The sequence below is a fragment of the Lepisma saccharinum genome, chromosome 2 (genome assembly GCF_977018435.1).
Source record: "Lepisma saccharinum chromosome 2, izLepSacc3.1, whole genome shotgun sequence".
Lineage (NCBI taxonomy): Eukaryota > Metazoa > Arthropoda > Insecta > Zygentoma > Lepismatidae > Lepisma > Lepisma saccharinum.
In genome coordinates, this window is record NC_139230.1 from 19,269,786 (window position 1) to 19,341,874 (window position 72,089).

Consider the following 72,089-nt stretch of genomic DNA (forward strand, 5'->3'; position numbering starts at 1 on the left):
TAACACTTCCGTCTTGTTCTCTCAAGACGGTCGACAATTACCGTAGACTCAGCATGGTGTGACAGAGCAGATCCGTCCCAAGCCCCCTCCTCCTGTCTGCCCACGTGCGTCAGGTACACCTGCTGGTTTACCAGTGTTTTGCATGGTGGATTTCCAAGAGGTCAAATGCCCGGAACAGCATAGTCGTTACGTCACACGGCAAGGTCGAAGGTCACGGGAAATCCTTAATCCGCCAGGCGAAACTGAAAATTTGACCGTCTGGTGGTAAAAGGATAATGGCGCTACTGGTTGGACTGAGGCATCTCCACAAACATGCACCTGTTGAGGCGTGTTCCTTTGTTTTACCTGGGGAAGGCCAATTCGTAGGCAGTTCTGCAAAACTTCAGATGACAAACATTGTGTTGCTGATTTCAGGATTAGACTGTTAATTCCACATAGGTTGTTTGGGACAAGGCACATAAGTCACAAACTGCGATTTTCCGTTGCTTTCACCTAAGTCACACTGAATCAATTAAAGAAAATATTACAAGTATAATTTTATAATTAATTCAGGCAATGCGTGTTACTTTTATCTTCATAAACTTTTATCTTCTCGTAAAATATCTAAGAAACTAAAAGTTAAAATATTCCTCTTCTTCTTCTATGGCGCTCCGGTCCGTATTCGGTCCATGGCCTCCTCAATCTTCCTCTTTCACCCTGTCCTATCCAAGGCAGCTCTCTTCCAGTTCCTAGTTCACAGCAGTTGTACTGCATCTGCTCCAACAGCTTTCTGATGTTCCGTCTACCCTCCTCAATGTCCATATCCTTTCGCCTTGGTCGTCTTCATTTATGTCCATCCTTCCGAGGCTGTGATTGAGATTTCGTAACTTCGATTTTTCCAGGGCTGAGATGTCGGCACAGCGCCAATCCCCAACCTGGGGGACCAAAAGTTAAAATATACAAAACAGTAATTTTGTCTGTAGTATTATATGGATGTGGAACTTGGTCCCTTACATTAAAAGAGGAACATAAATTAAGAATATTTGAAAATTAAATCCTTACAAAAATTTTAGAACTTCAAAATTTGTATTCATGTCCTGATATTATTAGAATAATTAAATCAGTAATACTTAGGTGGGTAGGCCATATGGCACGAATAGGAGAGGAGAGAAGAGTTTACAGGATTCTTATTGGGAAACCTGATGGTAAGAGACCTGCAGGAAGGCCAAGACGAAGATGGAGGATAACGTTGAGATGGACATAAAGGAAATCGGTAAGGCTTGATTCACACCTACGCTTAAGCAACACTCAGGTCACTGCTCCCTAGCGCTCCGCTCACGGTCAGGGGATATCCACACTAGCGGTCAAGCTTCGCTCCGGTCAAGGTACGATCAAAGTGAGTCTGGTGTTGGTTTCTTCACAGAGTAAATCGATTTTTTTGTATAAAAAGCCTGCCGAATTGCGAAAACGGGGATTGATTGATGTGGTTGATTTACTTCGCTTTTCTGCCAGTTTTGACTAATTGCGAGGATGAGGATGCGTTGTGATATGACGAAATAGATGAAGGGACATCACAAAGAACATCCATGCCCAGGCCGGGATTCGAATTCGGAGCACCTGGCGTCGTAGTGCGTTGTGCTAACCACTCGGCCACGGATTGATTGATTTAGTTTATTTTACTTTGCTTCTTGTTGCACTTTTAGTTAAATTGCGAAGATGAGGATGAGTGATGATATCATGAAATTGATGAATGGACACTCACAAACACCATTTCTTTTATCAGAAAGTTTCCGACACAACACATGACAAATAAACATCAGGTTCTAAGGACGCGATTGTTACGCACATCGTGTGAAAAGTCGTCTTCCTCGACTAAAAAAGAAAAGAATAATTTTGTTTAGTATTCCGTAAACGAAGAACAAGTTCATTGTTAATCTTGATTCGGAGCTAGATATCAAGAATGATTTTCCCTTGGCAGAGAATTGACCAGCACCTCCTTTCCCTTTGCACACACAGGCACACACAAATGACAATTTTGTTGTCCGGGAAAATATGACCGTCAACAGGTTAGCTTTTTGATTTAAGGATTTTAATTCATGCAATAAAGGTCATTACAACTAGTGCTCATGGATCATATTTGTGGTTAGTCCGCTATTGAACTTTTTGCATTGGCTATAATTGTAATTTGGTTGTTTCGGTCAGTTTTTTTCTGAAATGTCTTTTACTCGGGTTCATGAAATCGCACATTTTAAGATGTTTTACAAACAGAATTGAGAGGAAAATATTTTGGGATTTTCTTCTGCAATGTTCCCATCAATCAATTTTATCGATACTCGTCTTTCTCTGTGTTCCAATAGGTCTTTGACTTCAGTCCGCTCTTCTTCTGCGCACAAAACTGGGTTACGTATCCTCTGTAACGGGGCTGAAGACTTCTACTGAACCGTCGGTTGAGCGTTGCACACGCTCACATCAAAGACCAAGTTTCGGCAAAGTCAAGCTCCGCCCCCTCACGCTCCAGTCAAATATTCTTTCCACCTGATCGTGACCGAAGTGCGAGCTGAGCGTGATGGAAGCGAACCTTTACCGGACCGCTAGGTGTGAATGCTTCTATTTAAAAATCATTCAACAATATTTGACCGCACCGTGAGCGGAGAGTGATCTGAGCGTTACTTGAGCGTAGATGTGAATCAAGCTTAAGGATGGAAAAGATTAGATTGATCTTGCCTAGGATAGGGACAGATGGAAGGCTTGGACTAATTTTATATTGGGCATGTGTGAAGATTCTAAACAGTAATATTCCAACACCTATGATGTTTGCTATTAAAATAATAAACGTAAGAAACTGTATACTCTAAAATTGCATTTTGGACTTCAGCGCTTTTTCCCGAAAAGTCTGGAATTTACCACGGCAGACACCGTGGCCTCATGGGTACCTTGGGGTGTAAGGGGTGACCTTCGAATCCTACATGCCTCCCCGATGGCGCAGTGGTAGCGCCGTCGCCTTGTAATCAAGGGGTCACGGGTTCGATACCCGGTGGAGGCACATAGTGGTTCGGATCCCACTTTAAACTTTAGGTTAAGTCCCGATTAGCCTTACTGTGCATAAAGTGGACTTAAAACACCAACTGAATCAATCGAATGCCACAGACACCCCGATAACTGCAATGTTGCAGCCCAACGAGTCTCTTGCATCTGGACCAGTATAATCTTCTGTAGGGCTTGCTTTGTCCTTATATGTGCTGGTGCCCGTTTACAGCCTCAGTTTTTAACTGGAGATTTTAGTTCTCCGAGACACGTGTCGATTTTAGCTTTCGTAAGGGTTTGGCCCCGTGTAATGTGACGGTGCAAATAGCCCAAAGGCTGACGCGCTCAAAAGTTATTTTCATTCATTCTTGGGTACCTTATCGGTTCAAATAATGTAAACGATCATCGAGAAATTAAATGCATTTATATCACTTTAAATTTTTCTTCTGTTTGGTTAGTTGCTACGATGATGATAACTGTCGATTTCCGTATTGACTTACTCCGCTACGGAGCTATAGATCATAGGTTCGAATCCTGGGCAAGCTATTGACGTTTCATTGTGTTTGTTTCTCCACCTGACATCAATTCACCAATCACCCTCATCGTTGCGATTAACCTAGAAAGGTAAAGCAACAAAAATACAATACCATAATGAATAACAATCAATTTCTTACCCGATATTAGATCCCATTGATCATCCTGAAGGTTGTCTAAACCATAGGTATATAACAAAACAAGCTACTGCAAAATAAAATACTCCCAAATCGTCTTATCGTCTTGTGGTTCCGGGTATGCATTTAACCAGTGTTGGAAAAGGACATTGATTTTATATATGTAACGTTAAATAAATTACTTTTGATGGAACTATATTTATTTATTCAAAACTGATTAATATATTAGTTTTATTAGTCCAGTAGTGTGGCAAGAAAATGTTTTCATGAAGTTTATGAATTATTCGCAACAAATTTGTGACAGTCGAAAGACGCTTAGGGCGGTAACCAATATTTATCCATATAATGTGTATTTTATCGTTATATGCCCTTTTGTAGTATTTTTTGTGTTCACAAATTGTTCTTAATTATCCGGTCTATAAGTGGAACCACAGGCAAAATAGGCTGCGTAGACCCGTGACTCCTGTGCATCGTACTCCCGCGTGGAGGGGAGGGGGAGAGTGGAGAATGCTTCCTTATGGCCCGAGTTTAACCGATGGAGGGAGGGGAAGGTGCGCGAAGGATTTTGGCAAAAGGTTCTTTTGTTTATGGTTGTTTCCACCTAGGTATAGTTCTCTGCATCTTTTGACTCTCTTTACATTCACGTGTTTAGTTGGTTACAAAATACACTGAGGCGTCTAATTCGTTGATTTGGTGTTACGTAGTGAATTTGGTGTCTGCATCGTTTGCTCTATGTTCTGGAGTGGTGCCAGTTTGCGAAATCCTGGGGGGACAGGGGGATTTCCCCCTCCAACAATCTTGGCCTTAAAATCCCCCCTACCAAAAAAATCAGGGGGCAGAGTTTTTGGTTATAGCAACCAAAGATGAGCAATTAGGTTTGACTTCAAATATACTTTACAAAGAGTAATATTGAAAATACACACATTATATTTCAATAGATCATTAACAGACCTACAGCAATAGCTATATATGCACAATAGAAGTAAAACAAGAATGGAAGACAAATATAAGTATGAAATCTAAAATTGATTTATATTAATCGAAAGCAAAAAACTGAACAAATTCATTTCATTTCAACTTTTACATAATAAAACTACTTCAACTATTTTTGAAATTTATTTCCATCTTTAACCAGTTAGTAAAGGAATTAGTTTGTTATGCCACAAATATCTGATAAATGTAAAAGTAACAAATTAATTCCTTTATATGTATTTAATAATGATGTATTTTTAAATATTTAGTCATTTATTCTAAGTTTAATACCATTATAAGTATGTATATCATAATTACATAGACACATATATAATCGTGCGCATGTGCATAAAGCAAGATTTTTCTCCCCCCACCAGTCTTCAATGATTTCGCACCCTGAGTGGTGCACAGTGTGGCGTATTGTCACGTGGTGCGTACTAACCAATCAAATGAACGTTCAAAGCAGCAGACTGGCATCTGTTGAATCTTCTGAACTTGAACACCAGTATTCTTTGGGGCAGCATCTACTTGGTTGAACGCAATTTCCTTTCACCAGTCTGACACTCAGTAGCCCCGTCTAGTTGGCTGCACTTTTTAACACTCGGTGCAGTGCAGGTGTTGTATCCAGTGTCAGAGTGGTCCAAGGAAATTACGTTCAACGAACTAGACGGAAAGCGGTGTTCGAGTTCAGAAGATTCAACAAATGCCTGTCTGCTGCTTTAAACGGTCATTTGATTAGTTAGCACGCATCACGTGACCATACACCAAACGTGAGAGTCAAAGCGAGTCAAAAAGTGCAGCCAACTAGACGGGGCTAGTTAGGGGAAGCGTTCCCTCCACTTTTTTGCACTTTTGTCCCTGCACTGTGGACTCTTAATGATAAGCATTGTCTGCCAAGAGAAAGTAAACTGTTCTTGCTCCACCGCCCCTCCACTTTTGGCACACAATCGCCGCTACTGCCTACACTACACCGAGTGTTAAAAAGTTCGGCAAACTAGACGGGGCCAATGTATAATAAAAGACTTTTCACAGAAGAGTGATTCAATGAAATAATTCGCAGCTGCTACATAGAAAACTAATTATGAGGGAAATTCAATCGATACAAGCTGGGATGATACATTTAACGTAGGCCACTGGCGTCTTCTTTGACCTCTCTTTTATATATATTGATGGCCCACTTTACTGACGCGGTTAATTATGTAGTAAGATTGATTGATTTGTTTTATTTTACTTAGTTTTCTGCCACTTTTGGCTAATCGCGAAGATGAGGATGAGTGATGATGTTGATGAAAAGACACTCACAAAGAACACCCATGCCCAAGCCGGGATTCGAGTCCGTGACCCTTGGCGTCGTCGTAGCGCGCTGTGATAACCACTCCGCCATGGAGGCCGGCTCATGTATCAAGTAAGCGACGTTAATTTAATCAACCAAAAAAGCAAAGCGTTCTTTGCCAAAGAGCCCGATCATACATTCAGCTCTTTTGCAACATCCTATAGGCCTAATGGATATGTTTTGAAAATCTATCAAAATGCGTACCACATAGATTTTAGCTTCAGCTGTACACTGGGATATGAGAAGGAAACTACACTGAGCCAACAGAAGGCTGAACGTACATCAATCTTCTTAAATAACCAATCATCTGACATTTTAATGTTCATTCCAAAAGGTTACCATGCTGTCGGTAGGCCTTTGTGTTGGTTGCTATTGTTCATCTCCTTTTCGCGACATCCTACCCCATCTGAGTAAACAAAACGTCTCCTACTCTTCTCTGTGCCGGAATATGTGAAAATTATTCATGCTGTCGGAATCTTGTCAACCGAAGCAAACGAGCTATATTTGTCTAACTCCCCCACAACCCAACCATTGGCTAGATCTTCATTCAACGCCCTCACGTTATTTACGTCACTGTTCCAAAAGTATGCGTAAGCAGCTAACCTACACGCGAGTAACACAAGACTTCTTTATGAAGAAAAAGCAGTAAAAATTGATTAAATATATTCATTACATCAGCGATAGACCCGAAAGTTAATTTGGTTCTTTGTGTGTTTGAGTTTGTTTCTAAGTCTACTTTATGCACAGAAAGGCTAATCGGGACTGTACCTACAGTTTGAAGTGGGATTCGGATCACTATGTGCCTCTACTTGGTATGGAACCCGAGACCCCTTGATTACAAGCCGACGACGTTACCAATACGCAATCGGGAAGGCCTTTGGTTCTTTGCTCGAACGCCAGCAAATAAAGTCCTACAGATAGGTGTAAAATGTCTTATGAATAAAGACAAATCGAATGTAAGCTCGTCCTCCTCAGCACCCAGGAAGTTGTAGTGTTACACTATTTTCCCCACTCTTAAACTCACCTATGCTGCTGTTGCTTTGTTTTTACTTGTATTATAGGCGTTGATACTTTACAATGTATTTTTTTTTGTAGGTATGGTGACTGTTTTTAGAACTTTAGAATTTGGATATTGTTCCCCTAGTAATTGTAACCTCATAGCAATCTCCTTACCATTGACATTATGAACAGATATAATGTTTATTCATCTTTATTTTGTAATTTTACGTCGCGGGGTGTAATGGGTGACCTTTGCTTAAGGTACTCAGTTGTCAAACTCTCTTTTACGTAGTACACTGTTGGATAAACAGGCTAACAAGGCTCTGGCGTCTGGACTCACAACCAGTATAAACTTGTGTGAGGCTTGTGCTGTGTCGTCCACATATATGTTTTTGATTGTCCTTTCATCCTTCCACCTTGTCACCATATCCCCTTCGTTGCGATTGACCAAAAGTGGCAGAAATGCGACGATAAATAAACTAAATCAATCAATTGTACGTCACTTTTCTTCCATTGAGGATGACTAATGATTACGATTATACTGATGCAGGAACACTCACAAAGAACAACCATGTGTTCGCCCGAACTCAAACCCGGAAACTTCCGTGACGAGATCGAAAGTGGACCATTGAGCCGTGTGACTCACCAATGGGAATCCAAAGCGCATGGTTATAAGATCTTAATTATAATGCTCATTGAGAGGGTAAATAAATGTATGTATGCCCATGTATGATTACACATAAATAATCAGTATTAAACCATAACATACTGCGTGATTTGTAAGAGAAAAAAAAACTCCAAGATTATTTGTGATGAAAAGTCAAGCTTCTAATACAAACTCTCAAAGAAACTAAGTATAATTCAGAATACAGTAAACTCCACGCTGTACTGTTCCTACACACAGTTTTTACAATATACCACCATTCAACATGTTGAAATATTTTCTGAGTGTCTTCACAATTTTAGATCAAATGACATGATCTGTTTCTTTCTTTGATTCGCTGCCTGGTAGCTTGGAAAAAAATAATCTCACAAGAGCAAATGTGTGCGTGTGTCACTAAAGTTTACAAGAAGCAAAAAACATCTCTCATATGATTAGTCAATGTCACGCTAAGGAAATATCTGGGTAGAGGTCAATGTCGAAAGACCATTAAAAACGTTTTAGGGGAAGTCAAGCAACAAGTAGTTGAAATTTTGAGTGGAACAGAAATTCGTATGTTATTTTTTAATTATTTCTAAGACGTGTATCATCTTTTTTATCCAGTCAGGTTCAAAGGCCAACGAGTCAGGACTGTTCTTAATTTAAAAGCTTTTCTTGATTGTTTAATCAAGAATGACGTAACATTATTGATACGTAACTCTGGTTGATGTATTGGTGGAAGCCGAGTAGTAGTCAGTACATTTCCACACAATCAAAGAACGAACGATCAGTTTATCGCAGAGTACAGAACTGTGGATCGGCTATCACACACAAATTCATTCCAATGAATATATTATTTTTTATATTACAAGACTATGGTGACTTTCTAGATTTGTCATGGATTTATATGCACATGCATAGCCCATGGTTTCAAATCTATGCAATTGATCCATATTTAGCAAGTCATTGGTAGTTGTAGTGAACCAAACCCAGAATATATTAAACGGTTCAACGAAAGTCCATAGAAAATGTAAGCTATATTTTAAGTTTCATGTTTAGAGTCATAATTCTGTAATGTAATATTTTCGTTGTCTTACTTTGTTTACTCCCTATCATTCCATCACTAAATATTTTCTTTACATTATAACATTACATTATAGCTGCATTTCCAACTTATCTAATCTTTTGTTTTTGACGAATTTGTTTTATACTGGTAGATACTTAACAAATAACTATAATATGACGGTTTCAGGAAAGGAATTATTAACTTTAAAGCTTATCCAGAATTAAATAAATCTGTGTTATAAATAAAAACAACAGTTTAATTCTCATAAACATCTTCTTCGCTCAATAATTTATTAAAATAAATATAACGTCAATGTACATCTCTCATATTCAACATTTGTACAAAACAAAGGAAAAGAAAACAGGGGAAGAGTCTTCGACACAGAATGCATTTACCGCGTTTTCAATAATTACATACAGATCTGAACATTTTGTGCAAAATATTCTTAAACACTTAACAATAACACTTTTCAACATATTCTTTTATAATTGTGTAGATGACTACAATCCCCCATCAATTAAATACTGAAATATATGCATTTATTATACACATAGAATAGATTCATGATTCTGTACATACATTATCTGACCTAGAATGCAGTTAATTATGGTAGCACCGAATAATAGCTGTTGATATTGATCATAAATTACTTCACCTCAAGTATGATAGTATATATGCCTGGTACAACTGGACAAAGCTGTGGTGTTGGGAAAAGTACACAGTTTCCAAAGGACTGACATTGAAAATATTTTTATATGTTCTACGGTCAACATACATATAACATGTCTTGGGTTATATTACCTATTTATCAACTTCTACTTGTACTACAACGTTATTATTTCAGTTTTACATTTAAAGAAATGCTTTCTTCCAAGACTATGAGATTTCATAACAGAGCTAGGGACAAAAATGAAGATTGTCCACATCAATGTAGCACAGATATGTTGATATGTTCAGCGAAATAACAATGCACATTTAACTATACAGTTAACACACGTATAACAGTAAACAATAAGTTCCAGTGATCCTGTACAGGGAATGTAGAAATTATGAACATACCTGTCACAAATTTGTTACTTCTATTTAAGAGAGAGAATTTATGGTGAAACCGAAGGGAGATTCAAAGAAACAAAATTTTGAAATAGGAGAAAAAACCTGCAATTAATTGTAGTGGTGTTGATTAAAGTTTTAGTTCTACATTCCCTGCAGGATTTCTTTAAAATTACAAGTAGTGAATCTGGGTCATCGGCAATGTGAATACACTTGTGTTAGATGTACTGACAACATATGTCAATAAATGTGTTTCGCCTTACAACGTAGAGGTTTCAGTTGATTCATTTCACTCATTTTTTTATGAATGCGTTCAAATTTAAATCTAGAAGAAGGTACACCTACTCTAGAAATGTAACAGAACAACCACCAATATTATACAATATATCTAAATATGTTATAAAATGAACATATACACACATATCTACGATATATTGTTTCCGAAATATCATTTTTATACTATTGATATGATTTCAACAATAATAATGTAGGTTTCTGGAAATTAAATCTTAAAGCAATATTAATCAATGTATGTGTTTAGTTTCCCCAAAAGGAATCTGTAAAAACAATCATTCCTGAGAGATACTTTTCAAATCGAATATCTCGTTACAAAAAAGGATATAATATTCATACCACGATAGAAAAGATGATGTGCTAAGACTGACACTAATTTTTAATAACAAAATGAGTTTCTATGTTTAAGTTCTGAAAATAATAACGTACCAAAAATGCTTTCACTTGAAGCAGATGTGAACATCTTTTTCTTTCATTCGCGAATGTTTAAAATGTTATATGTGGTAAAATATACAGATTATTACGCACAATCTTTTAAAGTTAGGTATAAAAATTTTCAGTATTACTATAGAGTTGTATCACAACACGAAATTCTATTAATGTACATCACATAACAGAAAGTTCGTTAATATTATTGCCACTAAGCTTCGATTATGTAATAAATACTGCTTTCACAAATAGTGGTGCACCACTAGACCACTGGCCTAGAAGATATTATTTATATGAAGCTCTTTTTATTGAGTATAAAAACGAACAGTTTCAAGATCTTACTTTATGCTTGTTTTCGATATCAAACTTGAATATTTATCGTAATGCAGTACACATTGTTACCTCATAAATATACCAACACATTTACATATTTGCTTCTTGGTAAATATACATATCCAATTCTGTGCAAAAAGTCCTTTTAAGAAACACTTTATAAAGTGCTCTTTCTAGGTAATATGCATCATCACAAACGAGAATAATATACAAGAGAAAGATAGTTACATCTGAAAATTTTCGAACTATAATTTTATAAAAGTTAATACCTGTGGTACTGTTAATTATTCGTGTTTGGAAATTATGAATGTAACAGAACAAATTTTCACAAAAGAATACAAGGGAAACACTTGTCCCATTGCTTCATATTCTTCCATTTAAAAATATTGTACAAAATTTCAAGAAATATGAATATAAAACCAACAAGACAGAGAGCCAATAAGACATACGAGTATATACTACATGACATACGATCTAATTAAAATGCCTTGATTTGCACTACAAAATGTATTCAGCCTCACCTGTGTTTCAAATATTTTTTAACTTAAATTACCAAAATGTTCCAATGTTATAAGCAGTCTGCAACGAAAGAAAAATACCCAGTTTTCTCGTCTTGAAATCGAAACTATTCATTTATCTTGGAAAGAAAGCTCAAATTAGATAAATATTGTCCTACCCTTTTCCCAATAAATATAAGTGCAAACATATTGTCACCGACTATCTTCATGCACTTAATATTGGAATTAAATATGTAATTTTTTATAGTTTGGTAATGCATATCCAGCCTACGGTATCTTACTATAAGTGGATATATAAGTGGGAAAACAAAACTACAAAATGTGTATTTTTGCCTGAAAACTATAAATAAATAAACAGGATAATAAGCAGAAGTACACACAGTGTCTGAGCTTATTGAAATATGGAATTATTTGCACACTGTATAGTAAGTAATTACTGTCGTAACTTTTCCATGCTTGTATCACCAGTTGTTCCGAGTATTAATAGAAAATGCTTCAGTTGAACTATAAGTCATGGTAGGCTCTGCGTCCTGTGCTACTAAAGCTTTACAACATATCACAGTTACGAACAAAATAAGGGTATTGAGCATTTTGTGGCAAAAAATAATAATAATAATAATAATAAAATGTTACTGGGTAACAGGTACCTACTTAGAGATAGCCTGGACCCGTCTACTCTCGGAACTATGACTTGCTGAAGGGACAAAATAATTATAAAAAAAAACAAGTGTTTATACACGTATTGTACCTGGTGGTTTCTCAAATGCGACTTACTGAGCAGCACAACAGCCGCCGAAACCCGTAATATGAGTGAGTGGTTCTTATCCCAATCGGTGAGCTGTGAAAACGGCTTTATCAGATTCTTTGGTAGAGATCTATAATTGCACCCTGTATAGATATACATAATCACATTGTGATGGAGTGTTTGCCTTTTTATCTCAAGTCGCACGGACTTGGTTGCTGCTTACAAACTTGAATACACATGCAGCAGCATACAGCAACGCGCTGCAACGGCTTGTAAACCAGGGCCGCTTTAGAAACAATGACAGATAGACAGTCAGACGACCACATCTGGTGTGAGCTGAGGCCTCAGTGGTCAGTTGATTGTCGGACAACTCATGATCCACACCAGTGGAGCAGCACAAAAATCGATGGTCAAACCATGAACACATCGATGTTACATCAAAATCCACCTATTCAAGGTGGTTTGTCTAGGAACAAGCACAGGACTCTACCTGAACATCTGCCCAGTTGCTAACTTTCAATTTTTCTTGAGAATTTTCATCATAATGAAGAATCTCTATACTTCTTAATTTACTAGGTGCACAACAAGGTTTAGGAGCAACCTTTTTGTTCTGTCTGGAAACATACCCTTGAAGGAGTGCATGAGAAGAAGCTACCTTGTAAGTTGGTGGACACCTGCCTTTACAATAACCCACATCTATCTCTTTAGGTTGTAAAATGAAACCAAAACCTGTGAGTTGCTTAAATACTACTTTCAGAGGATGCCTACCACAGCAACGCTGTTCGTTATTTCTGCAATCAAATCTTCTTCCCAGAGCTCCTAAAGTATCGTCCACTGAGAATGTTGAACGTTTTGATCTGGATGGAGAATGCACACTAGTCAAAATATTCAACACCGGGCACAAAGTGTTGTTCAAATATTCACTGTTACCAGTTACCAGCTGGAAATTATACGACGCACACTCATCACACTCAATTTCGAGACCCAAGTTCGATTCGGGACGACGTATCCACGACTCCAATGCTCTTGTCACATCGAATTCAGTCCATCTTGACGAATCTAGTTCGATTTCTCTGTGATCAATAAGCAAACGTTCAACAGTTGAGTTTTTGGAGGTGGGGTTCATTAACTGATACACTTTCACAAACACACTCCGCACACCGTGCACTAAAGAACTGTGTGAATTCTTCTTTGGCGAATGGTAAAGAAACAGTCTCAGAGTAGCATAATTTACATCAGCTTTGAGGTTCTGCGTCGCTTCTGGTATTTCGACGGGAAAGTACACCCACGATGCATCGTCGGATGAGATACTCCTGCGTACCCTATGTTTCTTGTCATCTAAAAGAGAAAAGGAAACACGCATTTGTTAATTTGATATTTCAATGAATAGCATGGTTACTGAAAAATCGCATTAAGCAGTTAGAAATGAATTAATATTACACTAAGATAGTCGGCAAGTTGAATACACTATTAGAGGCACTGGATTTGTAATAGATGTAAGAATTCATTTACTATTAGAGACTTACCTCCATGGTGTCAATTATGTAAAGGTATCAATTTAATATTGATATCCATGTACTTGAATTTCAAAATAAACCTTTATTAGTTCCTAGCTACATTTTTTAGATGTACTCTTTCATGCAGCTATAAGGCTGCTAACAATATTAGAGAGTGATAACGCAAACAATGCATAATAGACCGATGTCTAATCATCATAATGGTAACTAATTTCTAGCTTATAATTAAGCTCGGTGAATAATTCATCGCGATATCAAGTCTGCAGTCAAAGATCAAACTGAAAATATTCGTTATAAAGTTGCTCAATTCATGTGACACTTTTAATGACTCCATCGTCCAGCACACTGAAAGCAAGAAAATGCTCTTTGAAGGTCGTCGTGTTCCGAAGAAATTGTACGTAGTCTTAAGATTCCTAGCTGACCCGAACCAGAACACTGGACTTTCAATCGGGGACATCTGACGTAAACGTAAGGGCAATGTTATCATCCTAGTGTCATTACAGGTCACTCATATCTTGCTAACTTTTCTTGTCTTGGCTCATTTCAAACGTAAAACTTCACTCTATATAATCTTACGTGTTTCCTCAAGGATGATGCGAGAATGTTGGGTTGAGCAATACATTGTTCCTCGTTTCTTTCTTCAAAGATATAGTGCTACAGTAATCAGTAGTCTTGCCTTTGATGAAATTGAAGGATATATCTATTAAATTTCATATGAGGTTAAATATCAACCACTAGCTAACCCTTTACTATCGTAAAATGTTATACTGCTTTTGACTGGATGATGATGTCTTCATGCACATTATAACAAGAGGTTAAATCTAAAAAAAAGTTTTCTGTAACATATTTTAAGTTCCTCGAGTGGAATTTAATTTTTATACATTGCATTTGGCTTTGAGAACGTTCGCAGGTTCTTAGTCACCAAGCCAATTCTTCATAACATTGCTAGACACCTAGATAGCTTTTTGTATTTTCCTATTTTACCTCGGTTTTCAATTAATTTCAGATCATCGCTGTGAGGATGAATGATGATTAGATTTAATTGATGAAGGTACACTAGCAAGGAAATATCATGCCCAGGTCAGAGCTCGAACCCAGAACCTTTGGTAGCGACACACTAAGTGGACCATTTAACGTGATATAGATTCTAATTTTTTCTATATACTGGTCTCGTATTCGTTTTTATTGTAGTAACTTCCTAGTTGTCCTTAGAAATGCTCAACAACATTGAAAATCTTGGGATTCTTCAGGGATTCAAAACGTAACTGGTGTTGAAAAAAAGATGATCAATATGATTTCCGGGTGAAAGGAGTGGCTTTTTCGGAAGGCACTCAAATGTAAACCTCGCTTCCACGCAGCACACTATGGGCTGCATTTTAGATAGTAACGAAACTATGGCATCTGGACCCAAAGCCAACATTATCCTCTGTGGGACTCGTGTCCATTTCATGTTTGTTTGTGATTGTCCTTTCATCAATTTTATTTTATCATCATTCATTCTCATCTTTGCAATTATCCAGAAGTGGCAAAAAAGCGAAGTAAAATAAAATAAAATAAATATGAATACATCATAGGTTTTGAAATTTAACGCGAGCAATTCAGCAAATTTTGTTTGAAATAATAAACATATTAACATATTATGAATTCCGAATTCCTAATACCGAAACCGCAAACGATACACAGAATGTCACCCATTTCGCACTCTAGTTTTCCATTCTTAAACAATACCAAGTTATTTTAACACAAATAAAATATCACAACAGATGCATATAATTGCAAGATGATTGGTAGCGATTACGAGAACTGGTTATAATTATTTTTAAAAAAGAAACAGGAAGCATTCCAAGACACCCACGTTCTCGATCTTTAACTGGCACAAGCAACTAAATAAATTTGTCCGAACTGAACCTGGATTCTAGATTCGTGGGATTATTTCGAACATTCCTGAACTTTCAGAAATGAAAATGAAGTAAGTGCCATTATGAAGCAGCCTCGGTTAATATAAATGCCTCGAGAGCCTTGATGTTCCAGCCAACGTAATTACACAATTTTGTAGGCAAATTTAAGCCGACCTACACAATGTCGCGTTATCTTCGTAAAATCTCCCACTCTTGTTTTTCCTTTCAGCAGTCTCCGGGATTAATTTTAGACCGGGGTCAGGAATGCCCTCAAGAATGCACACATGTTTGCCGTTGATCACTATTCCATACATCAATCTTCCTACGAGTAGGAGCCACTAAACTGGATGTAACTGTGCAAATAGTTCAGACTCGAGAGAGGACTAATTTGTTTTGAAATGCTTGTGCCTTGTACAAATTTAAGATACTTCTGCGATGTAGATTAGGATAATTCATCAATAAAATTATACTTCTTTATTCTCTGCTAACTATATGTCATTTCTTTTAAGACTTGAAAGAACATTTTCATTTGTTTCACCCTGCGGCGTCGTCGTAACTGTCGTCTTACATTGGAATGTATTTAAAAATCTGTATGTATGTATGTATGTATGGGTGTACATATATACATATATGCGTTTGTGTTTTCCAAGTTTTCATTATCTACAAATTATGAACTAGATAATTCGTATATAGGTTTAAAGAATTATGATAGTAAGATAATCAAGAATAACATATCATATCAAGAATAACAGTCTCTACAAATGTAGACAAAAAAAATATCCACTTTCTATGCAGGATTCCCTTGCAGTAGATGAAAATTTAACGGATTTGCATTACTTCCAGGTGATATTAAGTCTCAACGTAAGTTTTGATTTTTCTACAGTAATCTAATCACATTTTATCTCCAAGAGCAGTTAGGCCAAGGGACTGGCATTCTGTACGTCGCAGGATTGAAGTCCGATGATTGATCATCCTGACTAGGCCATATAGCGTATCACCAATCTCATTTGTGTTCTTCATTCTTCTTATTTTACGTTTTCTTTCTATTTTCTTAGCTTAGATGTGACAGCGATAATCTGGGAATAATTGATGGACTCGAACGAAGAAGAAATAAAAAAGTGCCGAAATGCATTAGTCGGGATTCAAACCCGGTAGTCCTGGCTTTGGAGTACTTTTAGCAGTACCATCACGGAAGTCCCTTTCCACTTTCTTGCCCTTAACATCGAGTTTCCAGAAGTATGTGATTCAGGAAGCGTTTGCGAACACATCTGCGACTTTTGTATTCCAACGAGTCTTAGACTTGTTGATAACATCAATGGTCTCACCATAAAATCAGCCAAATAGGAATTTTCCAAGTTTCTTCAGAATAATGACTGTGCTCTCACAGGCAAAGCTTGTTTCACAACACACATGTTTTTACATTCGACGAAAGTATCTGGTACAGAAATATCAAATTTAATAACCGTTAACACCAGCCTCATGGCCAACCTTGAGAATATATATACACGAGACAACGAGCTCTACTCGCAGTTCCTCGCATAATATGAACGAAGTCACGAAGCTGCACGCACTAATGCACACCATCCGGATCTAGAAAACCACAGATCAAGCTTAAATTGCACCTGAAACAAAAGCGCGAGGGTTTCAAAGTTTGGAAAACCCATTGATTAAGCGCGTTCCGTGGAGAGGTGAAAACAGTCGGAGTCAGGCAACTGAGAAACTGCCAACATTCCTTCTCATACTTCCTTCTCTTCAACGAGCAGACAACGACCAACCGTGTCTTTACTGCTTTGCTTAATAAACAATTAAAATTTTACAGCGCGTAATTTCCAGTTACTCCTCTCTACAATTAATAAATTAATTGGAAACTAAATATAGAGCTGTGCACCGGGTTAAGCCCCCCGTTGTCTCTTTTCCCGGTTTTATTGCATTATGTTTTGGTTTGTGCTATAGTGTTGGTGATAATACGATGATCCTGTTTATACACAACTCTTGCCTTGAACAAATAATGACCTTAAGGTGAGAAAAAAGTCAATTACATCATCATTGACAGTTCAACACTTGCCCCCTTACACACATAAACAAACCAACAAAAATAATGATATAAATAAAAGCTTGATTCCTCATGTTATGATCATGTTATTAAAGAACTCTGCAGTACTAGGTCTTGTTGCTAAGAAATGTACGAACTATACCGATTCGCAGGTAATCTTTCTGCGAAATTATTTACTATGCTGTAGGTATCTATAATTTGTCAGTGTGTTTCTAACTTATATGTAAGTGCCAAAGTTCTTGAATTAGTGGGAAGTGTTATTGATTGTTTTTATTATCCGAAAATTTGATAATTACTACATTGTCGTGAAAGTAACGCATATACAGGCCTTACCCTTTGAAGGGAATATAAACTGAGAATGTCTGTGTTAACAACCTGACATTCAAATTTCAACTAAACCAGTGAATTCCTATCAGGCCACCTAAGTGCAAGGAACATGAGTTCGAATCTCGGCAAGATAGGGTCGTTTCTTTTTCTGGTTGTTCACACATTCATTTTAATTAATTTATTTATCTTTTTTATCGTTAAGATAAAGAAAGTTCCGTAATAAATAACGTAGAAAGGTGACTGAAACGTATTGAATTAAAATGGAATATACAGTGTTCTTCTCAAAAGTATAATTTAACATTCAAGAATTTGCAAGGGTTAATGAAAACAATACGTTACAAGAAACATGGAAATAACTCAGAACGAGGCTGTAAAGGGGGTAGATGCATGGTAATAACTATGCATGATAATGACCATGCATACATATAAGTCATTGTTATGGGGGACTTTGTGAGGAATGAACGTAACTCTCACCATTAAAAGTGTTGGAGTGAATCCAAGATTTCTTTTCAATTTACGAAAATTTCCAGTTGTAACAAACGGGAGAAGTATAATTCAAATACATAGAACATCGATGACAAAATCCATGTCATCGTGACATTAAGTCGCATATTAGCCTTTCTTTATCTTCTATTATTTAGTTATTTATTATATCCGTGATGTCAGAGCCCCAATCGTTTAGCGAACTTTTCACCTGTCAGTTTCTTCTGTGAAGTTACTGCCAGAGCCCACGCACGGTAGAACAATGTCTCTTAATGATGCTACCGACCGATAGAATTGAAGAGAAACCCAAGCTCTCACAAGCTGGAGAACGAAGTGTAGGTGGTTCGCAAAGCTAAGTTTAAATGGGAAGGGGAATATATCCTTTTCAAATATGTGATCATCACCAGAAACAGCTGAATATTCGACACAACGTACGAGATAAATTACCTAACTCAAGGTAAACTATATCCCCACGCGACATCGACATGACATTGCTCAAGTTGATTGATTATTTTCATTTTGTTTATTATTTAGAATCTTTCACATCCTGAAGATTGGCCGCTGATTCTATAACTGACTCTCTTATGCAAAACACACCTCAGAAAAAAATATTGTTTACTGGTTTTCATTACTCAAAACAAGAGGTAATGTTCAGAGTTGCACGAACTCTGGCAGAATTATAATGATTCGTCATTTATACAATCACTGAAACTATATGGAAGGTAGAAATTTATGAAGTTCTATAACTAGAGTGATGCGGTAAACGCAATTTCCTACATAGGAATATTTATGCAAAGCATTCCTACCCGTTTCATTGTTACTATGTTGAACCATACAAGCATCTATCCCTCCATCAATCCCCACGGACAAGCACACAGATCTATTGATTTCCACTTGAAATGCTGGATTTTTCCACGCACGTTACCAACACCTCCGTCAAAAATATCCATCTAATTAATAAATATTTTGGGCGACAATGTATTCTTAGATCTCCCTAAGTAAATTTTTACTTTCTAGGGGAGGAAAACTGCAGTCTTGGTGAGAAATCCCAGATAAGATGCTGATTTGAAACCCATGATTTATGAAAAGAATAACCACGAATTTAGACATTTTGTCGTATCATATACAACAATAGCTGCACTTTCTACCATTTTATTGTTTTCCCCTGCTTCAATTAATGTATATTATTACTACTATTAATACAACAATTAAATATATAATTCATTTAGGAAGCGCAGGAAAAGCATCAAATAAAAAGTTACATATTTCAGATTGCCCTCACGAAAAGCAAATTAAAACAATTTAACTGATATAACTACAAAGTCTAAAACAATTTTATTTTATTTTTAAAGATAAGACACTGAAGCAAATGAAAATTTATAGTGTCTTACACATCACATTAAATCTTGCACAATATATGAGTGGAATGAAAGTGCCGAAAATAAAAGAAAGGAAATATCGTGAAATTAAATATGAAGAAAATAAATCGGTATCCCCTATGATTTTACAATAAAAGCTTAAAACAATTCTGGATACTGAAAGCCAGAAAAAAAACATTTGAAAGAAATGGTGGAGATAATGTGTTCACTTTTGGCTGAGGACCAAGTCAACTAGATATAAGAAAAGAACGAGATTCCTTTATCATCGCTTTTTTCTTTCCTAATTTATCTTTGTATATAGACACTATGAATAGAAACAGATGCACGGTGAGCTAGTTATAGAATAACGATATGTTGCATCTTTCTTTATATGTTCTTGATTATTGCTGGTGCCGCGGGTTGGAGATTCTTCGATGTTTCTATTACATCTTTGAGCAGGTCACCGACTACGCAGCAGAACACCAGCTACCAAACTTTTCACATGAGTCAGAGCCTATTTTGGATCGCCCTGAAACCTCAATGAGCTAATCACTCGTAAATTTTCAACTTTTATCTCTTGCTGAATTTATATGTTAGGTACAAAATACTCATCATGCCCACTTCAGTAGATCTGCACAAAAAACGATTGTCATTCAAGTATCAATTACTCCTCATGTGTATTCCTCACTAAAGCACTTGAAGCCAAATCGTGACTCCATCGGGTTTCCTCTTTTCTAATGTTCCAGAAAACAAAGAACTTGCACATTATCAATGAAGGCTTCACTCCCTTAAATAGGAATATGTTTTGGCCATTATTATGTAAGTATTGGGAACATGCTGAGTATTGTTTGTAAGTAAAAGTAATCTGACCTTACGGAGGAATGATACTTGACTGTTAGCTTAAGGGACAAATAAACAGCACTGGAGCAGAAACTGGTGGTTTCATGTAAAGATTTTGTGAACTCGTAATTTTGTAATTGACGTAAATTCATGTGAGTGAAAATTGCTCCAGCACAATTAGGTCATTGATTCATTTTGAAGAGGAACGACACTATTATAAACGTGCACCCATTCCTCATCCAACCACAAATCATTTCCTTCTGTTAATGAAATCACGTCTTATTTTCATGTTAACAGTGACCAAACAACAAATCGCCATGGAAAAAACAAAAATGTAGATACTAACATTTGAAACCCAGAATACAATGAATTTTAATTTAATTGCTGCACATTTCAAAATAAATACGTACACATTCAATAAATATTCACAAAATTCTCCGCGCTAGATTCGAGTAGTGTCAGTAAGTGCCGAAAGCCTTTGTTCTGCTGAAGGTGCCGTTGCTTTCGTGAAGGAGCCCAACAAGAAGCAACTTTAGGTTAACGTTAATTGAATGAAACCATTGTATATGGAAGTCACGTAGCTCCATGACTCGGTCACACTCCAAAGCACAATCACCTAGTGCATGCTTACGTCTTCGCCCACTTATTAACCAAGAGAAATCTACAGGAGTTAGTAGCTACGTCAAACTTCACGAGAAATTTCCACGATTTCTCCAGAAAGTCCTGAGATGGTAGTGAGTCAACGACATTTTCACTTACCTTGCATCATCTCTTAATGTAAAGTTATAAATTAGCGACGAAAAATTTTAAGTTAGGCGTGCTAGTGTCTCAAGACATTGGGATAGGCGTTTCCAAGAATACTATTAGAATACAGATTATAGGAAACATGTTGAGCACGTGCAGTGTCCCTAAAACATATTTATAAAATAGGACAAGTATGTATTTATCCTTGTTCAGATATATATTACACATCTTTATACAGAGATTAATGAAGATTAATGTGAGGTATATTAATAATATACGAGAGGAACTGCGTATTTATTGACTTGAAATTAGGGTCACTTCACGGAGTTGGCTCATTTACAAGAAAAATCAGTTTCAAACACTAGGGTATGTATTCAGTACTATTCCAGATGAATGAAATGTTATTGCTGTAAGTCGGCGTTTTATTGTAAAACTTATAAATGTTGAAAGTTATTTTCTGTTTAAGTTCTTTGAAAACCGCTTACTGGTTTCCAGTTGGAGGTTAAAGGGGATGTCTTATATTCTGAACTTAACTCCGTGTCTTCTATTCCTTTATAGTGTGTCAGTGAATCTAAAAATTCTCCATCTAACTTGTGATTGTTTTCTCACGTGGCGAGTGTATTTCTTAAGCCTCTATGCATCGGTGAAGCGTCGAACTATATATAGATTTCGTAGCATAACTTCCTACTGCTATTTTTACCTTCTTTGCAGGAATTTCTCCGTGATGTATCAGCAAAATGTAAACTTTGATGTTCATTTCGTCCAGCATAGGTTAAGTTTAAAACATATAGAATTTTGCTTATGTGTAGCAGTAGTACTAATACGATACGAGCGAAGGAGCTTCTAAAAACTGTTGTTCCCTAAAGGTTACTTTACGAACAGTGTTCGAACTGAAGGGAGAAGTGAGGGAATCCAATCTCTCTTTTGGTTTTCTTTCAAAGATTTTACATTTCTAACTTCGTTTCCAACCGAGGAAATAAAAAAAAATCCTCGCGTGTGAGAAGGTATGTACTATCGTGTTTATTTTTTATTACTCATCAATACTCTTTCAGCCTTAGAACTTAATTTTAGAATGAGAAAATAGTAACTGACGTATCTAACATTTGTGAAAAGGATAAAAATCTTGAAACTGTAAGCTATACAAACGGCATTTGTTTACTAAAAATAGTCTATGGCTTATAATATATCTTTCGACCTTAAAATATCTGAATATGAAAAAAAAAACATATCTCAAGCTTCCCCCCCCCCCCCTACCCTCGCCGTTGTACATTTTGTTCAATTCGAATACTGTGAAGGAATATACTGTTAGTATTCTGCTACTTTCATATAAGCTGTGGTTAGTTCTTAATTCAAAATTTTGTCCAACCACTCAGCTCTGGTAATTACTGGCATTCTTTCAACTAGTCAGCTGAGCGGATCTATGACGCCTCCCATGCACTGCTATAAATAAGGAAGATTAAGAAGCATTTCGTTCCACTCTAATTGAAAACAGTCTTGAGAAACAGATATGTGATTTAGTATAGAAAAGTGCGCTGTTTTGAAAGCATACCGAATAGATTTTCAAATATCTACCGTTTCTCTGTTTGCAGTAGATTTTCACTAATATGAATGTGTGTGTACAAACTAGATATTTCGTAGAATATATGGTAAATTCTCAGTTGTGCCTAATATTTATAAAGAAAATCGTAAATTTTGGTTAAACTGGATTCATTCCCACAAACAGCTGCACAGCAGTTATATGTGCATTCCACAGACGACCGTTTCGCTTTGTAATCTGAATGTTGGTTCCAGTTGGAACAGTTTAGTTCCTGTTACAATTAACCTCAGTTAATAAAGAAATTCATGCTTGTCCATTGCAACTGTGCATTTTTCTTTCTAATTTTATTTAATATTTATCTAATGTTGACAGAACACACATATATATAGGCAATATTTCGTAATTTGGGACTATTAATTTAATCAAAAACTGATAACTTGTGGACCGGCACAACCTTTTGGACCTGCATAGTATGGAACTAACACTGAAATAAAAGTCAGAATGGTCTACGAAAAACTATCTTTAAAGAGGGATGTTTGGATTTAGTACCCTTTGGGTAAGGAATTTTGAAACTCCCACCCAGTACAGCGAAGCATGTGGATACATAGAAAGTACGACACTTAACTGTTGCATGCGAATCAATAAGACGTGGATTTGCCTTCAGGAGGTAAATCTGTATCCGGGAATATCGGAATGTTAACACCTGGCATATTGAAAAACATGCTCGAGCAAGCTAATATATTCAAGGTCGTATCACCTCTGCCGCCCTCGGCTTGGAGGTCATATCACGCGAGTCAAATTCTAATGAGGAAGATATCTATATATTTGTCACCAATATATTGTTGTCGACAGATTCATATGAAGAAGTTTTTTCTCTTCTTTTTAAACGCGGAGTAAGATCGTGCTATACCCGTAGCAGGTATCTTGACAACTTTTCTCTTGGTCAAAGTTGATGTTCTGGTAGTTCGGAGAAATTCCTGTAGCCTTCAAGAACTTGAAAGTTCTATCTCAATTTTTGTTTGACCTTCAAGAACTTGAAAGTTCTATCTCAATTTTTGTTTGACCGAGACAGCTTTACTGCTGTCTAGCTGTGATCATTTGAATTTATCATGTGAATTAATGCTTGTCTTTCAGAACGTGGGATGAGCTCAAAGTTACCATCTAGAAAACCTGAATATTTATAGAGTATGACGATATTAAGCTGTTACTTTAGCTGTAGAACTAAAAAAAATCCACATTCAGCCTCGTGTGTATTTATCAACGAGCTAGGCGTTGGAAGACAATTTGGCATTCCAACACTGACCGTGTAGTCTTTTAATACATTTTCCGTTAATTATGGACTGAATGTGGAAATTTTTTACATTTATGAAATAAAATATTTAAATCAAGGGTGACTAACGAATTGCTGCAGAACATGCAACGGGAATAAATAGAAATGGGTTTATCGTGACAAATCGATGAAGTCTTGATCACTTCGCGTATGATTATATTCATTGTAATCTACAAAGTAGCCTTCACGCAAACAAGTTTTCGCCGCGTCTCGGTATCGCAGATTGAATTCTTGGTCTCATCATGAAAATGTTTTTTGATATGTTCAGTCCCGTTCTCGGCAAATTAATTGGATTTATCCTCTTATATGCCTATATCTCATATACCTACTTCCCGTAGGTAACAGTGGCAGGATTCAAGATATTACCTCGAAACGTCAGCATTGTCCTTGAAAAGTACAAATAACTGCTGCCTCCAAGAAAAAATTATAAAAAATGATGCAATAGAGGCGACACACACGCGCCAGTTTCCAATGGTTGACTTGGTAGCATAGAGTCCAATGTTCCGCCATGTAATGGCATAAGGTTTACACTTCTATGTCAAAGATCAAGTTTTCTTTCTCTAGTGTTCGCACCTGTGGAAGACGACCCTGGGAGGTAAAGGCATGGTGCTGATCACATCACATCCACTATCTTTGAGATCAAGAACGTGTGGAGCCTTAGCCCCCACGCACAATGCAATGCTCAGTGACAACCCCACTTAGATCTATTCAAGCATTTTTAAGAGGGTATATTTTAAAACACATCGTACTAGTTTAATTTTGAATTTGTAGCATATTAAAAACCTCAGCTTTATTAATATAATAATGAGTGTTCATTTATGTATCCAGTGCAAATGTAATTTGCTATTGTATTGAGTATAACAATTAGATTGAGAAATAGGTTTCGATTTCGAATTGTGACTTTGCTATCAAGTGATTTGTCCTATATTTTAAAGTACATACAAAGATTGCATCTACTGCTATCCTACTGTATAACTTCCTATTGAGTAACTGCAGTAATGCTTTGTCATGTGATCGGGAATCGAGGTCGGAGTCCCTTGCACAAGAAAACAGATTACTTATCTCAACCTTCTAAAACCATAACAATAGTTGGAAGATCAATGACCAAAAAGAATGTTGTGATAAAGCATATCAATTAAACATTTTCCATGTATGTCTCGCATACATACAATAATTAGTTAATTGCTGAACTCCTACTTTTTAGGTGATTTTGTAAGTATTGTGGAATGTGGATTTATAACTACTATATTATTGAAACCTAGGTTTGAAAGCTAGGCCACCGTTGCATACATTTATTGGCATCTTGTCGCTTTTCTACATCTTTGTGTTACTTCAGATGAATGATTAATTAAAAAAAAAACAGATGAGGAAACAAGAAGTAAGATACTGCTATTCGAACCTACGGCTTTGTAATGGTTTACAGTGACCACTCCATCAATGAGGGCTTAGCTAGTTCATCAAAAGTATTCTGCGTTACGAATAGAAATGGTATGCTGTATCATATTAAAAGCTTTACAATTCTGATGCACAAAATCTCTTTAGTACAATCTTCAATTTCTGTTATTTATATATATATATTTTGTCATTCACTCGTAAATTACTAATGGACCATATATAGAATTACTGTTTTTTCTTTCTTTTATTAAGTGGCGTTTCTGCATTTCAGTTGTTTTGCCACCTCCTCCCAAAGAAAAGACAAGAAAATATTTATCTGCAATATATTTTTTGATACACTGAAATTTGCTACCTTTTTGTTCAATATACGTATATATCATCTGTCAATCTTCAGAATGACACGGCATTCTCTGAGCTGTTGTTGCTTCGTCCAATTAGTGCGGCAGATCCGGTTCAAAAAAGAAAGGAGAACACAAACGAAGAAAAATTTCTGCGCTTCCCGTGAGGTTTTTATTTAGGTAGGGAGAAGGTCGCGCGTCCTGACCCTCTGGAATTTCTGAGGCTTGCATCAACGAGGAAATACAACCAGCCTTCACGGCCTGAGCCACGAACCTCTTGCCTACAGTGGTAGGAGTAAATTGCAGTGCAGACTTCGTGCTCGTGGGGAAAATAATCTTTTTGTATCTCGACCTCCCCCCGTCCCAATCATCCCACAAGAGAACATGGCTTATTTCAGTCTGTCGTGACCTAACTTGATCATTAATATTGTTCCTTCGGGCAGATAGTAAACTCTTGATTACACCATATTCCCCATCTATTCAGGAATCGAGTTGTCTAACTTTGGGTATTCATCAGATAGCTTAATTCGTATTATCAAGAAAATATTCAATTATAGCATTAGACACACCGAGAGAGCGGGGGGTGGGGAAGGAGAGGGAAGTGTAGTTTGTATGTTAAGCATCTGTTCTGTGTATATAATTTCTTTCTCGACAATACTTTTTATAAATGAAAAGCATATAGACATGCGATTTGTCCCAGAATTCTCATAAAGGGATGGTAAAAGTTTCCTTGGATAATTTTATCCAGAGAGGAATGGTCAACTGTATTCCTAATGCTAAAGTAATCATTGGAAGCTAGGTGCTTTAATCACATAGTACTCGTACTGTAGATAGGCAATCTTTTAAGTTTTGAACAACGTTTACTTACAAAGAACATACATTCCAAACGAGAATTAAGGAAATCCTCAACCATAAAACGAAAACTGTAAAATTAATATAAAAACATGCGAAGGGTGCAGTATTAGACTGTATTAGAAATTAATTAAAAAGTATTGTGGTGCTAATATAATGGTACTATTAATCTCTACACTTTTGTTCTTATACTTATTTGTTGAACTGGTTCACATATAGAATTTTTCTAATGTAGATAGCTTTTGAGCTCGCATATGTATTGGAACTGTCACTGTAGTATCACGTTGACGACTAACAAGAGACATATGCTTAGCTTCAGCAGATTGCTCGATAACTGTTCATTTAAAGGTCATATGCCAATGAACTGACATATAGTGAACGTTCTCTTCATAAATTAGATATGAATGATACAAAATGCCTCACTTCCTGTGCAACAAAACATGATAAGACGAAACACCCTGATCAGTAGTTACGAATCATTTCCTTTCATGCACTTTTAAAATTCCAATCTTGTTATACTTTAAATTACTTGCTTCAAAAAAAACCAAAAAAAAAAAACCGCGTGTTTGGTAATTGTAAAAAGAGTCCACTGAAATTTTAGTTGCTCGTTTTAACAGTGATCGATTACAATTTTTGTTACCAAATTTCGTTTTCTAATTTGTTTCGTTATGTGGTTGTCTATACTGTGACGCAGGTTCGGAGGGTCCGTGGAGGAAGGCTTCACATATTCTAAACTTCAACACGGGCAGAGAGGAGTCGTTCAATGTATACCACTTCCTGGTCATTTTTTTTTAATAATTAAAACTGGCATCATCACGACAGAACTTAATTATTGCAGCAACACAATGTCCATATGTCTAGCAGAAAAACGAACTTTAGGCAATAATTGTATCTTACCCTGCTCCTTCGTATTTTAATTTAATTTATGAAGTAATGTTAAAGTAGAACATTGGTTAGCAAAAGCGAAGGTAAGTATATGAGAATTAAAACTATTTCTATGAAGCCTATATATTTTGATAGATCATTTCTTACTAAGTTACTGTTCAGATTTCTTCGTGTTTTCTTTTCTCATAGAGTCAAACGGTGGAGACATAGTGGTTTGGATACCACTTTTAACTGTAGGTTCATTCCTAGTTATGCTATCTGTGCATAAAGTGGACTTAAAAACTCAAACTCACAATAAATACTAACAAGGATAGCAAATAATTTGATGACAGTGTACAGCAGTTTTTTTTGTTTTTTTCCAGTAACAGATACAAGCCGTACATGTTTAGCGACAGTATAGTGACACCTAAGATGTACACAATAGTTTAGCTCTTGCATGCACAGGATAATTATTTAGACGGATATTAGTTGTAGTGCACATATGATTTTCTCGCCTGTCATATTTTCCGTGTCAGAAACTGTCTTCAGCCTTTAATGCTGTGTGCAATGTTTATCTCTGTAACGTCTTGTGGGGCAGGCCCACAGTTAACTGAGCGTAGTGTTAGACAGTGATTCCTTGCCATGCGATTTTACGGTACGGTGGCCGCTTCTCTTATAAAAACTCGGGAAAACCCGTCTCCGCTCCAGGACTGAGGTAAGACACAAGGAAGCTACAGGCGGAGAGAAGCGAGAAGAATAGAAAGAAAGAATTGGAGGGAATAAAAAACGTTTCAGGAACGACACTAGCATCCGGCAGCGAATGATTCTCCAAAGGTCGGTCATATGACGTCATGCTATGGTCCATCATCCCCGCAATAAGAAACTGTGGCACCATATTTTCATCCATGCGTAATATGACGTATCATGTTTTCCCGCTGAACAATGGGATGGAACTTTATATCTAAACGAATGTTACACAAGAATGTGAAAAAAAATAAAAGGATAGATAATTTAAATCACGTAGTAAACGAATGAAAGGAAAATAATCTTTGCAATTTTTTGATTTTTTTTCCTGTCAGAATTATCTAAAATAATTTTGTATCCTAAATTTATCATTAGCTAATGTAAATTTACAACTTGCAGATGACATAATATAAAAGAACACATGAAGGGTATCATCTTGGGAGAGCAGAGGTTGATATTGAAACACAGAGCGAGAGAGAAAGTGTAACAACAAAGAAAAACAACAAATCTCAGGAACTAGACACCGTTAAATTAAATTAATTAAAATTATGAATTCCTTGGATGTCATTTATGAGTTTCAAGATTTAGAGCCTGAGATAAACAAGCTGTGATCAAATTCGCATCGGCATTTCCAAATGAAATCTGTACCAATCAGAAAGTTGCACATGAACAGTCACGGCACTTATTTTCTCTGCAAACATCATCATTGACTTTCAATAATGTCGTTACAATCCAGAAGCATCCGTGACTATACCTCTAAGTCATTTTTATTATTATGAATTTAAAAAATAGTAATCACATATTATGACAAAATTAGTTGATCCCTTAGGTCAATTTAGTAAATGTGTTACCTACATGTATTCCAGAATAAAAAAAGTCAATTTGTATTATCAAGTTTGTATAAACTTTACGTTTGACGTAGTGGCACTTTAACACTGCAACTACTGAACTTTTAAGGTAATAATATCATATTTACCACACAAACGCATTAAGCTAACTAAATTCAGAGCTGTGTGCGCACATTGTATGCGTAATGAGGCCACATTCTAACAGGGAAGCTCAAGGTATTATAAAAAATATATCTACTCTGTTCTTTGCATACTCTTCTTCAGCAACTGATTGCTCATAAAATGGGTAAAGTTGTTTATATAGAAATTAGGATGCTTTAGAATGATACAAGCCATGTGCCTTTTTCAGCATTAACACTTCACGAAAACAGTCGAGAGTTGTCTTTAAGTTTTCATCTTAAGGTTGAATCGTGACTTTCAATTTTGGTTTCTACATTTCCACTGCTGTCTACTCAACCATCTCCTTTAAGAGGTGAAGTTCCGCTTTCTTAAACAAGAAAATATTTCTGAATGATTGTACTGATGCCTAGTTTTGTTATAACGCAAGATCATAGGTTGGTTAGCATGTCTGGATGAATCTACTACCACAGACCGTGAAGAAAAGGAGAAATATCTAAATGAAACATAAATGTAGTTGACTCACCTGTATGAGTGAAGCTGTAGAAGCGCTGAGCTACAATTTGGGACACTCGCTCCTCTTCCAAAAGAGCCTTCCTCTGGTTCTGTTCTACACTCCGAAGATAAACCTGGTACATTCTGTTGTATTCTTCCTCGCTGACGTTCATCTGCGAAGCAAGGAAACTCATGTTAAGTTAAATTAAATATAAGCCTCAGATTGTTTGACTCTTGTTGTCCTACCTGAACAAGAACTATCCAAGCAGAGCAACCAGGAACCAAATGATCTCCTCATGTTTCTTGGGTAATGTGTAATCTTCATGTTCCTTTGAATATCATTTTTTTTTTCATAAATGAATCCTGTAATCCAGGCAATGCCAATAACACTTGTTATGTTGTTACTGAGCAGAAGCTATGTTCATCATCGTCAATAGCTCAAGATATACACTTGCGTCGTTGCTGACTGATCGTTGTAATTGATCGTTGATATGAGTGAAACGAGTCACCTACTTCTATGTAAGCTCACTCAAGTACTTGATGCATTAAGATGTGACATTCTGCCTGCTAATCATTTCTAACTAAAATAATGGAAACTCGCATGTGCTGTGTTGATTTGCAAAATTCACCTTTATTTCACAAGATGTCTATGAGCGATCAAGAGAAGTTTTGGTACACTATCCTTCTTTATTCTCGCTAGCAAATGAACTCTAGCATGCTGCACCATAGCAAACATTGTCCTACAAATTATTTTATATTAGTCATGTATTTACTCACAGTGCTCTAATTGGTTACTCACAGTATAATTGGAAGCCTAAGGTACCGGGTTCGAATGCCGGCCTGGGCATGGATGTTCTTTGCGGGTGTCACTTGAGCAATTTCATCATATCATTACTCATCATTGTCTTCGCTACCCAAAAGTGGCAGAAAGCGAAGCAAAATAAACCAAATCAATCAATCAATCAGTTGAAAGCCTGACATATTAGACGTACATACCTGAGAATATTGAAAAGCTCGTAAACTAAAAATTCAACTAAAAGAATCGAGTACTTTACTTCGAGTATGAGTAATTCGTTCACCATGTATAAAGCTAACAGAGATTAATTAAAACAGAATTCAGATTACCATGATAGGATGGTAAAAATGGTAAGATAGAATAAAAGTAATAGTAGTAATGAAAATAATCATAATCGCACAAAATCAAATATACAACAGAAGTTACTAGCATTTTCAAGAGCATAAATAAAATTAAAGCATTTCAGAATAACAATTATATTATTCTTTTGATACTACATTCTATACATAGTGAGCAATATGTTTATATTTAAATCCACTTGTGTACAAAGTGCAGTTTCTCGTGTAATAGTAATCGCATAGTCTTGTGATCATTTATTATTTGAAGTCTTCAATATTTTCAGAAATACCTCATCAGTTACTCAGGAAAAACCACCCGACAAGAAATAATGTTGAAACTACTTTTGAAGAGTATTATGTGGATCATTCCGAAAGGAGGATGACCACAGAACTTTGACTCAAAGCCGAAGAAACACTGACCCTGTCGGAAAAAACGCTGACAAAAATTGCACTTTATAACAGAGAATTAATAACTATGAGCAGAAAAGTAAAAAAGGCAGAAACACATTAAGTATCATTTTGCGAGGAGTAAAAAGGAAAAGAAAGCAGTAAATTGTGATTCGCAGCAAAATATAACTGAAGAGCAAACCGACAGGGAGAGACTTCCTATAATTATATTTGACACTGAAAGTCCACCGACGCCACAAAAGAAAGAGAAACGTCCTACCAACCAGTCAGTTGCGTTATAAAAGATGTGTAAAGTTGATATAAAATGCGTTGCAATGTGGTAAAAACAAATGTATCGTGACTTTTAAAAACATAATTTGGGGATAGAAAACTGAATTTATGTAAGGCAAAGAATCGACTAACTTTTAATGCCATCTAAACAAACAATTTGATCATTATAGCAGGTATAATCTTACATTTCTTTTTTCCACAATAATTATCATACAACTTATAATTTAAACCATCGAAAACCTTACTTTCTAATGTTTACTTTCTCTCTGTTTCATTCCCATTTCAGTGATTCGGATTCCGCTTTAAACTGTGGACCTGGCTCAAATTAGCCTACTTGTGCATACAGTGGAAAGGATCCCGGGTTCGATACCCGGTGGAGGCACATAGGGGTTCGGATCCCACTTTAAGCTGTAGGTCCAGTCCTGATTAGCCTTACTGTGCATATAGTGGACTTAAAACACACTCAGTCAATCAATCTAGCATACAGTGGGCTTAAGATACAAACTACTGTAGTCCATAACTTCGAAAAAAGGAGAAATCTAACATAAATTTGGGACACCAAATATTTAAAATTAGGAAAAAATTGAAATATGTGTTAAAATGTACATTACTTGAACCTATAGGTACTATGGATACATAACAACGTCAAAGACTAGCATATTGATCATAGTAATAATCGAAGCCAGTTAAAACCGTGAACATTAAGGAATATTAGTCAAAAGAATGTATCGGTTTTAGAGGTTAGTTTGTTATATTCATGCAATAATAAATAAAAGCCACAGCCTAAACCAAACACATAAACCAAAATTTAGCTTAAGATGAAATATTCAAATTACCAATTAACAGTCGTTACTACAGTTTACAAAAATTGCGGCATTTTGGACAATTTTAAATTATGGATTTAACCAGTCGTAAACATGAAATTATACATCCTGAGTTCGACTCTCGGCCTGGGCAAGGGTGTTCTTGTGAGTGTCCTTTCACCAGTTTCATCGTATCATCACTCATATTCGCGATTATCCAAGAGTGGCAGAAAAGCGAAGTAAAAGAAACCAAATCATCAAGAACAATGAAATTATAAGCATGAAATCATGCAACAAGCTATCCACAGGCTATATATATGTTAAATAATTTATTTCATAATGTGTTAAAGGGTTGCTTGAGCATAGATACGAAACAAGACAGTAGAAATGAAAAGAAAATCAAAGGAGACGTCCAAAGTGAAAAACAAATATATTACTTATGTAAAAAAAAAACACTATTTACACGTCCTTAGACTTTTGAATTCGAGGCAAATTGATCCAAATTTCGTGATGGAACATCTCAACGGTGAAAGTGCTTGTATTGACTAGCATTTCAACCCATAGTGCCAATGATCCACACTAGTAATTGTGGAATTTTCGTACATGTGTCTTCGAGGCCAAAGTTGCGAAACAAGAATGAATTTGGGTGAATGGAAAAGCATGCAAGAACAAGGACACAACAGGTTTCTGGGAAACTTACCAACTGTGTTTTTGTCTTCTTTTTTTTACTTGGTACAAATCTATATGATACATAAATCAAGGCAAGGCACTGGGAGAGAGGAGAGCATGCCTACCTGCGTATATATTATTATATTGCGATTAAAAAAAGATCCTCCGTTTTTTCCCCACATATTCGCAGTTGTTAACTTTTCTGTTGTTCCCTTGGGTCTACAATTCATTCTATACTTTGATGAGAAAAAGAGGGATTTATAATGACAGAACACATCTTGCTGTGAGGTTAATTCTTAGGCTCATTTTAGAAACACCTAGGAAGTCGGTACACACATTCATGCAGTTAGAAAAGTCCACATCTGTTCTCTGCGATCAATAAATAATTCTATGCAAAGAAATAAAGATATATCAAAATCACCCAACAACCTAATTTAAAAACAGTATTCTTTTCTGGTTACCTTATATGTACAGATCAACATTTATAGTTTCTTGACCATTAGACGGTAGAATTCATGATTCGAACAAAATATACGTGTTAAACATCAAGTGGAAACAGTTTTGGACGATTACAGCAGAAATCAGATTTCAGTCCATAAGTTTTATCATCCATATCAATTACACGATTATAATAGCAATTTTCTTCCTGTTAAACGTAAAAAAATATATTAAAAAATAGCTACAATTTCAGTCGAGGTTCTCTAAAGAACCTTATATTTAAGAATAGCCTTTAGGTTTGTGGTCCAACTTCAAGTGGAATTTCGAAAATATGATAAGTTATGTTTGTGTTGTGATTTTTTATGTTAACGAACAAACTTAACGCAATACTACAAAACAATATACACCAGGAAATGGCTAGATTGAACGTGATTTAACACTGATTATGTTCCCATTACAGTGAATTGTCGCAAAGGCGTCTCGAGAGATGTAGAGAAATTTGGTGAAAAATAGCATCAGATCAGGATACATACTAAAGCGTATGGCATGCTGAACACAACAGAATGTTATATTTTATAAACGCAAGACAATTACTGCAGCACAGTGCGATACGATTCAATAACCAGACGAATACTAAGAATTTTTCAAGTTTTGGAATGTTAAAGTAGTAAATTTTATTATTAGAGAAACAATATATCGCTGATGATCTTGATAGTAACGTGGATGTGCCCATATATATTGTTTGTGAAACTCACGACCCTATCAAAACCCTTGCCGATTTTTTTCTGTATCTGTTCCCGAATTGTTGTTGTCTTTATGGTTTAAGAATGTTTACATATTGATAGCTTTTTACTTGATTAAAAATACTTCATGTTCTCGTCAAATAATTATCGTGGATCTTGTGACAGTACGTAGTACCGTAGTTCAGAGAACCCCAAGTAAGAAATCTTGCACTTACTCTGCACCGAAACTGATAAAGAAAAGTTTTATATTTTAAAACTTATTCTTAAAATGTCCAGCAAATACACAGAAGAGTGTGGAGTACTGTTCAGAGTAATTTCCCACAGGAAAAAAAATCTGGCACCGTTACATACTAGCTTCATTAAATATGATTGATATTTTGACAAATTATTGCTATGCTAAACTTGTAGAAACTTATCCTAAAAAGATTTCGGCAATGCCCTTTACATAATAATGTTGATAGTCCAAAAGAATAACATGTAATATCAGCGCCAAAGGTCGGGATAATTCCAACGCCAATTTTAGATATACGTGCTATCGCATGGAGATATACAAATAGGTCGATCGCTTCGAGTATTGTCTCTAAGCCAAGTGGATGAGCAGAGTTAGTTTTCAGACAGTTACTCAGAGGGTCGTAGTTCAGCCAGATTTTCCTTTCTATGTACGCCCACCTCACTTATGCGGTAGTTCGCTTCTTTATGTACATCATGCTTGCAAAGTGTTCAACTTAAGCTATTCGATTGGGTGTAAATCATATTTTCCAAGTTAGTCCTCACACACATACACACACACACAAACAGTCTCACGCACGTCCTATCTTGGTTGTTAATTTCATAGTTCTAAAAAAAATATTTTTTTTATTGTACTTCAAATGAAATAATAGGCTGAGGTGCTAAACTTAGGCAAGTAGTTACTATCCCCCATTTATCTCCTTGTCAAAACTTTGATATCAAAATGTATCTGATTAATTGACATGTTATTTAGAGAAATTAGAAGGCGTCTTTGGACTGATTTTATATAAATGCATGCTGAATATGTAATATATCAATATAAATGTTATAAATATTGCAATTACACACTGTTATGCAGTTAAAGTTACATTGTTAAGCCAAAGAAGAGATTAAAACAGACATTTGATCCTCATAAGACTGTTATAACTCACTCAAGCACAGGGAAACTGTCAAAGCGGCTAGCTGTCAAGCTGCAGTATCTATATGTCACATGCACTAAACATGACAAGCCCCATGACGCTGACCACCAACAAAATATCATGGTCACGCGGCAGGCTCCGTGAGTCTGGCCTAAAGTTCATATCCAGACTCAGGCAAGGAAGAGTTAGAAAAGGCAACACTTTTCCATCACTATAATTTCATTCCCTCTCTCTCTCTCTCTCTCTCTCTCTCTCTCTCTCTCTCTCTCTCATATCCACACTACAGAAGCACTTTATAGCTTAATTTATGTTGTTATTGTTACTGTTGATGTTATTAATAATATAATTACTTTATTCATTGTTCTGGCCGACTCAAAGTTAAACATGTACTGAAGATGAAAGAAAGCGACGAACATTAGATATCTATGCCCATTAGTTTAAATTAAATTCGTTTTTCTTTATTTATTTATTCAATTTATCTTTGTTCTATTCAATCAATATTCATTCAGCTTACATGTATTCAGCATACATTTTTGTGTTGTAATCACCTCCAGACAAGGGTCTGTTGTAAGAGCGGCCCTCGAGGTAGAAACACGCCCGCTCTAATAAAGACGATAATAATAATTATTATTATAGATAAACTCTGTCTTTGAAGGCATTCCTTCATCATTCATTACTTAACTGACATATGTGTCTTATTTCCCACCTTTCTTGGTTTGTTTCCTTGTACTGCATGCCTTTTGTAGGGATCAAAGAGACAATGTATTTGAATTCGCCGACAAAGGCTGTTTTAACTGTTAGCCAAGCTGCTAATCAACCCTAGAACATTTTATGTATTGCGAAAATGTCGCCCAAGCAGTTTGAATGCTGAACTTTGACATCAACGATCTCAAGTTCGAGTCCTTGCATAGGCAAGAGTTATTCTCTGTGATTGTCCCTTCATCAGTTACATCTAATCGTAAGTCATCCTCATCGTCGCGACTATCCAAAAGTTATTGAAAAGCGACGCTAGGTAAGAAAAATATAAATTTTGAAAGCTACTTAAATTGATTGATTGATTTGGTGTTTTAAGTCCACTTTATGCACAGTAAGGCAAATTAGGACTGGACCTACAGTTTAAAGTGGAATCTGAACCACTATGTTCCTTCACTGGGTATCGAACCCGTGACCCCCTTGATTACAAGGCGACGACGCTACGAATTCTGGTATGTAATGAATCAATATCACGCCCCAGTAAAATGCCTCATTGGGCGAACTACCTTGATAGGACGGAAAGATGACTATAAAAATTAGCATAGTTAAAACTGAATTGATGTCTCCGAGATGTCGTAGCGGTAACGTCTTCGCCTTGTAATAAAAGGAGCTCCGGCTTCGATGCTCAGTGGAGGCACATAGTGGTCCTGACCACTCTAAACTGTAGGTCCAGTTCCGTTTAGCTTATCTGTGCATAAAGTGAACTTAAAACTCAAAACCAAATTGATACACATTAAATAAAGGCAGGCAAACATTATGCAAGGAAATGATAGTGTTTGAGGGAAGAAATAATAACAAAAACTGAGTGTTGCGAAAGATCAACTCAACGTTTCCCCGCTGTCTGTGAAGATCCGTAGACATTTTGTAAAATCGACACTTCCTTTGTCTTTAAACTGTAGCACGATAACCATCGGTAAATATTCGACAAGAAGTTCCACGGGCAGAAAGCACGCAAGGCGAAGACAAGACGTAACATCCCTTTGTCTAAATCCTTGTTTTATTTTGGCTCCTTCCCTCCCCCCACTCCTCGATGTCTTCCTATCTATGCACTGCAATCATTGGAACAAAAGGGAAACTGCCTCTTGTTTATAGTTCGCTGCACCTAGTTCGCATCTGCGAAACTTTTGTCGGTCTCGAGCACTGAGCAATTCGTTCCAGACCGAATCACATAAGAATGTCATCTTAACTTTTGTTTTCTTCATTGTATGAGAAAAACGCATGCAGCTATATGCTGAAGGCAAAAATTAGTTCATCTTCCGAAACAATATAAACATTCACATAAATAACATGAAAAGTTATCTTAATTGATTATTCGATGCGAACGAAAATGCATTTATCTGATCCAAACGATAGAATATAGTTTAAAATATATGAATATATATATATATCCCTTTGCGCTGTGGAAAATATCTACATATTTGATCCATATTTATAAAAAGTTATTTTTATTGATATCCTAACGGTAAAATTACTTACTTTATCAGCCAAACTGAGGACAATTTTTGTCAAAGTTGTATTATACTGAATATCCTAAGCACTAAAATCTAGATTAGTTACATTTCATCTACCAAATTGATCTTTTAGTTTCACAATTATCAAAAACAGATTGAATTCCTTCACTGAAGTTAACTTAACCTAAATCTACAAAAATGAAAGAATTTTAACTTATGTAATGAAGCTAAACGTAAGATTATAAAATATGAATGATGAAGTGGTTAGAGAACATTGATAAACATACACGCTTAAACCCAGATCAAAACGTGTGAGTTATTTTAACGAGCTCACGAAAATCTGTGAGTATGAAATTGAATCTTGTTGATATATGACACATCTATCTGATTAATTTGCAGTGCTTCCCCGATGGCGCAGTGGTAGCGTCGTCGCCTTGTAATCAAGGGGTCCCAGGTTCTATACCCGGTGGAGGCACATAGTGGTTCGGATCCCACTTTAAACTGTAGGTCCAGTCCCGATTAGCCTTACTGTGCATAAAGTGGACTTAAAACACCAACTCAATCAATCAATTAATTTGCTCTGACGAATGAAAGTATAACAAACGAGTAGCTTCAAACATAACGCTTCAGTTAGGCCATTTTGACTTGCAAATGTGTGTGTATTGAGTTCGAATCAGTCGAAGGGTGTGTTTATCAGTCTCATTTCCGTGCTTATAAGGAAACACGTAGTGTTAAAGGCGACATCTCCAACAGTTCAGGCGAGATTGAGTATTGAACACGACCTGGTTTCCATGCTAATATTTCTACGCAGGGCTTGCGGTAAAACTTCACTCAATAAAAAAAAAAAGATCACAGAAGTCAATATTGATATTCCGCCTTTCATTTAGGACGTAGGATGAATGAATGACTCATCAAATTTCATCTCCCTGGAACACTGCTTGAGCTTGGGTCACGTTGATTCGACAATGCATTTCACATGCCTGCAGTTTCCGAAGGGAGAGGTCATTTACGCATTAAGGAGTAAACATTATCAGTTTGCTTTGTAAAAAAAACAACAAAAAAAAACAACAAAAAAAAAACAACTTTGGCACTCGGCGGACCGTTTTGTTCACAGCCCATCTTGTGCAACCAGTTCTCTATCCCCTTTGACATTTTTGATAAGTACTGGAAAGGAAGGGAGACAAAAAATGGATAAGTTAATCTGAGTAAGCGAAGATGGAAAATTTCTTAAAAGACACATCAAGCTTCCACGTAACCAAGGGACTCTTCCTGACTTGCCACGGCAAACGGTGGCGCTGCGTTGGTTTGAAAGACGCCTGCGCGGACCACACGTGGTACACATCGGGCTATTGGATCACGGTGCGTTGTCATTAGAAGCTCGCAGACTGCATACCTGAACGACGGTGCATAAGTTGATTCGCGGCAAACCGTTCCAACACGCGCTAAAACAGCAAACGTAAGTGGCATTGACCATCGTGGTAGGCGAACCCTCCGCAAGTAAGGCTTAAATAAATGCGTATCGTCCCAGGTGAAAACTTTGCAGGTGAACAAAAAAGTAAAGCAAGGAATTCTTTCAGAACTGCTGGGTTTCCCGGGCGGTGAGAAAAGAAAGCCAGTAAGTAGAGCGGGCTACCCCATCATTAGTAAGTACGTCAACCAGTTTCTACATCTCTCCTTGCATACTAATAAGGATGGCCGTGTGTTTTCGGCCTGTTGCTGTTACTGTCTGTAACGTGAACGTCGTGTTTATGTTAAACCAGTTCTCTTTCTGCATTAAGTAGCTGTTTGTAATAGGAACTGTCTGCACGTTGTAGACTTCAAGGAAAATACCCACTTGTATATTATTATGCATTATTTTGTCCTCCCCCTTGATTACAAGACAACGTCTAAACTATGGAAAACATGTAAAACGCGCTTCCCTTCCGCGGTGGATTGGTTATCACAGCGCGCTACGACACCAGGGGCCCCGGGTTCGAATCCCGGCCCGGGCATAGGTTTTCTTTGTGTGTGTCCCTTCATCAGTTTTATCATATTATCACTCATCCTCATCTTCGCGATTAGCCAAAAAGTGGCAGAAATGCAAAGTAAAATAAACCAAATCAATAAAAAGAAAGTAATGTAGTAAGAGGGTCCCTGGTTCCCTTCCCGGCGGAGACACAGTGAATCCAACTTTACCCCGATTAGCCTATCTGATACAGTGGAACTAAACCTTGACAAACTTAAGTATGAAGTTGTAATACATGTTCGCAGTCAGTATGTAGTAAGTTATCCTTCAGTAACTCCTCACTCTCACACATCTGAATTTAAAATTAATTTTAAAAAAGCACTTTCAAAAAACCTACATGTTTTTTACGATTTGTTTTTTCATTGCGTATTTCCACTGTTTAATTCATAAAACGATGAAAGAAAGAACATTGGTAATAAACGTAAAACATGCATAAACTAATGCTTTGTAAGGAATTTGAAGCAAGAAACAAACACATTAAGCCCTACACCATGAAGCTGGCAAGCTTGTTTTTTCAATGATTAACAATAAAAAAAAACTATCATAAATACACAGGTATATTGGCAGTATACTACTGATAAAATCGTGAAAAGAACGAAAAAATATAAAGCGCTCAAAACTATCAACAAGACAATTTTTCAAATAAAACATCAAAGTTCGGGTCCTTAGCCTCAAATGAAAATAAAAATTCTATACACGAATGCGGATGATGCCTTTCACGTCACTTTAAAACAGAGCCTTTTCTTGAAACTGTTGACACTTTCTTACTGCAACATATCACCTCGTAAAGAAACCAAAAGTTGAACATTTACGGTTCAGAAGATGATTAGCTCAAAGAAAAAATAAATAAGCCACACATAAAAATACTTATAAACAAAATCAACGTTAAGAAAAATTGTCATTACCTTTGAAACGTCCGGAATCTTCGTTAGCCCCAATCCTCTAAGAATGCTTTGTTTGAGACGCTCCAATTCCAATTCCTTGTAGTAAGTATCTATTTCTTCCTCGTCTTCGACGTTTTGAGATTCCTGTCTTGGAGTTACAGTAAATGCATCTGCTTCTCGAGCTTTCACTACGAGTGTCAACACAATGACTATTATTGACACTTGAACAAGATTATGCTTGCCCATATCCGAAACGTCAGTTAAAAGAACACACATCCGGAAGTCTGTGCACGCAAAGACAGCAAGAAGGCAAAGTTTATAATGACTATGCGTGTATTTGCACAAGATTCGGACGAATATATGTAATATTTCTCTTATCTCGACACCACAGGAAACTTGCAAGAAAACAAGTGAATATTTAAAAAATGCAGCGCGCCAATTCAAGCATACGTTGTGACATTAACTTTATCTGAGATCCCCAGTACGTGAGGATCTCTTTCAAGGTGTATGAAGGAACAGCGGTTCATCGTGGAATAGTTGACAACACGCAGCGGTATGGCAATCGTATCCACGAACTCAGGGAACACCGCCTCACTTCACTCAAGCATAAGGTATAAACCATGTGGCATTCGGTGCTAAGAATACTTATATAAGCAGCAACAGAACTCGCTGATTGGACGATTTCCCAAGTAGGCGTGGCCTGGGCTGCAATGTTGCCGGAAGTTGGAAGAGGAGCTAGCTCCCCGTCTTTTGAAGTTCTTATTTTCTCGGAAATCGCCTATCAACTTCAGCTTGCGCGCGGTGAAGTTGGTGTGAGTGAAGGTACCCGACCAGTCATCGATTGCCGACGAAGTTCGTTCCAGCACGTGGACACGAACTTGCGCGCCCTTTTTTACTGGGTCAAGTGAACCGCCGCGAGAAAGCACGTAACGTTGCGTCAAAGTTTTGTCAAAAAACATTTGAATTATATAACCTCACACTGGTGATTTTTAACTTGGGGTTCGCAGGTTGGAAGAGGAAGGGGACGTACGAGTGACAAGTCTTTACTGCTTCGTCGAATTCGTACAAATACCACGAATTCGAAATCGCAGGTAAAGGGGAGTTCGCACGCTAGGCGCGCGACTGTGATAAAGTACGTCGATCTTTGCCATGGCCTGGATAACCCCCACCCCCGCTCAACCCACCGCCAGTACGGAGTAACACCTTGGCCCAGAATCCATTAAGCGGTTCGTCCGAAGTTGAATCTGCAGTGCATAAAGTTGTGGAAGAATTTTGGGAAGCATTTTCACCCACCTACGGTTACGTTATTCGCTCGGGGGAGAGAGGGGGATGGTTAACCTTTCAGGGGGAGGGGAATTCCTTCGATTCACGGAATGCGGACTTTACTCCCCCTCGTAAAAGGTTCGGGCTCTTTTTCTTTCCTGGCGTAGGTGGGGGCTCGGCCCATACTTCTTCGTTCATGTCGGCTCGCGCGTTCGATCTCGTAAAGAAACAGCCGAAATTCATTCAAGATTCTAACACGCCTTCGTTTCCTACACGTTGATTTGCTTCAAGTTATACGTTTCGACAAAAATTGGCAAATGAATTGCATAATGTCGCTAGAGAAACTCATATCGAAATTTATGAGTTACAATTTCTCGTCTCTAGACGGGGGTGGTGTAAAAATATCTGTTTATTCGTTAATTTATTATTATTAGGATACACGCAAAAACCGAGCCTGTAGAAATTTAGTTAATACACTGAAACTAGCAGGAAATAAAGAGAGTTGAGAAATGTAATAAAAAAATTACATTGGGAGACCTCGGTTCGTTTCCAGGGGTGGGTGATCTAAGCTCGGAATTTTTTCGGTCTTGCCACCGCATCAAGCGGCTCTGGAGCTCACCCAGCCTCAAATCAATTGGTACCTGGGGGAAACCCTGGGGGGTGAATGCGACCGGAGCGTAGTGCTGGTCACACCACGTCCAAAATGGCCCGAGTTCGAGAATGTGTGGGGCCCTAACGCCACATCCCCTAAAGGTGCCTCCATGGCACGGTGCTATATGCACAGGGAACTTTACCAATTCCAGAATTTATTAATATTGTTACTATTTATTATTAACATTAGGCTATTTAAATTTAACCATTGAAATTTTGGATAGGTAGAATACTAGGATTACTTAAAATTTTAAAAAATGCACTCATCACAATTTTTGAAAGCAACAATGAAAACATAATTAATATTGATTGATTGATCGGTTTGGTTTATTTTACTTCATTTATCTCCCACTGTTGGCTAATCGCGAAGATGAGGATTAGTGATGATATGATGGAATTTATGAAGGAACACTTACAAATAACACCCAGCAATGACCGGGATTCGAACCCGGAACCCCTGGCTTAGTAGCGCGCTGTGATAACCACTCCGCCACGGAGTCCGGCAAAACGTAATTAATATAGACTACATAATACTATGTGGCTGCCGTGTAACCAAATGCTTAGCGCTCTCGCATTTGGTGCGAGTGGTGTTGGGTTCGATTCCCGATGGGATCTCACAAAATTTCTGCGTTGACCCAGCGTCTTGAGGGCAACTGGGGAACTACTTGAAAAGTAGAAGCAGCGCGCTCCAGTTTCGAAAACCAGAAAACAGCGGCGATAAGACTCGGTGCGCTGACTACGTGTCACCCAATTAAAACGCCGCTCTGGCAGGCCCTGGCTTTTATAGAACTGTATCGTCATGGTTTTTTTTTTATATAATGCTGTAAGAATACAATATATTTTCTAAAAGAAACGAAATTATTAATCTCTGGCATACACAAGGAATATATACTACAGAGCATTCCCTGACATTCGCTACGAGACTCGGCGGCAAGCGGTCCGGCGTCAGGGTTTTTTTTTTCCGGTGAACGGGGTCCGCGACAGTCGCACGCTACAGTCTGTTTTTTCGCTCTTCGTGCCTTCGCTCTCTTTCCCTTTCTGTTGACGTTGCACACTGACGCCAGTATAATCCTCCCTCGGAAGTTGTGTTGTGCCGTGTCCGTGTGTTGAAGATTGTGGCTTAATATGGCACCACAAAAGTTTACATTACAACAAAGGATTTATCTTGTCGAATGTTACTTCGGAAAGAGGAATTGTGGAGAAGTGCGACGACGTTTTGAAACGAAATTCCCTTGTGTTCCCGTTCCACATAGGACGACTATATTAAACCTCTTTAAAAAAATTAGAGTAACAGGGTCAGTTCTGAATAAAAGTGGAAAGAAAAATGGGGAAATTTAATAAATAAAGTATAAAAAGACAATCCGCACACAATCCGTGAGTTAAAAGAGAGTATTGTACGAGAAATCGGGAGAATTACAGTTGACGAACTTGCACGTGCAAATGCCTATTTCCTTCGGAGATGCCAGGAATGTGTTGCAGCAGAGGGACATCATTTTCAACACCTTCTGTAGTCAAGTTTAGTACACAATATGAAAACTTTAATTTTAATATCCGACTCGAGCGACTGTGATATATGCACATCTGACGTCGTCCGAAATTGTTGTTTTAGTAAAACTAATTTTGTTCTTCCAGAGTGCGCAGTTTTACAATGAAAAGAATTTTAGGGAGAAGTTTGTTGAAGTCTGATATATGCAAATTTCACGTACAAACTTCCCTGTGCCAGAATCGTAATCATTTTGATTACAATACTCAACCACTAACTAGTTTACGCATGATGGAAAGAACAAAATCTAATCTTGGTCCTTCCTGTAATGACATGTGGTTTTCTTAAGAAAACAACATTGAACAAGACTCTCTCAGATGAAACTTAAAAATAATACGAATCAATTTCGCTACCTAAGATTCTGGATTCGAATACCGGGTTGGGCATGGGTGTTTTCCATTGTTTTTTTCCGTTCGTCGATTTCAAGCTATCGTTACCTATCTTTATTGTCCTGATTACTATGAACAGTTATAAAATTAAATCAAAATGTCCATTAATTTTACGTATAAATAGCCTAATCGAGAACCGACTTACAATTTTAAATAGTATCCAAACCACTATGAGCTTCCACCGGGAATAAAACCCAGGACCGCCTGTTTACAAGGCCACAACCGGGAGGCCCGGTTAGAACGATGTGATATAGTTAAAGTACAATAACAAAATAGATAGTTTAATAATGCATTTTAGTAACAATTATTTACTATTTATATTATTTTTGTTTAGACTTCAGACACGAAATCTATCACGGGACCCAACCGACACCGGTATATTATTAACATGAGGGGAAACAGAGTGAGATGACATTTTTTTATTCGGAATGAATAACTAGAGCATGCTTAATCTTGTGTATGTGTAATGCTCAGGTGCCGTGAATCAAAGCCTTGTCCATTCGAAATTAGCCAAAAGTGGCAGAAAAGCGAAGTAAAATAAACCAAATCAATCAATTAGTCAATCAAAGCCTTGTCCTGGATTACAAGGCAACAATCTAACCACTCGGCTATCCAACATAGAATATCATTAACTTTCAACCTTCAGTTCCACTGAAATTTCAGAAAATATAAGATCGTGCTCTGGCAAACATTATTTTCCATAACTTTCGTCAGACTTTCAAAACAATAACCATTCTTTGTTTCTTTCTACACCCCCTTTAATCTCCATTGAAAAGCGTTTGCCGTAATGACTATACGTCTTGCAGGCCCGTGGTTCGATTCCGGATATGGAAACATCAAGTTAGAGCACGTAGATTGGAAACAGCAGAATATATCACCAATACTATTTGGGATGCACTTTTGTTTCAAGTAATAATTCAACAAATATATTCAAAATGTTAATATGAGGCCTAGAGAAACCAAAAGAAGAATGTTTGAAGTTTGTTAGGTATACATTTTAAGATTCTGACTGCTTTGGTAGCTTAGATATACGGAATCATAAACTAAGTGCGCACTCTTGCGATACTAATACAGAACTGTATTTTCTATCCATACACTCTGTGAAGTAAAGTGCCTTGGTATTCACTAACCAACATAAAACTAACTCCCAGATAAGTTTTGAGCATTTCTCCTGAGACGTATACAACCCCATCATACTCGGACGTATAATTGGTTGCCTATCTGGAACTGAACATATTCACACTTTTTGATAGCTAATCGGATCTCGACATCAGGGCATAGTGAAATCTGTGCCTCCACCAGAATCGAACTTGAGAATCCTTGGTTACAAGAAAACGCCGTTAAATAAGACGCTATTGGTGAGATTGTCTCAACTACTCTTATCTATAGATTTGTCATTCTCTCTATATTAGAAACGTTTAGACGTACAGATCTAAAAGCCTCATTTACCCTTTGTGAAACACTTCGTTAGTATTATTACTGTAATGGCACAGTTTGAATTGTCTTATATTTGATAGGCCTAGGTCATAAAACAATAAAACATATTTCTAAATTTGGAACAAAATAAATTTCTATGTATATTTTGTTCAATTTGAACAAAGCTTAGAGTCAATAACCACTACAGTTTTGACAAAAGCCCACCTCCGTGGTCGCTTATCACAGCGTGCTGAAACGCCAGGAGCCCCGGGTTAAAATCCCGGCCTGGACATGGATATTCTTTGTGAGTGTCCCTCAATCAATTTCAACACTCATACTCATATTCGCGATTAGCTAAAAGTGGCAGAAATGCGAAGTAAACTAAACCAAATCAATCAGTCATCCTCATCGTCGAGATTAGCCAAAAGTTGCAATAAATAGGCGTTACATAACAAAAATCAATGTCGAAATTTTGACAAAACTGCTATTCTGAACGGAATTAGCATGAACCCCATGCTGCTCTACCCTCGTTGAGAATCACTGCTCTACCCATTCTCACAACTTACTCGATGTATATCAAATCAATACCCGCACTAATATTTTTCCTCCAATTATATGACCATACAATATACTTTAAGTGTGGTGGCCGCGGAGTGGGATTTAGCAATGTCCTTATGGTGAAAGTGATGCGTGCTCTTGTCGGAGGTAGTTGCATAAGGAAAAGGGGCAAAATATGCCGCGGCATTCTTTTGAAGTGACACGTTGAGTCACCGATCGTGGGTCTAGATCTTAATGGACGAGAATCAATAAACGAAATGACGTACGTTACGCCCCAACACGACCACAGAACGTGCTATGAGGAAAAAGTGTGGTGCAATTCTCTTCGCAGAGTTAGGGCGGATTCAGAAACTATTGACCTCACACTAATAATGATAATTATAATAATAATAATTAATTACTACTACTACTACTACTATCTCCTGCTCATTGCACCGTGTCACAAAGGCACATGAGGGGTATTTATTTATTTATTTATTTCGCAAAGATCCTTAGCAGAACATATTGTTCCAATAATAATGGATCAAATTAAAAACATTTATAATAAAGAATAAATATACATTTTAAAAATTACAGAACTACAGAATTACAAAATACAAAGAAAAAGATACAGAAAATAGAAAATAGAAGAGGCAGTAGGTATGTTATACAAAGTTACAGAACAAAATACAAACACAATATAGTAAAATCACAACAGAGTATCGCTAAATACTTTCAAATACAAACATATAATACATCGCACAATAGTATGGCGGTAGCTACCTCCCCCCCTACAAACACACACTCGATCTCGTCCATATTGGAGCACAGCGCACTACAACACCTGGGATCCCGGGTTCGAATCCTCGACTAGGCATAGGTGTTCTTTGTGAGCGTCCCTTCATCAATTTCATCATATCATCACTCATTCTCATCTTCGTTATTAGCCAAAAGTGGCAGAAAGCAAAGTAAAATCAAAATCAATCAATCGTCCATATTGGAGATGATGCGATCAGTACTACGCTCCGACCGCCTTTACCTCCAGGTACCCATTGATTAGGTGGTGATGAGCCACAGAACCGCTGTATGTGATAAAGACGTGAAACTTTTATTAGCAATCGGACCTCGAGTTGATTATATGTATTATATACACCGTGATTGACAATGAAACACCGTACTTACTGACGCAAAACAAGCTGGAAATTATGTCATTCAGCTGGAAAGTTTCGCCAAAGTCTTTCGGAGAAGTTTTTTCTATTCGGGGAGAATTTCGGAAAGTCCCCATCTGAAGTCACCCACTCTGGGAAACGAACCCGGAGCTCGCGGCAGTCAGATACCCCACAGACTGGACTACAGCAGGTCTTATACATATAATAATAATAATAATAATAATAATAATAATAATAATACAAATCGTCTTTATTAAAGCCAGCATGTTTCGAAAACGTGAGTAGTTTTACTACCGACCTTTGTCTTCAATATAATAGGAATTTGGAAAACAAGTTATGACTAAAGCAAAAGCGATATGAAAAATTTCTTCAAATGTATAATATCGTAAATATAACTAATTGTTACAAAGAAGTACACGGTCTTAGTTGTTCATTTGTCTTTTGGTAATAAGAGGTGAAGTGTTCGAAGAAAAATAAAGTGCACCTTTACAAATTTACTTCAGAATATCGTAGTATTCCATCAATCAGCCAGTTACAGATCCACTGGTAGGGTAACTACAGGTTTCGATTGCGAATCCTTGGCATAGCTCCTTGTGATTATTCAATTCATGGTTGAATTTGTGTAGACGCGACTGGTCAAAATGTAGTACTACAAGGCATGAAAAATTATAGCTTTCTTTGCTTCTTTTACACCGTAAAGCTCTCCATTTCATCTTTATTGTGCAGAAACTGAATACACTCTGTTGAAACGAAAACTTTAAATCTTAAACCCGCTCAAGTAATAAGGATGTAGTTTGAAAATGCAACCAGCTCTTACGCAAGATAAGTGAAAAATAGTTTGATTTTGTTTTAATTTTAGTCCACTTTATGTACAGATAGGCTAATCGGGACTGGACCTACAGTTTAAAGTGCCACTGTGCAATGTGACTACATCGGGTATCGAACTCCTCGAATACAAGGCGACGACGTACCACTACGCCACAAGGGAGGTTCGAACGAATTTGATTTTTCTCTGCAACTGGGGAAAAAGTGTCATTTTACAATTCAGTTTTATGCAAATCTTTACGTAGACCTGAATTGGATAGTTTTCAATCCATATTTATATTTCTTCAGCATCTCAGCTTGTCGAGAAATTTGGTGACAAATATCATTATGATCAGCACACCAACTTAAACGAACTACGGGCCTCCCTGGTGACATAGTGCTAATGTTGTCGCCTTGTAATCAAGGGATCTCAGGTGGGGAATCCAAAAGTAGTTCCGTTCCCACTTGAAACTTTAAGTCCAGTTCCGATTAGTCTATCTGAGCATAAAGTGGACTTAAACCAAATAAAAGAAATACAGAAGAAATCTTTTCCTTCATTCATCCGACATGTTGCAGCACAACTGCATGGTATGCTTCATGAACACAAGAAAACATATGGTGCTGTCAACACAAAGAAATCCACCTTTGCTACACTTAGTTCAATCCCGAATCTTAAGTACCAAGGAACTCCTGGAAAGCAAATTCAGGCAAAGCATCACAGTGGAAACTTTTTGCTATAAGCCATGGACCAAGTCAAAAGAGAACATACTGTTGTTTCGCTAAAGAAACAAATTTTACGATCGTCAAGGGTGAAAATGAGTAAATAAAGAACATTAATTTCAAGGATTCTTGCAGAAAAATAAGTCAAATTGATATTGACTTCGATTGACTCATCTGACTCCGTATAAAAACCCACATCATATTCAAAGAACCGGAAAGAAATGAGTCAGGATGTCTTTGTAACGCACAATGCAATAGTATACTATGATGATCAATTATTCTGGAGACTAATCCCGAAATGGTTCATTTTAATTTTCATACTATAGAATTTTTCTCGAGCCTTCGCCATTTCACTGTTAATTTGATGGTACGAATAACGCTACATTAGTTGTTTATGCAAAGATCTACCCCAAGCTCCCCTGAAAATCTTGCCATGGCTAGAAAACTGATGATATTGAAATCAGTGAAAATTTTATACGGTTTTTGATCTATTCCCAGAAGGCGTTCAGTGACGGAGCAGCTCAACAGTGTAAACACAGACATGTTAACCAAAACAAACAATAGAACAGCAACAGACCCTTCGAAAACTAATCGTGACAGAAAAAGAAATCAAGCGAAGAACATTTTTCTGCACGTTTCTTCCTGATTTCATGAGGTGCGGATAGTTCCATTTGTTTATTTGTTTACCTGAGTGACTAGAGGAAGTTTCCGAAGAAGATGGAAACGAAAACAAACATGAAGTAGGCTGTTTTTATTTTCCAGCTTGAAAGTTCATTGCTGAACAACCGTTAATAAATCAAGTATTTGTTGAAACCGGGAGGGAACTGGAGTTAGTTCTGATGAGTTTATCCTCACCCGTGTCATTGATACTATAAGAAAACTACAGTCGGTATCAAGGGCGACAATAGCATTCGGCACCACATTGTATGTGATTATGGGTAATTAAATGCGGTAAATGTTAGTACACGATGTGCTTATTCATCTCCAGGCAAACTTATAGAAAGTCTAACTTTATCTGCCTCACTATCTTGACAGGCAGAGCATTCGGACAATAGCTAAGAAATTTGACAACCATGTTTACTTTCTTTCATTGATTCTTACGTACTTTTTCTGGCTTTTTCGCAATAGTAAGCACTGATCCAGTCTCATTTATAATTAAAAGTCAACATAATGAATGAATTTTAATATCGTTCGTTTTGATAACTGTCAACTACTAATATATATATATAGTAAAATTCAATTTCATTTATACTCACCAACGGACACGTATAGAGTGGCAGGACTAGTGTAATGTGAGCTTCTATTGTTGTAACGAATTTCAACTTCTTACAGCTATTTTAAGGGTCTGGTGCGGGTCACATCCAAGAGCTCTAAACCTGGCCCTCCTAACCTAACCACATATGCATTATTAAACCTAAGCGGAATTGTAGGTTAGGAATTGTTAGGTTAGGAAGACCAGGTTTAGAGCTCTTAGCAATTAGTTTTAGAGTTTGGTAGCAGCTGTATGTGCCCGCACCATACCGCTATTTTAACGGTTAGTCAGTCAACACTTTGCAGTGGAATGGTGGTAAGAGCTTGTGCGGTCTTATCGAAATTTACACTCAATTTAATTTAGTTCAATTACATATCAGAGGTAAGGGGCAAATTAAAAATATTATTATTGTTTTTAATGGTATTATAATTTGATGCCTATGACATACCCCCGCCCCCCTGTAATGTTTGATTTTCCCCTGGAGGAAAGTGTCTGAATTCAACACTGCTTGTAGGGACACTCACGTTGATGGGTCGGTGGAGAATTTACAACGCCCTAGAACTGGCCTCGAGCTGTCCATCTCTTGGGGAGAAATAGGGGAGGGAGGTACTGTTGACAGTTTCCAGGAATAAAAGAGAGTGTTTTACCCGGCTTGTGCCTGCTTGCACCGATTATGCTGAGACTTCATTACTGTTAAAAAACAAGTAAAGGTGTACGGCAGGGACAAAACCAAGTGTGGGCTGGATGAGGTAAGGAGCAACCTGCCTGTGCCAAACCATGTTTTCCACCCCCAACAAAGTCACAAACATTTGCTATTAAAGAATATACGCTTCCATAAAAATGTCCGTGACAATGACAATGGATGTGGAACCTTGTTACTTCTACCGGTAACAGTGATCTCGAATATTTGAAATAATCCACTTCGTTTCTAAATCCGAAATGTGCAACTGTCATCACACATTCAACCTCCCTGATAGATCCTTGGTGGTCCATTCGATAGGGCATCTTGTTGGTACAGTCACGAACACTTCTGGATTGTAACGCTACTATTAGATCTCAATGGGATTGTTACAACCTATGACTGTACACGGGACATTTCCTCGACGGTGCTTGTAGTCCGAAAATATATACGAATATTATGAAACCCTTTTGAATGATCCTTGTATTTACATCACATGCATCGCACACATTTTGTGTGTGAACACACTTCTCATTTAACATTCTTACCACAAGTTTATCCTTATGGTTTCACATATACCGTGCGTCCAATTCCTTGCGAGGCCGAGAGATCGGGAGAAGTGTGGCGGGCGGCGCTAGCGGAGATGCCGACATTTTCGACCAGTAACGTCCCGCTTAAGTTTACCCTCGAGAGCGTTTTGCTTCGCTCGGAATCGTTTGGGGGTTTCGAATGTGCAACACTGTATCAAGATTACGTTGCAGACTAAACCGTTAAAAGTCAATGGTTTTCGTGAGCATTGTTTGTAATCTGAAAGCTCCGAGCTTGAGTTGTTCTTTCCTTTGCGACTACAGATGCCCTGGACAGAGCTGCGAATGGAGTGAGGAACAGACCTTGAACCAAGCGTGTTAATTTCGTACTTTGTGAAAAAGTGTGTTTTTTTGTTTGTTTTTTTGTTACTTGCCGTGCTACTTCTTTGTGTAATTGCAGCGTGTGTGTGTTGTGTGTAAGTGAGGTGATTGAAATGTCAGCCACAAAGTTCACGTTAGAACAAATAATTTTTATGTATGACACTTACGTGAAAACAGACTCGTGTCGAGACGTGTGTAGGCAATTTGCACAAAAATTCCCTGGCGTTTCACCTCCTGGTAGAGAGACGGTTAGACGTCTTGTCCTTACATTACGAGAAACTGGATCGTTACATTTTAGAACGCCTAAGCAAAAACGACGGATCTAACCCAAAACGAAATTGGGGCAGCGTTAGAACGCTCTCCAAACAAACCTCTACGCCGTGTTTCACGGGAGGTTGGTGTGTCAAAATCATCAGCACATATAGCCACTAAGCTACTAAAATTAAAACCCTCATAGTACCGACGAACTAAAAGACAATATAAGGGCAGAACTTGGAAGAATTACGGAAGAAGAACTTTTGCGTGTGAATCAAAATGTCATCAAACGATGCCAGGAATGTGTGAATGTAGGTGGACATAACTTTGAATAACTATTATAACACAGGTTAGTGCTCGTTTTGAAAAATTAATGTAAATATCTGCATGCTAAAGATATGTCCATAAAAATAAGCGGGACGTTACTGATCGAAAATGTCGGCATCTCCGCTAGCGCCGCCCCCCACACTTCTTCCGATCTCTCGGCCTCGCAAGGAATTGGACGCACTGCACTATTAGCATTCTATATCAGTACTACGTCTATCACATATACTATTACCATACCATATCTATACCAATACTATGTAGTCTAAAGATATCTAAAACATTTCTTACATTTTGTTCAAACTCTTGAGCTTATCTTATATTTTCCTCTGCCCAACAGGGTCTTCTTAAATTAATTATACTAGGCCTCTCCGATGGCGTAGTGGTAACATCGTCGCCTTGTAATCAAGGTGTCCCGGGTTCGATACTCGGTGGAGGAAAATGGCACAGTGCCGGCCCCCGTGGCGGAGTGGTTAGCACATCGCGCTACGACACCAGGGAGTCCCGGATTCGAATCCCGGCCTGTGAGTGTCCATTCATCAATTTCATCATGTCATCACTCATCCCCATCTTCGTAAATTAGCCAAAAGTGGCACAAGAAGAGAAGTAATATAAAGCAAATCAATCAATCAATCAAATGTCACAGTGGTTCGAATCCCACTTTAAACTGTAGATCCAGTACCGATTAGCCTTTCTGTGCAGAAGGTGGACTTAAAACAACAATTCAATACATTTTGATACTAAATGATCAATTTTTATTGTATAAATTTGTTTTATACTACCTTATGAAAGGAAAATGTAATTATAGCTGTTATAATAATGATAATAATAATGATATTATGAACAGCAACTGTACTCAGTCTATCCTTATCGAAGGAATCTAATCGTTGCCTCGCTGATTGAACATTTTTGCAAGATGAAAAAGCCTTGTGTGCAGAAGTAAATAAAGGCCAACCAGAGCATGGAAAACGTGGCTCGAAGTTGTAGTTCTGTCATTTTGCCAAGAAACGAACCACAAAGCGCTCATTGCAGTCGTTGTCAAAGAAACGTGAGGATTGGGCACCTCCCCAAAATAACTAATCATCGGTCTAACTATACACATGTTTCAACTTCATCGCTCGTTTGAGTTATTCACTGCTAATCGGACTGAGGGGTACGTGGTAGAACGACGCCTCCTCGACCTACAAGTTCGGTAGTTCCGGTTTGAATCCAAACAGCTTTCAGTCAGATGTTGCATGAGATACAACGTACGGCATTGGGTACAACGTGATTCCAATGTGTTTACGCACTCACGTGCAAGTAAGAGATGGATTAATCATTTAAAGTGACGAACAGTGGAAAGAATTTAAAGGCAAGATGTCCATAAATCATAGTACCATATTATACTTACCATTAATCGTACACCAGATGCAGTATTTGAAGGGATTGGATTGGATTCCTAAGTTACCGGTTTTATGTCATGATTCTGTTCAGTTAGTTAAGGCTTAAACATTTTCATCATTACTAATGTTTGAGAAACATTGAATATTGGATATTGTGTAATATCTGAACTTTACGTAACAATGCAAATTTGATCAATGCTCATGTGAAACTCTGAACTACTTGGAACTAGTGTGAGGAATATATGATTTAGTTGTTTATCGTTTTGCACTTCTAACGTTAACGTAGCATCGCAGGAAAGATGAATAGAAATTGGAAGAAATAGTGGTTTCATGTACATTTCATTATTCTGAATAACAGAGTAAGGAAGCATTATCTACCAGAATTGACAATATGTTCATTTGATTTTGAAAATAAGTCAGCGTGAAGTGGAAAGATCGAACCGGACAACAGACCCCCTGGAAAGTGCATATAATGTTAATTTTTTTTTTAAAAAAAAAGCAAGCAGTTATTATTTTTGATAGTCGGTAACAGAAATAAAGTTCAATTAATTAGTATCTCAGCAGAATAACCAAAGAGTAAAATTAGTTTGGCTGAAAAACAGAGTGTAATATGCCGGAACCAAGCCAGAACTTTGTTTCGTTCACATGTTACCACTTAATCCAAGTAATAAATGGTGTTTTGAGTGTTCAAATTTCCAAAAATGAAATTTTTGTGTGATATGACCACAATTTTCCCATAATTTTTAAAGCTTCTTGAACAATTTGTGTAAAAGTTAATAACAAAATAGAATAACTGTATCTCAGTATATTAACGGTGTGAAAAAAATAAGAAAGAACCTTTGTGCCGGATATGCACTCAACTGGTGTATCGAGTAGAATTCTCGGGCCTCCCCATGGCGCAGTGGTAGCGTCATTGCCTTGTAATCAAGGGGTCCCGGGTTCGATACCCTGTGGAGGCACAAGTGGTTCGGATCCCACTTTAAACTGTAGGTCCAGTCCCGATTAGCCTTACTGTGCATAAAGTGGACTTAAAAACAGCAACTCAACTCAGCCAAATCGAGTAGAATTCTCTCCTCAAGGATATAACATTAAATAATAATAACAAATTGGCAATATCAAAATAGTTCATTATTATTAGTTTACAAATATAAATAATATTTCTTTATTTCTACTATTCACAATTTTATGTCAATGGTCTGACCTCCTACAAATATTTGTGGTGACGCCCATGAAATAAGGTGTAGCCGCACAACACTGATGACTTTCAAAGAGGACATCAAGGCGAATATTTTTAAATTACTTTCTTGTCATGGAGGCCTCCTTTGGACCTTACGGCATTTGTGTCATAGACAGTTCTGGATTGAAACTACTCCATGGAAAACCAATGGTATCGTTACAACCGAGACATTATCGAAGAGGCCCAATCACGCGATGAAGATGCAGCGCTTGAAGTGAGGGATACAGGAAACGCCATCTCCCCAGTTGAAGAAATGCGTAAAGAATCCCCTTACGCTTTAACTGTTCATCATTTTGAGCCTTTTTTAGTTTTTAAGTCCACTTTATGCATAGATAAGCTAATCAGGACTAGACCTACAGTTTAAAGTGGGATTCAAACTACTATGTGTTTCCACGGAGTATCAAATCCGGAACCCCTTGATTACAAGGCGGCGACGTTATCACTAAGCCATCGGGGTGGACTGCTCATTATTTTGAGCTCCCTTTTATCCGTTTCTGCCTTACGTCTAGAGCGGACGTGGCTGCACCTTATAATTTCCATTACCACCGAACCCTGAAATGATTTTTTGATTTGGTTCATTTTATTGGCCGCGGTGGCTCAGTCGGTGTCGGCACCCGTGGCGGAGTGGTTAGCACATCGCGCTACGACGCCAGGGGTCCCGGGTTCGAATCCAGGCTCGGACATGGATTACCCCCACACCCTCTTTACGCCTTCATGGTGTGGTGCTAAGTACAGGGGAGCCCTTTACCTTTTTTATTTGGTTCATTTTACTTCGCTTTTCTGCCACTTTTGGCTAATCGCAAAGAACCCTACAATGAAAAAGTATTGCTTTACCCTAGATTCGAAGTCAGGACTCTTGTCATCGCAGTGTGTTCTAGTCAGCTCACCGCTAATGCCGTGAATGCGCTGAAAAGGAAGTTATCTCTGTCTGAGAATAGCTGTCAACCAGGATGCTCTGAGACTCTGAGCATCCTGGTTGACAGCTATTAAGTACTTGCAAACTTGAGATTTCCATCCACAGAAGAAGCACCCTTTATGATTGATTATTCTTTTATCTTCCATACCTTCCGAGAAGATTAGCGTGGGCGAGCTTCCGTTGCGAACTCAACTATGGTGTTGCTGAATGAGACATTGCCTTGTGCATAAACGTCGGCTTTCACCCTAATATCCGCAAAAACAATGGCTTGTGGACGAGCTATGTTTATATACTTGGCTACCCATGCGTTGTCCATCCCACAACTCGACCATCTGTGACACTCGGCGTCATCTTTGGCTGTGAATCCTGTCTTGCCACCATCTTCAACTTCATCAGCCGTGGTCACGCACCGCAAAATTCTTTCTTTCCTCTTGTTTCGGGAACCTTCATAATGAGAAGAGCCATAAATCTGTTATCGGCAAACAACGGGGGCAAACCTTGTGTTTCCTGCCAACCTTTTGGAAGGCAGTTATTGTTTCAATGCCCAATCCTAACACGCAGATCTACGCTGAAGTATTCTCTCCGAGCAATTATAATCCTTTGCAAGGAGCAAAATGAGCTTTCTTACAAATGAACACAACACGACATCGTTATTTAGGACATACAAACGGGCAGTCTTTGTTTGTACCGGAAGTTGCTACTATCTTTGATTCTAAGTACTTTGTGAGTCATTCTGAAGTTCGTTCAATTCAGTTTTTTTTTAGTCTTTCATCAGATTAGCAGATATCGAGAACGGAAGTAGTAATATAATCGCACGATCAAATTTCATCATGCCCATTCATGATTTTTTGAAAATATTCAGAGTTTTTATGCCTCAAATCAGATTTTTACCAAGTAATATTTTTTTCCGAAATTTTGGAAATGACTAATTTTTGTTGTGTTCGAAATTTCGAAACGAAATTATGCTGATCCAATATTATGAGGATAATTGGGTAGCTAATTCAAAGAAATAATAGGGCCTCCCCGATGGTGCAGTGGTAGCATCGTTGCCTTATAATCAAGGGTACCCGGGTTCGATACCTGGTGGAGGCACATAGTGGTTCGGATCCAACTTTAAATTGTAGGTCCAGTCCCGATTAGTCTTACTGTGCACAAAGTGGACTTAAAACACCAAACCAATCAATCAACCGATCAATGAAATATTAGTGGAACCCGATCTACAAAAACTAGGTGTATGTTGTAGGATGGTTTTTGATTGATTGATTGACTTGCTTTATTTTACTTCGCTTTTTGTGCCACTTTTGGCTAATTTGCGAAGATGGGGATGAGTGATGATATGATGAAATTGATGAATGGACACTCACAAACATCCATGCCCAGGTCTGGATTCAAACCCGGGTGTACCGCGTGACAGCCCGTTGTTACGTGAAAGAAATAATTCCATAATTTGAATTCATGCCATGGAAACATTAGTGTTTAATGGAGCTTAAAGTATGCATATAAAAATGTCAAAACAAAATGACTACTCTGAATTATTTACTAACTGCTGTACATGACACAAAATAAGATAAGAAGATTTTATACCGTGAATCGAGTTTTAAAATAATACCTGGAGTGATTTAATTTATTCTTCCTTAGAAGTAGTTATTGTTACGCCGCATTAGAAACCTCTACCCTAATTTTCTTAAGAAGTTAATTGAATGAAAATATTTTCTCCTCATATAATTGGAAAGTTTTGGTTTTGTCACTGCGTTATGTAGAGCGGTTTGATAGCAAATAGCAGATTACCTTCGAACCTTAGTTCTTCCTACTTCTTGAAACCTTGATACGCTTTAGGCCTATTCTTCAAGAATTACAAAAAAAACGACGATGTCGGATGATTGAAAGTCGACTTCATTTGACTGCAGAGTCCAAAAGTAAGATATAATTCTCCAGAATTTCTTCTCTGAAATGAATAAAATAATATAAAGCGAGTACTATCTACCTTCCATTTCAATATCCACTACGATATCCCTATCCAAAATGGGGAGAGAGAGAATTGTGCGTGTGTGTGTGTGTGTGTGCAGGGGCGCCTGCAGAGAGTGGCCATGGGGGCAAGCGCCCCCCTGAGATTTCTGGAAACACCTTGTATAATTTAAATTTAGAAATTTAATGTTAGAACATATAAGAGGGGTGCCGTGAAAGACAGCAGATTAAGTTCCTATGCAAATTTTCCTAGTGCAGGAGATGATTTGTGAGAATTCTCTTAACTGGAGGAAAGCAAAGCATCACTCCATGTTTCCCCAATATTAAGCACTGCTGCCCCCCCCCGAGAAAAATCCTACGGGCAACCTTGTGTGTATGTGTGTGTATATATATATATATATATATATATATATATATATATATATATATACACACACACGAGGTATATATATTCTTTTAATGTGGCTAATCACGATACTAAGTTGAATGATGATTAAATGAAATTGATGAAGGGAGACACGAAAAAACCCTTGTTGACTGGACAACACGTTGCAAATTGCTGGAGTGGTGTGTATTAAACACATTGTGAAGCAATCTTTGAAATCATGTGTTCTCTCATTTTATCTACCTACATATCTCACGTGATGCTTTACCCGGATGTATCCTCCAACTACTTTTCAGCCCGTTGCTCCGGTGGCTAAATTTTTTAACATTATAATGAGACCGACGCAACTCTTGCGTGCACAACACAAGGAAAGTCACAGGCACAGCTGGGAATCACCCAAGTGAGGCAGTGCTCTTGTGGATGGAATGTACTTGGCTTAAGTCACAGCATTAAAACAGAATTAAAAGAGAGAAGTTGGTTGATCTTTGGAAGATCGTAACGTTGGTGGTTCAGTTTTGTTGCATGAAGTTCACGTCGGCCTCGGAACTTGGGATTCCCCAATTCCAACCCGTGGAATAATTGTTCTAGTTAAAGAACGCCAGGCAAATTAAACCAGAATTACAGTTAGGAATGAGAATCGCGCATCATGATTCTGTAGACCTAACGTAATTAGCCAAAAAGACAAGTAAAATAGTAGTGATTAAGATGACAGTGAAGAGCAGACGTTTTGCTGTCTGTGTTGTCCCATGTGTTACAATTTGATTCCAATTCACTGATGATAGTCTGAGACATTCTTCTGTGTTTCCCAACATCTGCTCAACAAGTTAGGCCAGTCTAGTCTCATATCTTTGCTTTTCTTTTATATTTTTCTTTAATAACGTCACAGGGTGCCAATGTTCTAACACCCGCGCTATACAGGAATTGCACTAAGAGTTATTTCGGTTGCACGGTTATCATCATTGTTACTTTTTTTAAAATCTGCATTCCGCACATTCAGTGATACAAGTTAAGTCAAGCCTAAGTTTAGTTTGTGTACTATTAAAATTTGAAATAAAATAATATTCAAAACCGGGCCTTCTCGATGGTGTACTGGCAACGTCCAAGGGTTCCCAGGTTCCATACCCAGGTCTCACTGTAAACTTTAGGTTCAGTTCCGATTAGCCTATTTGCAAGTGAACTTGAAAAACTTTAATACTCAGAACTTAACTCGGTTATTACATCTGAATTGCATTCTACACATGAAAATGTAAATTCCACAGAAGTTAATGCTTAATGATCTATGGCTCGATTTCCTATGTGTGGCCTAATTTTTTTTATCATAGTTTCTTCAGAATCATGTGTACAATTTGACACTTTCTTGATTAAAAAAGCAGTGGATTTGGGTGTAGAAAACCAGGGAAAACAACGTCACCCAATGAAAAGCCGCCTGGTGTGCTTGACCCTGAAACACCTCTAGCGTCACGGAGTATATTTTATTGTTTTACACTCTTCGATATGGAAACATGATTGGGAATGTGAAAGAGGAAAAGTATATATATATATTGCTGACGTATGTTGAATTCATTTGAGGAAAAGCTGTGAAAGAATGAAGTAAGATTGCAAGAGTGATACATGTTTAGAAACACAATTGATATCAGTTAGAGGATCAGTTTCAGTAATTCGAGTTTTTTTTTAAAAAAAGCGTGTAACACAATGAGGTACTGAAAACATTGGGCAACTGGTTGCATTGTTGATTAGAATTCGTGAGGTTGCAGGTTCAAATTACTAGTTGTATTTTGACGATATAACGTATATTTCTGTTTTCATCGCCATCATACCATTAGTTATTTTAACACTTATATCAAAGAGCGTGAAACACTACTTTCGTAATGGTTCCTCTATAACAGTCTTCACAAAAGATCTCTAAATCAAACTGCATAAGTCAACTCCTCTATTTCCACAACTATAAAGTTAATATTGTTGTGAGCAATGATTTGCATTTTTAAATATTCCAACTTTTTAAATATCTCTTGCAATAGTAGAAATGCAAAAATTACATGACACTTTTCACATGGTTCTGGAAGACTATTTCAATAGAAAGAACTCGAGTTAATCCATATTAGGTGGCTTGAAGCAAGAAATAAGAAGTTACAGAGAGAAACTAGAAGCAACTGTGCAAGATACACAGAATTAAGAAGAGCCGCTAAAAGAATATGTACCCAAAAGAAAAGACAATATTTAAAACAAAGATTAGTGGAAGTAGAGGAACTAGATAAAAAAAATGAGAGAAGAAAATTATATCAAGCCATGTTCAGTCTTACAAAAGAATATAAACCAGAAATTGAAGGATGTAAAGATAAAAAGGGAGAAATGCTGTATGAAGAAAGTCAGATCAGAAAACGGTGGGCAGAAAATTTCAAAGAAAAACTGTCAAGAAGAGAAAATGGAATAGAAGCCGGAAATACAGAACGGGAAACAGAAGAAGAGGAAGAAGAAACAATAGAACCACCAACGTTAGATGAAGTAACAAAAGCAATCAGGAGATTGAAAAATAACAAAGCACCAGGAAGTGATAATATGGTAGCCGAAATGATTTAAACATGGAGGCACACAACTATACCAGAAAATACATGAGCTGATTAGTAAAATATGGAGAAAGGAGGAACTGCCGGACGAATGGAGACAAGGAATTATATGTGCCATTCATAAGAAAGGAGACAAATACAATTGTAGCAAGTATAGAGGAATAACATTGTTAAATGTTGGATATAAAATATTCTCGAGCATATTAAATAAAAGGATACAGGAAATAATTGAACCCATCCTTGGAGAGTATCAAGCAGGATTCCGGGAAAATAAGAGCACCATAAACCAAATATTTGTAATTAGACAAATATTAGAGAAACATTATGAACATGGGAGCGAACTACATATGCTATTCATAGATTTTAAACAGGCCTTTGATAGTGTACAAAGAGAAGAACTAATTAAAGCAATGGAAAGAATTGGTATACCCAAAAAATTAAGACAACTTGTACAGATGACCCTGATGGACACCTCAGCAAGAGTAAAAGTAAAAGGACAACTTAGTGAAGAGTTTACATTTGACAAAGGTGTAAAACAAGGGGACGGATTGTCGACTACACTATTTAATATAGCATTGAATGATGCTATAAATCAGATTGACCAAAGAGGTACCATCTTTAAGAAAAGCTCACAAATCTGCGCTTATGCAGATGATATAGCAATCATTGCAAGATCTATGAATAAGTTAATACAAGTATTTAACGACATGGAGAACTATACTAAGGAAATGGGCCTAGAAGTAAACATAAATAAAACAAAAAATATGAAAATAGCACGAAAACCAGAAAGAAGAAAAGAAATAGAGATAGGTAATAAGAAGTTCGAGGTAGTACATGAATTCAAATACCTGGGAAATCAAATAAATGAAATAAATAACATAGGAAGATGCGTAGAAGGAAAGATCAGAGCTAGAAATAGAGCATATTATGCAAATAGAAATCTGCTGAAAAGTAAGATAATAACAAGAACAACAAAAATGAAAATATACAATACATTAATCAGGCCAGTAGTAACATATGGAGCCGAAACTTGGACGTTGACCAAAGATACAGAAAGAAGGCTAACGGTATTTGAAAGAGCAATATTAAGAAAAATATTTGGACCAACTAGAGAAGAAACAGGATGGAGAACAAAATACAACCACGAACTAGAGGAACTAATAAAACATAAAACTATAGTTCGCTTTATCAAAGCCAGGAGAATCAGCTGGATGGGACATGTATATCGCCTACCAAAAGATGCCATGCCGAGAAGAATAATAGAGAGTAAGTTATATGCAACTAAAAGGAAAGGAAGACCTAGAAGCAGATAGAAGGAAGAAGTATGCACGGACCTAAACAAGATAGGAGTAACAAGATGGAAACAGAAATGTCAGAACAGACAGAAATGGAGGGACATAGTGGAGGAGGCCATGGCCCGACAGGAGCTGTAGCGCCGGATGGTAAGGTGAGGTAAGGTGGCTTGAACTTGATAATTTTGTCAAACATCAGTCATAAACCGTTAGGCAGAAACGATAGGCTGTTAGTTGTGTGAGGATAGCGTATAAACCGTTGTGAAACAGTATAATTAAATTAATCAAATACAAACTGTATTAGGGAAATCGGGAACAAACTTTAAAACAATTGGTGATTTAATCGGGAACAGTTGAACGAAATCTTTAATTTGGTTGATCAATTCGATAGATTGATTTGGATCAATACACTGAACGAAATGAACATGCTGTATCTTCTGGTTTTGCAGAAATTACATAATTTTGTAGAATTAATAGGTTGACTGAATGGAAACTCTTGAACAGAATCGAGAAGGGTTTAAATACGCAGACAAAATAACCTTTACACTGTTAATACATTGTTTAATAAAACCGTGAACATGCATTGACAGGCAAAAGTTAAGTAGAAAGATATGAACACTAATAAGAGTTACAAGTGTGAATTTTGTAACGCAGTACATGAATCATCATAAAATACAGTCTTCTTGACTGTTTCAGGAACAGGAGGTACAGGAGTACATTGTACCTCTCAATATTTTATGATAGGCGAGGGAAGGGAGGGGAGCTACAGTACAGCTATAAATACATCAATCCACATTGTACACTCTGTAAGTTTGTCAGACAAGTGCAAATAGTTACAGTTGGTAGAAGTAAAATTTTAGTAATATACCAAAAAAAAAAAGATCGGCAACATTATCTCTTAAAGCACGCAATTTCTATTAGAAAATATTATTCATTTGTAAAAAAAGTTATATAATGTTTTCAATATGCAGATTTTTTTCGTAAGAGGTCTCAAGAAATCTCAAAATGCCTGAAACGTTCGGAGTTCATTTGTAAGCTAAAGAAATGGAAAGTCAGATGAATCGAGAACATGCTTCAATTTGTCCCGATGTTATACCAGTAGTTTGAAAAGTAACAATTTTCAAAGTAATCATAATGTTTTGCTGGTGAAAGAGTACAAATAACGTTAATTTTGAAATAAACTTTGTATGCCCTCAAATAAAAAAAAAACATTTCTGCGACACGGGTCTGCCTGCCATGGAAAGCAGAATACGAGGGAGGGACAAAATTATTAATTATATTTGTGTTCATGTGTGTCACATGGCCATGAATAATAAAAGTTGAATTAATCACGTTTTCACCAGATGTTCTGTTGTATTGTATCGTTATGACGGTTCTGTTGACCTTCGCAAAGGATTCTTGTTTCCCTGCCCTCGTATTGACCATTCACAAATTGTTGGCAGCAATAACATCTCCTCGACATAATGCTGTAACAATTTGCAAATGCAGTGGGCTCTTTTTAATTCGAACTTTGATAATTCGAATTTCTTGGTAATTCGAACAGAAATTTATTCCCCTTGAAATTATCTATAATGATGCGATGTTTTTGTTAATTCGAATTTCGAGTAATTCGAACCCTTTTCGTGGGTAATTGGATTGTATAATACAGGGTGTCCACAAAGTCCTGCTACCATTACAATGAAACATAGCTCCTAAACTATATGATATAAAGACATGCGGTTTTTTGCAACGTGTTCTACAGCTCTCAAAGTTTTAATAAAAAGTGGTAACTTATTATTATTATTTTATTTTTTATTGTTTTGCTTTTTTTTCAGATTATGTTGTGAGCGACAATGACGACAGCACAGGAGAAGGCACAATGTGTATGGTATGCTGAGTCTGGTAATTGTAAATAAAACTTTGAGAGCTGTAGAACACGTTGCAAAAAACCGCATGTCTTTATCTCATATAGTTTAAGAGTTAAGTTTCATTGTAACGGTAGCAGGACTTTGCGGACACGCTGTATATGTATAATGTAACATCGTCCTGTGTCATTCTTAGTATCAGTGTCAAGAAAACGTAAATCCTCCATGCTTTTTACTGGCCGACTCGTATTAGTTGATGTTTTGGGGCTTCATTCCATTTCGCCCATGCAACAAATGGTTTGGTGAAAAAGACGAGCTGTGACTAACAGGAAGAGTATGACGACCGCTCCGTTACAATGCGACGAGCAGCATTCCCCCATGGGACTATTTTTAAGTCTCCGCGATTGCGAACTTCCATCTTCCCGAGGAGGTTAAGCGACTCATATGAGCATGGGACGAGAGGCATGAATGAGTGAGAGGTGGGAGACGACCTTGGTCACTGCCTTCTCATTCTTGTCGATATGACGTGTCGGTGTTCTGCGAAATTCGTCGTGCTCCTGGACGCATCTATCTTGCAGGACACTTCAGTGTTTCCAACTATGAGGAAAAGTCTCCACGACATGAAATTATTTATTTAGGAGTTAGTTTCTGCTCGGTCGATGCAGTAAATGTTGCTTGGTTGTATAGTCACCGGCAATAAAATTGGCACACCTACATCCCGATAAACTGGCTTCCCTGCAGTAAGTTAAAACAATACTAAACTTGATATCAATCCATTTTCCCATAAGTTAGAACCAGAAAACATTGTTTTTATTTTGCTTTTTTTAATTATTGTTCTGTCTTTTTTGGCTTTTAGGTTATTTTCAGTATTTTTGCTGCCATTATTGCATTTTTTCATTTATTAGCTTTTCTTCCCTGTTGTTTCGTTAATTTCAAATGCATTTGCTAACATATTTTTTTATATTTGAATCTCCTCACATGGTCGATTTAGCAAGTTCGCCATTAATCAAAAATACGGTCAATGGAAATGCACAATATTATTTTTAACTGAATGTTTGGCAATGAATTAAATGATTAATTGCGGTACATTTATTTTCCTCCAGCACTTAAAAATACTATGTGTGAAGTCTACTTTGAGGTTCACTTGCTGGCCACTATAATCGCTTTAATCTTGGGTTTTAGCCACAACATTAAAAAAATAATAATCTGTTCTACGCGAAACATAACTGTATTTTGAGATGCTGACCGACTGCTATATCGTGCAAAGCTAAATCTATTTTTCTTACACAGAAAAACCTTGAAGTAAAAATACAAGAAACTACAGTAGCACTTAACTGCTTTCCCCCTTTACTTCAGTAGTTTAAAACACCAAATAACGGGTTTTGTCTAATAATTCAACTACTCTGTTGTAATTTATAAAAAAATCAAGCTTTCATTTTAAGAGCAAAAATTATTTTTAGATAATTTTTTACCATTTTAGGTCATTTTTTAATAAATGTACAGTAAGGTCTTTCTACAAGTCTTTTCTTGACATTTTCCGAGCCTTAGTTAAGTGTGTTGCATAACTCTACGGCGATGAGCCCACTTCAATAGCAAGTTTCGATATCGCCTTTGAGTTAGGCAACACTCATAACGTATTGAAGGATCTGTGTGTCCAATTTTTATTGAGGGTGGCTGTACATTCAGGATAAGTGAGATGAAGAACATGAGAAAGCGACGGGAGGAAGGGGCAGGGAAAGAGCGGAAACAGCCGTAGATTTTGCTGAGACTTCGTGCACACTGATCAATTGGCCAACGTGGTCAACCGGTTGCTACTGTCAGTGAAAACCTGGACAACTCGTAGAGTAGTCAGTTAGCCTCGGCCAATACACTGGCAACTCGGCTACTCTATTCAAGAAATCATGTTGTATTCTCATTTCTGCAGTGCGTTCTTCAAGATGGGTAAAACGCTGACAGAAAACATATATTGGCTCTTTCTAATATATATTGTTATCGATTTCACACTAATCAGAATGATGAATACAGTAATCTGTTTTAATTAAAAAAGATTACAAAAGATTTCTTCGTTGATTGATTTGTTTTATATTACTACGCTTTTCTGCCACTCTTGGCTAATCGCGAAGATACATATAAGATAAAAATGATGAAACAAGAATCACAAACACACATGGACAGGACATACAGCAAGCTCCACATAGGAGTGTCTGTTTCCAGACGCCAGAGCCTTGTTTGTCTGCAAGTATGCAATACAGGGTGTACTAAGAAAACAGATTCACATTTGGGTGCTTAGGATAAAGTCATCCCTTACACCGCACATTTCTTCGTATTGTCTCAGATGTCAATGCAATGTTAAAAACTTGCTCTTTTCTGTAACATCTAACTATAAAAATATTAAATATGTGTGCTGACCTCATTTTTAAATGGGGTAGTGGTAACGTCGTCGCCTTGTAATCAATGGGTTCAGGTTCGAAACCCGGTGGAGGCACATTGCAAAGTGGTTCGGGTCCCAATTTACACTGTAGGTCCAGTCCTGATTAGCCTCTCTGTGCATAAAGTGGACTTAAAACAACAAATAAAACAAGCCAACAAATCATTTTTAAATGTACAGCGAATCAAAATTGTAGTGAGAAATAATGAGGTATACAAATGTAAACTCTTTCAACATGCTCCCAGCATTTACCAAGAGTGGTAGAAGAAAACCAAATCAAAATACGGTAACAATCGGTAAAGGCGCTGCAGTAATTAGTTTGTTAGTATTTTGATAATTTAGTGTCGCTTTCTACCTCTTTTAGTTTATCATGACAATGAGAATGAATGGAAGAACGAGTTAGAGGAACGCTTTGAACTAGTAACCAGAACATTCGAAAGCGATATCCTTAATCGAGCACTGAATATCCTCTCAAACTGATTGTGATTAGCACTTGCTTTTAGGAAGCATTAGTGACCCTGATTAAATGTATCATCTCCGAATTTTCTTGTAGGAACCGAGGAAAATGTCACCGAAAATTGCCCGCGAGTTTGTCGGTTCCCAACTATCATACATCCTGAGTTTATCTTCCTATGGAATAGGTACACATAGCACCGTGAAATTGAGGCACATTTAGGAAATGTGGGGGTAGTGCCCCACACATTCTCGATCTCGGCAATTTTGGAGGCGATGTGATCAGCACGGCCTTATTCCCCAGGGTTGCCCCAGGTACCCATTGATTTGAGACTGGGTGAGCCCCAGAGCCGCTTTACGCGGAGTCGAACCCGGGTCTCCCGCGTGGCAGTCAGACTCCCTACTGACTAGAGCACCGCGGCTCTTAATTCCGATGGAATAGCGATTATTATTGACAATTTGTATTCCATTCGCTGATTGTCCCAATTGGATACCAGAAACAGTGACTCAAATGTTTTCTGCTGGTTGACTCTGTCCTTCGAAGACTTTAATTCCTGTGGTAGACTGGGAAAACCTCATTATCTTCTTTTCTTGGAGCTCCCAGAACCACGAACATAGTTATGAACGAAACCTGAAATTAACATTTCAAAGCGAACAGATATATCTACCTTATATTTTTTCAAGCAGTTGACAACACGTAATTCAAGGAAGTCGCTTTCCAACTCTACCACAGAATGGAAAAGGAATTAAATGCGCCTCTGAGAACAAGAATATCCCAAGATTCAAACAAAAATAACCATTGTTTCCTGTTCTAGAGCTAAGAGAGTTGAGGAAATGGGATTTTACACGCACATCCGTGTAAATGGAATTATGCATGATAAAGCGGTAGCACTTTTTCCCAGACCGTGGCCCTTAGAAGTTGTAGAAGAAGCTAGGTTGTGTTTTTATGTAACACTTTAAACAATAATATAAAAAGGTGTGTGGCTGAAGAACTAATAAAAGAAGTTACCTGCAAAAAGTGGCTGCGATTGGGTTCCAAAACCAGGGAAACATAGTACCGAAACTGGGAGGGGGGGTTGAGGACAGTTTACTTTCCCTTGGTAGATAAGGTTTAGCATAGTGCGGGAGCAAAAGTGGTAAAAAGTAAGGGGCAACTGTACTCCCACGTCCCCCTAATCGCCGCTACTGCCTGTAACGAGAGACAGAAACTGGTTTGGTTTGAGTTGGTGTTTTAAGTCCACTTTATACACAGTAAGGCTAATCGGGACTGGATCTACAGTTTAAAGTGGGATCCGAACCACTTGTGCCTCCACCGGGTATCGAACCCGGGACCCCTTGATTACAAGGCAACGACGCTACCACTGCGCCATGGGGGAGGCCCAGACAGAAACTGGAGAAGCGGTGCTATTGATTTGTTAATGACTCTTAACAAAATTTACAAACAGTATAAATGAAAGAATACAAATTACAAAGTTTATTTTTCGTGCTTATTGTCATTAATTTTATAGTTAGAGTGCACTTTACGTGTCTGCATACTTTCTTCTAGAAAATTTGATTAAAGTAAGTGTGTGCTTGTGTGCCTGTGTGTATGCGCACACGCGCACACACTACTGCCCCGTATATCAGTACAAATGAAGGTACCTAGATTCTGCTTCATTACAATACGTTGCGTGTTGGCTAACTACGATGATGATCGAAGCTAGTTTTTGAGAATATTCTCTGGGGAGATTTCAGGCCGGAGCGATAAGCTACAGGCAACACATGTCGCCAGGGAACGAGCCAACGTTCCATACCTTAGCGGCATGACAGGCCGCACAAGTCTGAGTTCGAATGGTGAAATGCTCAAGCGCCACGTGTCGAACTCTCAGTAATCAGTGCAACATTTCGAACCAAAGCTTGTCGCGTGCGTGTCGCTCGGACTGGACCGTTTTCTCAATGAAGTGCATCGTGTCGCCTCGGTCTGCTGTTCGCGCATGCTCGGTGAATGCTTGCTTATAGACTGAAGAAGCCCTTGTTGCTTGCCGCTTTGGTGTGAAATCCCCGTGTCGCTTGACACCTGTCGCTTCAGTCTGAAAGCTCCCTTAAAAGTCGCTCATCCTCGTAGAGTTAGGCAACGCATTTTGTTGAAGCGACTATTTGACGATCTAGATGTCTCTTTTTTTTGTAGGTGACTGTACGTAAAGGACCCGGTAGAGGCACATAGTGTTCCGGATCCCACTTTCAACTGTAGGTCCAGTCCCAATAATCTATACTGTGCATAAAGTGAACTTAAATTTAAAAAACTCAAGCTCTGTACGTAAAGTAATTTTCTGAGTGACTGGTGGGATTTGTCGAATTTATTTTGACTACAGTGTAATTCACTAAAATATTATCTCTTCTCCAATGTACTTGGACTTGTCTATGTTATATTGTGTGATGAGTCACAATTTTTTTTTTCGTGCTTCTATTTTATTCCAACCAGGAAGCAGATCTCGCAACATGGTTGCTATTGGCAGTGAAAAGTATTTCTGTGTTCTTGAATTTCGTGGAACCAAAGTTGGTTACAATGATCTAACGACACTTTTGCGCAAAGTATCATAAGCAGGCATCCTCAGAGTATTCTATTCGACGATGGTGTTCTCAGTACCAGGAACCCAAAGTTTCAGAGAACATGGATGTGGAAAGGACACTGAGCAGAAATTATTGTCCTGGCTGGATCGTTCTCCTGACCTCACACCGTGCATTCCTCCCCTCTGGGGCTATGCGAAAGATGCACTTTACGTCCCTGATCCAGCCAAGATCACTTACGGGTTTGAATTACTGTTGCTTGAGTGGCTGGAACTGGACTAGTGGGATGGATGACAACAGTAATATATGGGAGGGGGAGGGAGCATTTGTGAGACACTTGGTTGAGCATAGGGACAAATCAAAATAAAAGCCTAAGCCGCAGTGATTTTTCTTACCCCGCAAATCATTTAAAAAGTATTTTGTGTGTGTGTGTGTGCGTTTAAATTTGCACCTTACAACACCAACTACTGTCTCCGTGCCGAAGTAACGTAACGCGCTTTTGGGCCAACAGGTCCCAGGTTGGAACCCTGGGTAAAGCATGGGTTGTGCATCATGTGTTTGTCCCATCATCAACATCATATCTCGCCGATCTCCCTGTCGGAATGGTTAGCACAGAGCGCTTCCACGCCAGGGTTCCCGGGTTCGAATCCCGGCCTGGGAATGGGCATTCTTTGTGAGTGTCCCTTCATCAATTTCGTCACTCATCGTCATCTTCGCCATTAATCAGAAGTGGCAGAAAAGCGAAGTGAAATAAACCAAATCAATCAATCAATCAATCAATCATATGATGAGAATGCCTTTCTCCTACAGCTTGCACAAAGTGGACTTAAAACAACAATTCAATCAATCAATCCTACAGTTTGCAGCGTCGAAATGAGGTCTCATCCAACAAAATGTTATTCAGGAGAATTTACGACGACACCCTATGCGCACGCACACACAGTGGTAAACCCAGGAGCTTGCCATCGAAAATTCCAGGTTCGAGTCCCGGTTTCAGCATGGGTATTCAATTTGGTCTAATCATCATTTATCTTCAGCGTCACGAACAAACGAAAGCGTCAGCAAAGTGACGAAAAATAAATACAACGTGCGTGAGTGTGTGTGTGTATGTGACAATCCCTTTACCAACGGCGGTGTGCCTATCTTCCCACAACATATCGTCAAGGTCTTCCTATAGGAGCGGGTTCGTTACTTCCGTGGTGGGTCATTGTCGCCCTAGTTCTCGTATGCTGACCTCGTGCAAACAGTCATAGTTCGTGAGAAACGACGCGGGAAGGGCTATCGGTGGAAACAGCTGACTAAGCCATACCTAACTACTGCTTACAACAGTCCATAGTAGTTTTCATTTTGTCTCGATTGATTTGATCACTATCCTTAGCCTCGTATTCGTAAAACCCACTTCTCGGCTGCACAAAAGTCTAGCATACACACCAAAGCTGTGTGGGAGTTGCAAGAGATTGTATCGTAAAATGTGGGAGTCAAACCACGAAACCCTAGTGACTCACCATCCTGCCTTCAAGTCTCCACCTGTTTTTTCCTCTGACCTAAAGCGTTGGAACGAAAAAACGAGAAGTTGGCGATAACAAAAAGTGTAACAAGTCACGGCGGTTACCTCACACCGAACCAAGACTTCAGAAAACCCTATTATGGTGTAATGCTCCTTTCCTGATTCGTGCAGTTTTTTTGTTTTTTTTAACACCTGCCGTTACCAAATGCTTGCTTGAAGTCCAAGGAGAAAAAAAGAAGGGAGCATGGTGTTACCCCACATTGAGAATTCCCAGACGCTGAAAATGGAATCTTCCATCGTAACAATTACCTAGAGTTGCGTGCAAAGCTCCGTTGTCAATCATTAGACCTAGGTTAATTTCCAAGGTAGCTACACGCAATTCTTTACCTGAATACGTCGTTCGCGGCTTTCGGTAAATCTACTCTATCATAATGACGTGAGTAGTGTACAAGAGGAATGAAATTTTCACTTTTTCGAGGAAGCCATTGTGTGTGGTTGGCGTTCTCACATTCTGTTTTTCTAGACAAGGTTTAGTGAAGATATTTCCTTATTAGTAACATCCATGCGAGAAGATTTTCCAGAAGTTCATGAGTCTTCTTAACTTTCTCTCGAATCCAAGAGAAACCGTGGATTTTTACACACTTATCGATTCTTCTGTGAATCCTCAACGGAGTGAATTCCATAGTTTCAATCGGGTTTCACTTTCTAGAGAACTGCAGCTAACATGCTTTTATGTTAGATTATTTTGCGTAACATATTTTGAAATCCATTTTCATATTAGTGGTATCCACGTTTCTCAAACACCTGGGAAATGGTGTTGCGATGTAATCCGCCCACACCCTTTCCAACTTATTTTTATAGGCTGCAAACTATTGCTATTTGAGTTGAATTTTAATGACCATAAATTCAGTGCAATTCGCCTTATGTTCATTCTTTATTGAATATTTGCTAATGTGATATGATAAATATATTTTATTAAATAAAATTTTGTGGTATTTATTGAAAAGGAAACCTGTTACACGTTTATACGTATCTTCAAGCAGTGCTCGAAGTGGAAATTTCTAGTTGGGGGAGATAGCTGAGGGGATGCTTGTATGATTTAACATGGAGACAATAAAGTATGGTTGGAGGGGTCCATGCAAATTATCCCTTATTATGAT

At 37.6% G+C, this 72,089-nt stretch overlaps 1 protein-coding gene across 1 annotated transcript; it reads right to left on the reverse strand.

Moving 5' to 3' along the window:
* Window positions 1-8,962: 8,962 nt before the first annotated feature.
* Window positions 8,963-41,104, reverse strand: mav (TGF-beta domain-containing family member maverick). Its single transcript, XM_083117141.1, has 3 exons — window positions 40,521-41,104; window positions 29,825-29,966; window positions 8,963-13,391 (listed from the first exon to the last, which is right to left on the reverse strand). The coding sequence occupies exons 1-3, from the start codon at window positions 40,773-40,775 to the stop codon at window positions 12,520-12,522; spliced, it is 1,269 nt and encodes a 422-aa protein (XP_082973267.1). The 5' UTR covers window positions 40,776-41,104; the 3' UTR covers window positions 8,963-12,519.
* Between the last annotated feature and the right edge of the window lie 30,985 nt (window positions 41,105-72,089).

Bases quoted from the DNA above. Each gene is read 5' to 3' on its own strand.
- mav (XM_083117141.1), bottom strand. From the start codon at position 40,775: ATGTGTGTTCTTTTAACTGACGTTTCGGATATGGGCAAGCATAATCTT. The intron at 29,967-40,520 runs GTAATGACAATT...CTTGCTTCGCAG, and splicing joins AGATTCCGGACGTTTCAAAG to ATGAACGTCAGCGAGGAAGA. The intron at 13,392-29,824 runs GTGAGTCAACTA...TTTCTCTTTTAG, and splicing joins CTACAGCTTCACTCATACAG to ATGACAAGAAACATAGGGTA.